The sequence below is a fragment of the Coregonus lavaretus genome (genome assembly GCF_964263955.1).
Source record: "Coregonus lavaretus genome assembly, chromosome: 3".
In the NCBI taxonomy this organism is placed as follows: Eukaryota; Metazoa; Chordata; class Actinopteri; order Salmoniformes; family Salmonidae; genus Coregonus; species Coregonus lavaretus.
The window spans coordinates 1,483,344-1,555,432 of record NC_139990.1 but is presented as its reverse complement, the minus strand read 5'-3'; the positions used below and the strand labels follow the sequence as shown (position 1 = coordinate 1,555,432).

At 46.8% G+C, this 72,089-nt stretch overlaps 1 protein-coding gene and 1 pseudogene across 2 annotated transcripts; one reads left to right on the top strand and one right to left on the bottom strand.

Annotated features, from left to right (window-relative positions):
* Positions 1-35,859: 35,859 nt before the first annotated feature.
* On the top strand, positions 35,860-54,354 carry LOC311119265 (Na(+)/H(+) exchanger beta-like; the record flags this gene model as incomplete). The annotated part of the gene is made up of 13 exons (XM_084157722.1): positions 35,860-36,115; positions 44,446-44,679; positions 45,318-45,544; positions 48,392-48,642; positions 48,844-49,061; positions 49,786-49,985; positions 50,680-50,766; positions 51,203-51,273; positions 51,482-51,649; positions 52,035-52,131; positions 52,305-52,439; positions 53,852-53,927; positions 54,107-54,354. 13 exons carry the CDS (start codon positions 35,860-35,862, stop codon positions 54,352-54,354), a joined length of 2,268 nt encoding a protein of 755 aa, XP_084013848.1.
* Positions 54,355-67,253: 12,899 nt separating this feature from the next.
* Positions 67,254-70,918, bottom strand: LOC311119254 (ras-related GTP-binding protein C-like; annotated as a pseudogene). Its single transcript has 6 exons — positions 70,768-70,918; positions 70,627-70,715; positions 68,548-68,722; positions 67,918-68,032; positions 67,721-67,835; positions 67,254-67,398 (listed from the first exon to the last, which is right to left on the bottom strand). The product of its transcript is annotated as a ras-related GTP-binding protein C-like (transcript).
* Positions 70,919-72,089: the final 1,171 nt, after the last annotated feature.

Sequence of the window (72,089 nt, the reverse complement as noted above, 5' to 3'; positions counted from 1 at the left end):
CAGGAGCTGCGCTCCCACGGAGCCATGTGTATCCTCTGTCTCAAGAGGAGAAAAAAGCTATGGAGACCTACATAGACGAATCTCTGAGACAAGGATACATACGGCCTTCCACTTCCCCTGCGTCCTCGAGTTTCTTTTTTGTGAAGAAGAAGGATGGTGGTTTGCGCCCGTGCATCGATTACCGTGGTCTCAATCATATTACGGTGAAGTACAGTTATCCACTCCCGCTGATTGCGACCATGACTGAGTCATTGCATGGGGCGCGCTTCTTCACTAAATTAGATCTCAGGAGCGCGTACAACTTGGTGCGCATCAGGGAGGGCGATGAATGGAAGACAGCCTTTAGTACCACCTCGGGCCATTACGAGTATCTGGTCATGCCATACGGGTTGATGAACGCTCCGTCAGTTTTCCAATCATTCGTGGATGAGATCTTCAGGGACATGCAGGGGCAGGGGGTGGTTGTGTACATAGATGACATTCTCGTGTACTCGCCTACCCGTGTCGAGCATGTGGCCCTGGTGCGCCGAGTGTTGCGGAGGCTGGTGGAACACGACCTGTATGTTAAGGCAGAGAAGTGTCTGTTTTTCCAGGAGTCGGTCTCCTTTTTGGGGTATCAGTTGTCTGCGTCAGGGGTGAAGATGGAGGTAGACCGGGTGTCGGCCGTGCGTAATTGGCAAACACCAACCACTGTGAAGGAGGTGCAGCAGTTTTTGGGGTTTGCAAATTACTACAGGAGGTTTATCCGGGGTTTTGGACAGGTGGCAGCTCCCATCACGTCTCTTTTGAAGGGGGGTCCGGTGTGTCTGCAGTGGTCGGCCGAGGCGGACAGGGCGTTTGGGAGGCTGAAGGACCTGTTTGCCTCGGCCCCGGTGCTGGCGCATCCGGATCCCTCTTTGCCGTTCCAGGTAGAGGTGGACGCGTCAGAGGCCGGTCTAGGAGCCGTGCTTTCACAACGGTCTGGCGCGCCACCTAAACTCCGCCCCTGTGCTTTTTATTCTAAGAAGCTCAGTCCGGCGGAGCGGAACTATGACGTAGGGGACAGGGAGCTGTTAGCCGTGGTACAGGCCCTAAAGGTGTGGAGGCACTGGCTTGAGGGGGCTCAACACCCTTTCCTCATTTTGACGGACCACCGTAACCTGGAGTACATCCGGGCAGCGAGGAGGCTGAACCCTCGCCAGGCAAGATGGAATATGTTCTTGACCAGGTTTACATTTAAGATCACGTACATCCCTGGGTCACAGAACGGTAAGGCAGATGCGCTGTCTCGGCGGTATGACACGGAGGAGAGGTCCGTGGAGCCCACTCCCATACTGCCGGAGTCGTGTCTGGTGGCACCGGTAGTGTGGGAGGTCGATGCTGAACTCGAGCGGGCGTTACGCACCGACCCTAGTCCACCGCAATGCCCTGAGGGTCGGAAGTACGTTCCGCTCGAGGTTCGGGATCGATTGATCTATTGGGCTCACACGTCACCCTCCTCTGGACATCCTGGTATCGGCCGGACAGTGCACTGTCTTAGTGCCAAGTACTGGTGGCCCACGTTGGCGAAGGATGTGAGGGTTTATGTTTCCTCCTGCTCGGTGTGCGCCCAGTGTAAGGCGCCTAGACATCTGCCTAGGGGTAAGTTACTACCCCTGCCCGTTCCACAACGACCATGGTCTCACCTCTCGGTGGATTTCATTACTGACCTTCCTCCTTCACAGGGGAACACCACTATACTGGTCGTTGTGGACCGGTTTTCTAAGGCCTGTCGTTTGCTCCCCATGCCGGGCCTTCCTACTGCCCTGCAAACCGCCGAAGCACTATTCACCCATGTGTTCCGGCACTACGGGGTACCCGAGGATATTGTGTCTGATCGGGGTCCCCAATTTACCTCCAGGGTCTGGAGAGCCTTTATGGAGCGGTTGGGGGTCTCGGTGAGCCTCACCTCGGGTTACCACCCGGAGAGTAATGGGCAGGTGGAACGCGTGAACCAGGATGTGGGTAGGTTTCTTAGAACATACTGCCAGGACCGGCCGGAGGAGTGGGCAAGGTACGTTCCCTGGGCCGAGATGGCCCAGAATTCCCTACGCCATTCCTCCACTAACCTAACCCCTTTTCAATGTGTGCTGGGTTACCAGCCGGTTCTGGCACCTTGGCAGCAGAGCCAGATCGAGGCTCCTGCGGTGGATGAGTGGGCGCGGCGCTCGGAGGAGACATGGAACGCTGCACACGTCCACCTGCAGCGGGCCCTCCGACGTCATAAGGCGAGCGCCGATCTCCACCGGAGTGAGGGACCGGTGTACGCACCTGGTGATCGAGTCTGGCTCTCTACCAGAAACCTGCCCCTCCGCCTGCCCTGTCGGAAACTGGGTCGGCGGTTTGTAGGGCCATTTAAAGTCCTGGGAAGGTTGAACGAGGTGTGTTACAAATTACAACTGCCTGTTGAATATAAAAGTATTAACCCCTCGTTCCATGTGTCCCTTCTCAGGCCGGTGGTAGCTGGCCCACTCCAAGAAAGTGAGATCAGGGAGACTCCTCCGCCCCCATTGGACATCGAGGGGGCACCGGCGTACACTGTGAGGTCCATCTTGGATTCGAGACGTCGGATGGGGGGTCTCCAGTATCTAGTGGAGTGGGAGGGGTACGGTCCGGAGGAGCGGTGCTGGGTGCCGAGGAGAGACATCTTGGACCCGTCTCTCCTGACGGAATTCCATCGTGGGCACCCGACGCACCCTGCTCCGCGTCCTCCGGGTCGTCCCCGAGGCCGGAGTCGGCGCACGTCTGGAGCCGCGCGTCAAGGGGGGGGTACTGTCACGGTTTCGGCCGAGGCTGCCTCTCTCCCTTGTTCGGGCAGGCTTCGGCGTTCGTTGTCTCCGGAATACTAGCTGCCACCGTTGTATGTTTCATGTTCGTTTGCTTTTGTCTGTTTGTTGTCACACCTGTTCTTGTTTAGCCTAATTAGTGTTCTATAAGTTTCTCGTTGTGTGTGTCTAGTGTTGTGTGTTATTGATTTTTGTCATTCGTGTATAGGGCGTGATTCCTGTATTTCGCTCGGTTGAGCTTCCCTCCACTGTTGGAGTATTTACGCACCTGTTTGTGCACTTTTGTTTTGTTCGCCTTCGTGCGTATTTCGCCTTCGGGCAAGAGTTGACCTATTGCCGTGTTTGGCGATCACTAAAGTCTGTTGGACTATCCGTCTGTGTCCTGCGTTTGATTCCACCACTGCACCCACCTACAGCACGCGCTGACACAAAGTGTATACGCATTCACACATCAAGTCTTCTCTTGAGTTGGGCTCGGGGATGGAACAACTGTTGAACATTTGAACTTGTGGTTGTGGTTGTGTGTGTGTGTGTGTGTGTGTGTGTGTGTGTGTGTGTGTGTGTGTAGGTCGATCTATGGGTGGAAGGGGAGAGTGGGGCAGAGGTGATTGTTTGGGAGGGGTGAGTGAGTGGGGGCGGCAGGTAGTCTAGCGGTTAAAAGCGTTGGGCCAGTAACCAAAAGGTTGCTGGTTCGAATCCCCAAGCCAACTAGGTAAAAAATCTGTTGATGTGCCCTTGAAGGAAGGCACTTAACCCTAATTTCTCCTGTAAGTTGCTCTGGATAAGAGCATCTGCTAAATGACAAAAATGTAAATGTATTGAGTGTATGCATCCCACATCTGTTGACAAAAATGTATAATTCCTACTGCTAGCCCTTGTTATAGGTAACAATCCTTCGTAGAAGTGCTTGTATTATTAGTCTATTGTGGGAATAAATTAAGATATGCAAGATTGTTTATATATACAGTACCAGTCAAAAGTTTGGACACACCTACTAATTCCAGGGTTTTTCTTTAATTGTAGAATAATAGTGAAGACATCAGAACTATTAAATAACACATATGGAATCATGTAGTTACCAAAAAAGTGTTAAACAAATCAAAATATATTTTATATTTGAGATTCTTCAAATAGCCTTTATGACAGCTTTGCACACTCTTGGCATTCTCTCAAATAGGGCTATCTTCTGTATACCCCCCTACCTTGTCACAACACAACTGATTGGCTCAAACGCATTAAGAAGGAAAGAAATTCCACAAATTAACTTTTAAGAATGCACACCTGTTAATTGAAATGCATTCCAGGTGACTGCCTCATGAAGCTGGTTGAGAGAATGCCAAGAGTGTGCAAAGCTGTCATCAAGGCAAAGGGTGGCTATTTGAAGAATCTAAAATATATTTTAATTTGTTTAACACTTTTTTGTTTACTACATGATTCCATATGTGTTATTTCATAGTTTTGATGTCTTCACTATTATTCTACAATGTAGAAAATAGTACAAATAAAGAAAAGCCCTTGAATGAGTAGGTGTCCAAACTTTTGACTGGTACTGTATATACTGTACATGACTACTTTCTTATGTCATTCTCGCTGGCACCAAAAGTTAAGAGTGTTTACATTTACATTTTAGTCATTTAGCAGACGCTCTTATCCAGAGCGACTTACATTTCATTTTTTTATACTGGCCCCCCGTGGGAATCGAACCCACAACCCTGGCGTTGCAAACGCCATGCTCTCCCAACTGAGCTACATCCCTGCCGGCCATTCCCTCCCCTACCCTGGACAAATTGTGCGCCGCCCCATGAGTCTCCCGGTCGTGGCCGGCTACAACAGAGCCTGGATTCGAACCAGGATCTCTAGTGGCACAGCTAGCACTGCGATGCAGCGCCTTAGACCACTGCGCCACTCGGGAGACTGATGGGGGACAGAATGTGGTCGGACCTATCACGACTCAGGATATGACCCAGAATCAGACACAGGAGGCGGATGGTTCGGTTCTCAGAATATTTATTATAACAAAGGGGCAGGAAAAAGGGCAGGTTGAGGGCAGGCAGAGGATCGTAATCCAAGGCAGAGTCAAAAAGGGACAGAACAGCAGGCAGGGTCAGGGCAGGCAGAAAGGTCGGAACCGGGAAGACTAGAAAACAAGAACTTGAGAAACGGAAACACGCTGGTAAGACCTGACAAAACAAGACGAACTGGCAACAGACAAACAGAAAACGCAGGTATAAATACACAGGGGATCATGGGGAAAAATGGGAGACACCTGGTGGGGGTGGAGACAAGCACAAGACAGGTGAAACAGATCAGGATGTGACAGAACCATCAAATAATTGGTATACACATTACTCTTAAAGAATTTCTGCAAGGAGAAGGATATTGAAAATGTAATCAAAGTGTCACGTTGCTGTGGAATGGTGTGGTGTAGAATCAGGCGCAGGAAGCAGAGGATAAGTCCAACAAGACTTTACTATTCAAAAATAATCCAAACAGCCCGGAGGCAAAAAGACGCACACAGGCGTCAATCAAAGAGAGCGCACACACAGGTGCGAAATACTCTCCTCAACCGAGGAGGAAGCTAAGAAAATAGCGTACCGAACACAGGTAGCGCAACAACACGACACAAACAATTACACACAACACTAAACTAACAACAAGGAAACTAAATAGGGTGCTTAATGAGACATAACACAAAACAGGTGTGACTAACAGACAAAACCAATCAAACAGGAAACATAGAGCGGTGGCAGCTAGTACTCCGAAGACGACGACCGGCGAAACCTGCCCGAACAAGGAGGAGGAGCCGCCTCGGCCGAAACCGTGACAGTACCCCCCCCTTGACGCGCGGGCGCCTCCGGCCTCGGGGACGACCAGGAGGACGCGGAGCAGGGCGCGTAGGATGACCACGATGGAATTCGGTCATCAGGGACGGATCCAGAATGTCCCTCCTCGGCACCCAGCACCGCTCCTCCGGACCGTACCCCTCCCACTCCACGAGATATTGGAGACCCCCCATCCGGCGTCTCGAATCCAGGATGGTCCGAACAGTGTACGCCGGAGCCCCCTCGATGTCCAACGGGGGCGGAGGAGTCTCCTCAATCTCAAAGTCCTGGAGTGGACCAGCTACCACCGGCCTGAGGAGAGACACATGGAACGAGGGGTTAATATTCTTGTAATCAATAGGTAGTTCTAACCTGTAACACACCTCGTTCAATCTCCTCAGGACTTTAAAAGGCCCCACAAACCGCCGACCCAGCTTCCGGCAGGGCAGGCGGAGGGGCAGGTTTCTGGTTGAGAGCCAGACTCGATCTCCAGGTGCGTACACTGGCCCCTCACTGCGGTGTAGGTCGGCGCTCGTCTTCTGTCGACGTATGGCACGCTGCAGATGGACGTGTGCAGCGTTCCACGTCTCCTCCGAGCGCCGCACCCACTCATCCACAGCGGGGGCCTCGATCTGGCTCTCATGCCACGGTGCCAGAACCGGCTGGTACCCTAACACACACTGGAAAGGGGTTAGTCTAGTGGAGGAGTGGCGGAGAGAGTTCTGTGCCATCTCGGCCCAGGGCACATATCTCGCCCACTCCTCCGGCCGGCCCTGACAATATGACCTCAGAAACCTACCCACATCCTGGTTGACTCGTTCGACCTGCCCATTGCTCTCCGGGTGGTAACCCGAGGTAAGGCTCACCGAGACCCCCAAACGTTCCATAAATGCTCTCCAGACTCTGGAGGTAAACTGGGGGCCTCGATCGGACACTATATCCTCGGGCACCCCGTAATGCCGGAAGACGTGAGTAAATAGAGCCTCAGCGGTCTGTAGGGCAGTAGGAAGACCCGGCATGGGAAGGAGACGACAGGCCTTTGAGAACCAATCCACAACGACCAGGATGGTGGTATTCCCCTGTGAGGAGGGAAGATCGGTAACAAAATCCACCGATAGGTGAGACCAGGGTCGTTGTGGAACGGGCAGGGGCTGTAATTTACCCCTGGGCAAGTGTCTGGGCGCCTTACACTGGGCACACACTGAGCAGGAGGAGACATAAACCCTCACATCCCTGGCTAACGTTGGCCACCAGTACTTCGTACTAAGGCAGTGCACCGTCCGACCAATACCTGGATGTCCAGAGGAGGGGGACGTGTGAGCCCAATAAATCAGCCGATCCCGGACCTCGAGCGGGACGTACGTCCGACCCACCGGACACTGTGGAGGACCAGGGTCGGTACGTAACGCCCGCTCGATCTCCGCATCGACCTCCCACACCACCGGTGCCACCAGACAAGACTCCGGTAGTATGGGAATGGACTCCACGCACCTCTCCTCCGCGTCATACCGACGGGACAGAGCATCTGCCTTCCCGTTCTGGGACCCAGGGATGTAAGTGATCTTAAACACAAACCGGGCGAGAAACATAGTCCATCGAGCCTGGCGAGGATTCAGTCTCCTAGCTGCCCGAATGTATTCCAGGTTACGATGATCGGTCAGAATGAGGAAAGGGTGCTGAGCCCCCTCAAGCCAATGCCTCCACACCTTTAGGGCCTGTACTACGGCTAACAGCTCCCTGTCCCCTACGTCATAATTCCGCTCCGCCGGACTGAGCTTCTTCGAATAAAAAGCACAGGGGCGGAGCTTAGGTGGTGTACCGGATCGTTGAGAAAGAACGGCCCCGATACCGGCCTCAGACGCGTCCACCTCAACTTGGAAGGGTAAAGTGGGATCCGGGTGCGCCAACACCGGAGCCGAGGTAAACAGGTCCTTCAGTCTCCCAAAGGCCCTGTCCGCCTCAGCCGACCACTGCAAGCGCCCCGGACCCCCCTTCAGAAGAGACGTTATGGGAGCTGCCACCTGTCCAAAACCCCGGATAAACCTCCGGTAGTAATTCGCAAAACCCAAGAACCGCTGCACCTCTTTAACCGTCGTTGGGGTTTGCCAATTACGCACAGCGGACACTCGGTCCACCTCCATTCTCACCCCTGACGCAGACAACTGGTAACCCAAAAAGGAAACGGACTCCTGAAAGAACAGACATTTCTCAGCCTTGACATACAGGTCATGCTCCAACAGTCTCCTCAATACCCTGCGCACCAGGGCTACATGCTCGGCCCGAGTAGAACTGTACACAAGAATATCATCTATGTACACCACTACTCCCTGCGCCTGCATGTCCCGGAAAATTTCATCTACAAACGATTGGAAGACTGAGGGAGCATTCATTAACCCATATGGCATGACGAGATACTCGTAATGGCCGGAGGTAGTACTAAATGCTGTCTTCCACTCATCGCCCTCCCTAATGCGCACCAAGTTATATGCGCTCCTGAGGTCCAATTTTGTGAAGAACCGTGCCCCGTGTAATGACTCCGTCATGGTCCCAATCAGCGGGAGTGGATAACTATATTTCACAGTCACCTGATTGAGACCGCGGTAATCAATACACGGACGCAGACCTCCATCCTTCTTCTTCACAAAAAAGAAGCTCGAGGACGCGGGAGAAGTAGAGGGCCGTATGTATCCCTGTCTCAGAGACTCGGCAATGTAAGTTTCCATTGCCCTTTTCTCCTCCTGTGACAAAGGATACACATGGCTCCGCGGAAGCGCGGCTCCTGTCTGGAGGTCTATCGCACAATCCCCCTGTCTATGAGGTGGCAACCGTGCCGCTCTGGTCTTACTAAACACGAGTGCCAAATCCTCATACTCAGGAGGAATGTGCAGTGCTGGCATCTGGTTCGGACTCTCCACCGAGGTCGCCCCTACGGAAACACCCAGACATAACCCCTCACACTGAGCAGACCACCCTTTAAGAGCCTTCTCTCGCCACGAAATAGTAGGATCATGGGTAATCAACCAGGGAAGCCCCAGTACCACCGGATACGCAGGAGAGTCAATCAGATAGAGTTGAATCGTCTCCTCATGACCCCCCTGCGTCATCATCCTAAGTGGCGCTGTGACCTCCCCAATCAACCCAGATCCTAACGGACGACTATCTAAGGCATGTACGGGAAAGGGCTTTTCAACTGGAAGGAGGGGAATCCCTAACTTAACACAGAATCTCCGATCTACAAAATTCCCAGCTGCGCCTGAATCGACTAGCGCCTTATGCTGGGAACGAGGTGCAACCTGTGGGAAACACACAGGTAATGTAATGTGTACGACAGAAAGCTCTGGGTAAGTAGGGCGCCTACTCACCTGGGAGGACTCCCCACTGTATGACCTGCCATCTCCCTCATCAGGGGACCCTCCCCAGCACCTAGCCGCGGTGTGCCCTCCGCGGCCACACTTGGTGCAGGAGACTGTCCCCCTCGGGCTCCTACCTCTTCTCCCTCTAGCGCCAGCCCCTCCAAGCTCCATCGGACTCTGCTCGGAGGCGCTGGAGGGTGGAATGGGAGGCCCCCACCTGGAACGTCCGCGGGTCGCAAGCAGGTTGTCCAGTCGAATGGCCATGTCCACAAGCTGGTCAAATGTTAGTGTGGTGTCCCTGCATGCTAACTCCCTGCGGACGTCCTCCCGAAGGCTACACCTAAAGTGGTCTATGAGGGCCCTCTCATTCCACCCCGCATCAGCCGCTAGAGTCCGGAACTCCAGCGCAAACTCTTGAGCGCTCCTCATCCCCTGTCGGAGGTGGAATAGACGTTCCCCCGCCGCCTTTCCCTCTGGTGGATGGTCAAAGACCGCACGGAAGCGGCGGGAGAACTCCGCATAGGTGACTGTGGCGGCGTCTATTCCCCTCCATTCGGCGTTGGCCCACTCCAACGCCTTGCCGGTGAGACAGGAGATGAGGGCGGAAACGCTCTCGTATCCCAAGGGCGCCGGGTGTATGGTGGCAAGGTAGAGCTCCACTTGTAAGAGGAACCCCTGACACCCGGCAGCAGAGCCGTCGTACGCCCTCGGGAGCGAGAGCCGAATCCCACTGGGTTCCGGTAGACTGGCGGGCTGGCTGTCCGGTGGAGATGGTGCGACAGGTGGGGCTGTGGGAACCCCGCTGATCTCCCATCGACGAAGTGTGTCCATGACGCCCTCCAAAGCGTGCCCGATCCGGTTGATACGATGCTCTTGACCAAGGAGACGCTCCTCCATGCTGTCGACGTGTGCTCCTGCTGATTCCATAGTGGTGTGTAATTCTGTCACGTTGCTGTGGAATGGTGTGGTGTAGAATCAGGCGCAGGAAGCAGAGGATAAGTCCAACAAGACTTTACTATTCAAAAATAATCCAAACAGCCCGGAGGCAAAAAGACGCACACAGGCGTCAATCAAAGAGAGCGCACACACAGGTGCGAAATACTCTCCTCAACCGAGGAGGAAGCTAAGAAAATAGCGTACCGAACACAGGTAGCGCAACAACACGACACAAACAATTACACACAACACTAAACTAACAACAAGGAAACTAAATAGGGTGCTTAATGAGACATAACACAAAACAGGTGTGACTAACAGACAAAACCAATCAAACAGGAAACATAGAGCGGTGGCAGCTAGTACTCCGAAGACGACGACCGGCGAAACCTGCCCGAACAAGGAGGAGGAGCCGCCTCGGCCGAAACCGTGACACAAAGCCTACTGGATGACAACTTGTTTTTAACCAAAATGTATAACTGACATTTTCCTACAAAACATAGGTACAGCAGATGCCCTTATTGTATGGGACACTTTTAAATGTGCCTTTAGAGGCCATGCAATTCAATACTCATTAAAACAAAAACGATTTAGGTCAAAAGAGTTCATCTTAACAAAGGAAATAGAGGAAAAAACAGTACAGATACACCTGCTCAACGAACATCTCATTCCAAAATCATGGGCATTAATATGGAGTTGTTCCCCCCTTTGCTGCTATAACAGCCTCCACTATTCTGGGAAGGATTCCCAATAGATGTTGGAACATTGCTGCGGGGACTTGCTTCCATTCAGCCACAAAAGCATTAGTGAGATCGGGCGGCTGATGTTGGGCGATTAGGCCTGCCTCGCAGTCAGCGTTCCAATTCATCCAGGCCAGTCAAGTTCTTCCACCGATCTCGACAAACCATTTCTGTATGGACCTCGCTTTGTGCACGGGGGCATTGTCATGCGGAAACAGGAAAGGGCCTTCCCCAAACTGTTGCCACAAAGTGGGAAGCACAGAATCGTCTAGAATGTCATTGTATGCTGTAGCGTTAAGATTTCCCTTCACTGGAACTAAGGGGCCTAGCCCGAACCATGAAAACAGTGTTTTCCTGGCATCCGCCAAACCCAGATTAGTCCGTTGGACTGCCAGATGGTGAAGCGTGATTCATCACTCCAGAGAACGTGTTTCCACTGCTCCAGAGTCCAATGACGGCGAGCTTTACACTACTCCAGCCGACACTTGGCATTGCGCATGGTGATCTTAGGCTTGTGTGCGGCTGCTTGGCCATGGAAACCCATTTCATGAAGCTCCAGACAAACAGTTATTGTGCTGACGTTGCTTCCAGGGGCAGTTTGGAACTCGGTAGTGAGTGTTGCAACCGAGGACAGACGATTTTTACGCGCTTCAGCACTTGGCGGTCCCATTCTGTGAGCTTGTGTGGACTACCACTTCGCGGCTGAGCCATTGTTGCTCCTAAACTTTCCACTTCACAATAACAGCACTTACAGTTGACAGAGGCAGCTTTAGCAGGGCAGAAATTTGACAAACTGACTTCTTGGAAAGGTGGCATTCTATGACGGTGCCACGTTGAAAGTCACTGAGCTCTTCAGTAAGGCCATTCTACTGCCAATGTTTGTCTATGGAGATTGCATGACTGTGTGCTCAATTTTTATACACCTGTCAGCAACGGGTGTGGCTGAAATAGCCGAATCCATTCATTTGAAGTGGTGTCCACATACTATTGTATATATAGTGTACCTTGTTGATAACAAGACCATGGAAAATGAATTATAATTCTATGTTGCCATTCTTGTTCTGTTGCACTGCCTTAAAACAATTACTGAAAATCGGTCTGTGTGTGTGTGTGTGTGTGTGTGTGTTATTTCAGAAATTATGTGGGCGGGTGATGACTGTAGAGAGTACTTCAGCTCACCTGACGGGGGGGGGGCCCCTGACCAACACAGAGCTGGCCCTGGAGAGGGTGCCCATCCAGGCGGGAGCACTGAGGAAACTCCCCCCTGCCACTCAGGATGACCCAGAGTATTTCAACACACTCAGTCAAATAAATACCCCCATGTCGTCTAGTTATGTTATTTACTACATGTCTCTGTATACAATTTGGTTTGTTAGCTTGAGAGTGAACATAAAGACAAGAATTCATCAATCCAAATTAGACTGATGCTACTAGATTAAGAAACACATTTCTGTGCTAAATGCACATTTGAAATGTATGCTTCTGTCAAATAAAACTGCGGTGTAACTTAATCTTGTCATTGGAATTTTTCAATATTGATGTAACAATGGACTGGATTCACAATCATTTGTGAGGACATCAACTCATTGTGACCCCAGTGCACAAGGTGTTTCATTTACAACGTCACAGATTACATTAAACAGATGACATTACATTAGACATGAAATTATAAAGATTCTACTTCAGTGTCTTCGTTCATAACCTGCTCATTTACTGTGGTTGTGTGCTTAAATTCCTGTGTGAATATTTAAGTAATTTCTTATTCAATAGTTTGAAGAATACAAGTCAAACATTTGAGTATAAATTACAGGCTGGCATCGTGTTATTATTTAACATTATTGGTGGTAATGTTCATAATTTTAGTTTTGTTTTTCAGTTACAAACATGACAGACACATCAGATAGTCTTTATTGTCTGTCAGTTTCTTTTAATTGACTTGAATTCTTGTATTCTGCAGTCATCATCACTCGGAAGTCCAACAGGAAAGAAAACGGATTCTGTAAATAGCCTGAAGTAAACGGTTTACTAAAGGTTTGTGTCTCTCTTTTACTATAAACGCCCTAAATTACTCTCACTTTGTATTTTTTATGGTTCTGTGGCCTTGTGTGTGTGTGTCAGTTGGTGTTTACATGTTTCGTGATGGCATAAATGATTTTGTGATGTGATTAATGGTTACATGGAGATCTGCTGTTGGCAATAATGTTTCAGTTTACCGAGTGCGCTGACTGAGAGATGAAGTCATTTCGGAGGCCACAGTCAGCATCTTGTATTCTACCCTCCCCTCCCCCAACAGATTGACTGGCCTTTGTGGCCAAACTGAACGTGCCAAACACATGTTTGTTTCCTGCAGACTATTGACAAATAATATATTAAGACCAACACTAAACAAGACAAACAGTGGGTATATTTGGGAAATATTATGATTTCCATTTAAAGGACATTTCTATGGTTTATGGTTGTCAGTGGTCACTCCTTTCATGCTGGATGTGTTTGATGAAGTTTACATTTTTCCACATATATTTTCAAGATACTTTTTAAATGTAAAGGAGTATTACTTTTGTGGTCCTCTGTAGCTCAGCTGGTAGAGCACGGCGCTTGTAACGCCAAGGTAGTGGGTTCGATCCCCGGGACCACCCATACACAAAAAATTTATGCACGCATGACTGTAAGTCGCTTTGGATAAAAGCGTCTGCTAAATGGCATATTATTTTTATATTATTATTACAATGGTCATGCCATGAAAGAGGGGGCCTAATTAAAAATTGTAGTTGGGCCAGATGGATGTTATTCTTATACAGAAATGTCCCACGGAGAAATCTATGTGACATCATAGAAATGGAAAAGCCTTATGTAACATCCAAACAAAGCCTGCAGAGAATGACATTTAAAATGCACAACTCTTCCAGAATTGGCCAATATGTTGTAATGATCAGTCATTAGAATGACTTCCTGCTGGCATCATTGAATGCTTATTGCAATGGATCCTGTTGGAAAGGGTCCTGTTTTGGGGAGGAATCCGAAGTGCCCTTTCCCATGTTCCATAACACACTGCAGCGCGTTAAAACACATGTTCCATAACACACTGCAGCGCATTAAAACACATGTTCCATAACACACTGCAGCGCATTAAAACACATGTTTCATAACACACTGCAGCGCATTAAAACACATGTTCCATAACACACTGCAGCGCATTAAAACACATGTTCCATAACACACTGCAGCACATTAAAACACATGTTCCATAACACACTGCAGCACATTAAAACACATGTTCCATAACACACTGCAGCGCATTAAAACACATGTTCCATAACACACTGCAGCGCATTAAAACACATGTTTCATAACACACTGCAGCGCATTAAAACACATGTTCCATAACACACTGCAGCGCATTAAAACACATGTTCCATAACACACTGCAGCACATTAAAACACATGTTCCATAACACACTGCAGCACATTAAAACACATGTTCCATAACACACTGCAGCGCATTAAAACACATGTTCCATAACACACTGCAGCGCATTAAAACACATGTTTCATAACACACTGCAGCGTATTAAAACACATGTTCCATAACACACTGCAGCGCATTAAAACACATGTTTCATAACACACTGCAGCACATTAAAACACATGTTCCATATCCCACTGCAGCACATTAAAACACAGGTTCCATAACACACTGCAGCGCGTTAAAACACATGTTCCATATCCCACTGCAGCGCGTTAAAACACATGTTCCATAACACACTGCAGCGCGTTAAAACACATGTTCCATATCCCACTGCAGCGCGTTAAAACACGTTCCTTCAAGCGTGGACACACAGAAGCTCTCTCCTCTCCCTCCCATTTTTAGACATTTTTGGATGACAAAAATCATATCTGACAGACGGAGGCATTTATGCAGTAGTGCGAGTGTGTGTGTCTGTGTGTTAGACCAGAGTGTGTGTGTCTGTGTGTTAGACCAGAGTGTGTGTGTCTGTGTGTTAGACAGAGTGTGTGTGTCTGTGTGTTAGACCAGAGTGTGTGTGTCTGTGTGTTAGACCAGAGTGTGTGTGTCTGTGTGTTAGACCAGAGTGTGTGTGTCTGTGTGTTAGACAGAGTGTGTGTGTCTGTGTGTTAGACCAGAGTGTGTGTGTCTGTGTGTTAGACCAGAGTGTGTGTGTCTGTGTGTTAGACCAGAGTGTGTGTGTCTGTGTGTTAGACCAGAGTGAGTCCATTTATTGTTTATTGGATGGGATGTGACTGGGGTGTACAAAAGACCAGGGACAAACAGGAGCTTCCTCAGTAGCCTATCACACGTTTCCACTGTGTGTTCAGGCTCAGTACCATATGTTTCCACTGTGTGTTCAGGCTCAGTACCATATGTTTCCACTGTGTGTTCAGGCTCAGTACCATATGTTTCCACTGTGTGTTCTGGCTCAGTACCATATGTTTCCACTGTGTGTTCAGGCTCAGTACCATATGTTTCCACTGTGTGTTCAGGCTCAGTGCCATATGTTTCCACTGTGTGTTCAGGCTCAGTACCATATGTTTCCACTGTGTGTTCAGGCTCAGTACCATATGTTTCCACTGTGTGTTCAGGCTCAGTACCATATGTTTCCACTGTGTGTTCAGGCTCAGTGCCATATGTTTCCACTGTGTGTTCAGGCTCAGTACCATAGGTTTCCACTGTGTGTTCAGGCTCAGTACCATAGGTTTCCACTGTGTGTTCAGGCTCAGTACCATATGTTTCCACTGTGTTTCAGGCTCAGTACCATATGTTTCCACTGTGTGTTCAGGCTCAGTACCATATGTTTCCACTGTGTGTTCAGGCTCAGTACCATATGTTTCCACTGTGTGTTCAGGCTCAGTACCATAGGTTTCCACTGTGTGTTCAGGCTCAGTACCATAGGTTTCCACTGTGTGTTCAGGCTCAGTACCATATGTTTCCACTGTGTGTTCAGGCTCAGTACCATATGTGTCCACTGTGTGTTCAGGCTCAGTACCATATGTTTCCACTGTGTGTTCAGGCTCAGTACCATATGTTTCCACTGTGTGTTCAGGCTCAGTACCATATGTTTCCACTGTGTGTTCTGGCTCAGTACCATATGTTTCCACTGTGTGTTCAGGCTCAGTACCATATGTTTCCACTGTGTGTTCAGGCTCAGTACCATATGTTTCCACTGTGTGTTCAGGCTCAGTACCATATGTTTCCACTGTGTGTTCAGGCTCAGTGCCATATGTTTCCACTGTGTGTTCAGGCTCAGTACCATAGGTTTCCACTGTGTGTTCAGGCTCAGTACCATAGGTTTCCACTGTGTGTTCAGGCTCAGTACCATATGTTTCCACTGTGTGTTCAGGCTCAGTACCATAGGTTTCCACTGTGTGTTCAGGCTCAGTACCATAGGTTTCCACTGTGTGTTCAGGCTCAGTACCAAATGTTTCCACTGTATTTGACCCCTCTGCAAAACATGGCTTAGTACTTGGTGGCAAAACCCTTGTTGGCAATCACAGAGGTCAGACGTTTCTTGTAGTTGGCCACCAGGTTTGCACACATCTCAGGAGGGATTTTGTTCCACTCCTCTTTGCAGATCTTCTCCCCAAGTCATTAAGGTTTCGAGCCTGACGTTTGGCAACTCGAACCTTCAGCTCCCTCCACAGATTTTCTATGGGATTAAGGTCTGGAGACTGGCTAGGCCACTCCAGGACCTTAATGTGCTTCTTCTTGAGCCACTCCTTTGTTGCCTTGGCCGTGTGTTTTGGGTCATTGTCATGCTGGAATACCCATCCACAACCCATTTTCAATGCCCTGGCTGAGGGAAGGAGGTTCTCACCCAAGATTTGACGGTACATGGCCCCGTCCATCGTCCCTTTGATGCGGTGAAGTTGTCCTGTCCCCTTAGCAGAAAAACACCCCCAAAGCATAATGTTTCCACCTCCATGTTTGACGGTGGGGGTGGTGTTCTTGGGGTCATAGGCAGCATTCCTCCTCCTCCAAACACGACGAGTTGAGTTGATGCCAAAGAGCTCGATTTTGGTCTCATCTGACCACAACACTTTCACCCAGTTCTCCTCTGAATCATTCAGATGTTCATTGGAAAACTTCAGACGGGCCTGTATATGTGCTTTCTTGAGCAGGGGGACCTTGCGGGCGCTGCAGGATTTCAGTCCTTCACGGCGTAGTATGTTACCAATTGTTTTCTTGGTGACTATGGTCCCAGCTGCCTTGAGATCACGACGCCAGGACAGCGGAGTCACTCACCACCTTCCGGAGACATTTGAAACCCCACCTCTTTAAGGAATACCTGGGATAGGCTAAAGTATTCCTTCTACCCCCCCCCCCCCCCCCCCCCCCCCCCCCAAATTGTAAAGTGGTTATCCCACTGGCTATAGGGTGAACGCACCAATTTGTGAGTCGCTCTGGCTAAGAGCGTCTGCTAAATGACGTTAATGTGCCCTTGAGCAAGGCACTTAACCCTAATTGCTCCTGTAAGTCGCTCTGGTTAAGAGCGTCTGCTAAATGACTAAAATGTAAATGTAAGATCCTCCCATGTACTTCTGGGCTGATTCCTCACCGTTCTCATGATCATTGCAACTCCACGAGGTGAGATCTTGCATGGAGCCCCAGGCCGAGGGAAACTGACAGTCTTTTGTGTTTCTTCTATTTGCGAATAATCGCACCAACTGTTGTCACCTTCTCACCAAGCTGCTTGGCGATGGTCTTGTAGCCCATTCCAGCCTTGTGTAGGTTTACAATCTTGTCCCTGAGATCCTTGGAGAGCTCTTTGGTCTTGGCCATGGTGGAGAGTTTGGAATCTGATTGATTGATTGCTTCTGTGGACAGGTGTCTTTTATACAGGTAACAAGCTGAGATTAGGAGCACTCCCTTTAAGAGTGTGCTCCTAATCTCAGCTCGTTACCTGTATAAAAGACACCTGGGAGCCAGAAATCTTTCTGATTGAGAGGGGGTCAAATACTTATTTCCCTCATTAAAATGCAAATCAATTTATAACATTTTTGACATGCGTTTTTCTGGATTTGTTAGTTGTTATTCTGTCTCTCACTGTTCAAATAAACCTACCATTAAAATTATAGACTGACCATTTCTTTGTCAGTGGGCAAACGTACAAAATCAGCAGGGGATCAAATACTTTTTTCCCTCACTGTATATTGATTGATTGACTAATCTTATGCTACACAAAAATAAATTACCTACATTTTTCTAAACTAATCCAATTGGTTATTTAGATTTATTGCACCCGTTACTGAAATGGGTGTTCCAGACTAAATGGTTTAGGTCGGGTAGTCTTCTTAATCAATGTTCCTACCCTGACATTTGTCTGAATGCACGTTGAGGGTGAATAAAAATTCAAACTGTTGGATATCCTGACTCTGGCTGGATTCCAATAGGAATTACACTTCACTTTGCAAGCCAGCATAAAGTGACTTGCAGGCCTGATGTGGCCAGTAAACCAGGAGTTTCAGGCCACTGTGTTAAGGTAAAACTAGGCCCTCAAAGAAAGGCCTTATTATATATGTAATGGATTGTCATAAAGAGTTTGATTTTAATAATAATATTCGCCTAGGAACTCACATGGTAAAGGCCACAGGACTGAAAATGAACAAATGTAACAAGCATGTCTCTGTCACTAACAAATACAGTCACGGGTGGTAACTCTACAATTCACTCAAAAAAGCAAGGCACACTGGGAAATATGCAAATTAGGCTTTACACCATACAGTGTTAAAACAACACCCAAAAATGAGTTGCTGTAACACTACAGGTGTTAATTTTCTGCTGGGTATTGTTGCTAAGGAGTTTAGTTCCCTCTTAGCAATATGTAGTGGTAGGATCCCATTTCTATCCATAGGCAAAGAAATGTATTGCGTTAGGCCTACATCACTTTCCAGTACTACCTCTCATAATGCCTAACATTGTATGGTAGCCATTCACCCTACAGTACCCCCCACAAATACATTTACATTTACATTTTAGTCATTTAGCAGACGCTCTTATCCAGAGCGACTTACAGGAGCAAATAGGGTTAATTACCTTCTTTGTTTTTCCTGTCCTACAAGTAGTTACAGTATGAATGTACGGTATGTCCTTTAAGAAGTGTCTTGGAATATCATTCGGGGACTTATTTTGTCTGTATATTAACAGTGGAACATCTTTTTGATTCGCTTGTTAAGCCCGGAGGTTGAGTCAGGGGACTTTGTGTTTGTGCTTTGGGGTAAATATGGGAAGGCGGATTGCTTATTGAGTCTTGTATTTAATAAGTGCATTTTTCATTGTGTTGCCTATGTTTTTTGCCTCAAGTATCTACTTAGAACTGAGGAATTATGCCCAGAGGATTGTATTTATAATTTATTTCTCTGCAGGCAGACGCTGGACTAGTCTGAAAACTCACAGCCGCAGACATGATCATCAGACTGGGACGCCTGACCCCTGGATACTTCCGTCTCCTCCAGGTTTGTGTTTCTATTGATCATTTTGAATCTTGGTTTGTAGCTTATGCTCTGCACACACTGTTTATTTGTAGAGTTGACTTGGAAATAAATGAGTTGATATATTAGCATAGGATTCCATTGTACTGTAGGCTAGTTATGATGGCTAACGACACAGGATAAAGTAGGGATTAATATTTCAGAGTGAACTACTGATGCAGACATTAAGTGATTATATAATACAACCATCATGACTGCTTTTCTGACTGAATGAACCAGCTCATATCATTTGAAGCCACTGCAGAATTGTACATTTGTAAATAAATTGTAATTTAGTGGTTGTGTATAATCTTGAATGCCCTTCTCATGGGACGTAAATAAATAAAAAACTATGCACCGAAGAGTTATTTCCTATCGGGAAACAGAATTGTGTTACAGTGGTCTGATGAGAGCTGTAAACATGAGCTGCCCGTCTGTGACACTGTTTCCTGTCTACTGACTTTGTTCTCAGGGCTCATGCCACTGTGTGTGGAAAGAACACTGTGTTTCCTAAACTCAAATTCCCCGTTTCCCTCTTAAAATGTTTCTAGTGTGGCAGTGCAGGCCAGGGTACATTCCTAGTGTGGCAGTGCAGGCCAGGGTACATTCCTAGTGTGGCAGTGCAGGCCAGGGTACATTCCTAGTGTGGCAGTGCAGGCCAGGGTACATTCCTAGTGTGGCAGTGCAGGCCAGGGTACATTCCTAGTGTGGCAGTACAGGCCAGGGTACATTCCTAGTGTGGCAGTGCAGGCCAGGGTACATTCCTAGTGTGGCAGTGCAGGCCAGGGTACATTCCTAGTGTGGCAGTACAGGCCAGGGTACAGTCCTAGTGTGGCAGTGCAGGCCAGGGTACATTCCTAGTGTGGCAGTGCAGGCCAGGGTACATTCCTAGTGTGGCAGTGCAGGCCAGGGTACATTCCTAGTGTGGCAGTGCAGGCCAGGGTACATTCCTAGTGTGGCAGTGCAGGCCAGGGTACATTCCTAGTGTGGCAGTGCAGGCCAGGGTACATTCCTAGTGTGGCAGTGCAGGCCAGGGTACATTCCTAGTGTGGCAGTGCAGGCCAGGGTACAGTCCTAGTGTGGCAGTGCAGGCCAGGGTACATTCCTAGTGTGGCAGTGCAGGCCAGGGTACATTCCTAGTGTGGCAGTGCAGGCCAGGGTACAGTCCTAGTGTGGCAGTGCAGGCCAGGGTACATTCCTAGTGTGGCAGTGCAGGCCAGCCCATATTGGGTTGTGTACAGTTGATGCCCATATTTATTGGCAGATGACACACACTGACCTAACCGTATCTGTCTATCTGACTGGGTATCTGACTGTGTGTTTGTGTGTGCGTGTGCGTGTGTCTGTGTGTGCGTGCGTGTGTGCGTTAACGTCTTTTTTCCCCTCACAGAGACAGGTGTCAGGTGAAGTCCAGATGAAGCCACAGAACGGGTTAATCAACCAGATCTCCATGATGATGGCCACGGTGGGCATCAGTGTGTCCTTCTATAGCGCCCGGCAGATGGCGGAGAGGGTCCTCCCTGAACAGTCTGACACCTAACCAGGGTTGGGGAGTAACTGATTACATGTAATTACATTTTAATCAGTTACATGCAATCTGATTATAAATAAACTGTAACGGTAATCAGTTACGTTACCAGCTAACATATTGTAATCGGATTACAGATACTTTTGAAAAACGATATAGGTCATTACTTCTAGGATTACTTTTAATATGTTATGACACCTTTCTGTTTTCTCAATTACATTTAATTCAGCATTGAAAAAAGGCGCAAGTTTTAAGTTTGTTCTACCTGAGCGAGTCTAACCACAATTCAGAGACCACTATGATGACACACCTAATGATGACCACCAATCAGAGACCACTATGATGACACACCAAATGCGTTTGATGGATCCTTTTAGTCTTCTTCTAACGCTTCTTAAGGGGAAAGTCATTCAAAAGTAACTGAAAGTAATCCGATTATGTTATTGAGTTTGGGTAATCCAAAAGTTACGTTACGGATGACAATTTTGGACAGGGAACTAGTAACTGTTATGGATCACATTTAGAAAGTAACCTACCCAACCCTGCTCCTAACTGGACCAGAGAGAGGAGGGAGGAAGAGTAGACCAGAGAGGAGGGGGAAGAGTAGACCAGAGAGAGGAGGGAGGAAGAGTAGACCAGAGAGAGGAGGGAGGAAGAGTAGACCAGAGAGGAGGGAGGAAGAGTAGACCAGAGAGAGGAGGGGGGAAGAGTAGACCAGAGAGGAGGGAGGAAGAGTAGACCAGAGAGAGGAGGGAGGAAGAGTAGACCAGAGAGGAGGGAGGAAGAGTAGACCAGAGAGAGGAGGGAGGAAGAGTAGACCAGAGAGAGGAGGGAGGAAGAGTAGACCAGAGAGAGGAGGGAGGAAGAGTAGACCAGAGAGGAGGGAGGAAGAGTAGACCAGAGAGAGGAGGGGGGAAGAGTAGACCAGAGAGGAGGGAGGAAGAGTAGACCAGAGAGGAGGGAGGAAGAGTAGACCAGAGAGAGGAGGGAGGAAGAGTAGACCAGAGAGGAGGGAGGAAGAGTAGACCAGAGAGAGGAGGGAGGAAGAGTAGACCAGAGAGGAGGGAGGAAGAGTAGACCAGAGAGGAGGGAGGAAGAGTAGACCAGAGAGAGGAGGGAGGAAGAGTAGACCAGAGAGAGGAGGGAGGAAGAGTAGACCAGAGAGAGGAGGGAGGAAGAGTAGACCAGAGAGAGGAGGGAGGAAGAGTAGACCAGAGAGAGGAGGGAGGAAGAGTAGACCAGAGAGAGGAGGGAGGAAGAGTAGACCAGAGAGGAGGGAGGAAGAGTAGACCAGAGAGGAGGGAGGAAGAGTAGACCAGAGAGGAGGGAGGAAGAGTAGACCAGAGAGAGGAGGGAGGAAGAGTAGACCAGAGAGGAGGGAGGAAGAGTAGACCAGAGAGAGGAGGGAGGAAGAGTAGACCAGAGAGGAGGGAGGAAGAGTAGACCAGAGAGAGGAGGGAGGAAGAGTAGACCAGAGAGGAGGGAGGAAGAGTAGACCAGAGAGGAGGGAGGAAGAGTAGACCAGAGAGAGGAGGGAGGAAGAGTAGACCAGAGAGAGGAGGGAGGAAGAGTAGACCAGAGAGAGGAGGGAGGAAGAGTAGACCAGAGAGGAGGGAGGAAGAGTAGACCAGAGAGGAGGGAGGAAGAGTAGACCAGAGAGGAGGGAGGAAGAGTAGACCAGAGAGGAGGGAGGAAGAGTAGACCAGAGAGAGGAGGGAGGAAGAGTAGACCAGAGAGGAGGGAGGAAGAGTAGACCAGAGAGGAGGGAGGAAGAGTAGACCAGAGAGAGGAGGGAGGAAGAGTAGACCAGAGAGGAGGGAGGAAGAGTAGACCAGAGAGGAGGGAGGCAGAGTAGACCAGAGAGGAGGGAGGAAGAGTAGACCAGAGAGAGGAGGGAGGAAGAGTAGACCAGAGAGAGGAGGGAGGAAGAGTAGACCAGAGAGAGGAGGGAGGAAGAGTAGACCAGAGAGAGGAGGGAGGAAGAGTAGACCAGAGAGAGGAGGGAGGAAGAGTAGACCAGAGAGGAGGGAGGAAGAGTAGACCAGAGAGGAGGGAGGAAGAGTAGACCAGAGAGAGGAGGGGGGAAGAGTAGACCAGAGAGAGGAGGGGGGAGTAGACCAGAGAGAGGAGGGAGGAAGAGTAGACCAGAGAGAGGAGGGAGGAAGAGTAGACCAGAAAGAGGAGGGAGGAAGAGTAGACCAGAGAGAGGAGGGGGGAAGAGTAGACCAGAGAGAGGAGGGGGGAGTAGACCAGAGAGAGGAGGGAGGAAGAGTAGACCAGAGAGGAGGGAGGAAGAGTAGACCAGAGAGAGGAGGGAGGAAGAGTAGACCAGAGAGAGGAGGGAGGAAGAGTAGACCAGAGAGGAGGGAGGAAGAGTAGACCAGAGAGGAGGGAGGAGTAGACCAGAGAGAGGTGGGAGGAAGAGTAGACCAGAGAGAGGAGGGGGGAGTAGACCAGAGAGAGGAGGGAGGAAGAGTAGACCAGAGAGGAGGGAGGAAGAGTAGACCAGAGAGGGGAGGGAGGAAGAGTAGACCAGAGAGGAGGGAGGAAGAGTAGACCAGAGAGAGGAGGGAGGAAGAGTAGACCAGAGAGGAGGGGGGAAGAGTAGACCAGAGAGGAGGGAGGAAGAGTAGACCAGAGAGAGGAGGAAGGAAGAGTAGACCAGAGAGGAGGGAGGAAGAGTAGACCAGAGAGGAGGGAGGAGTAGACCAGAGAGAGGTGGGAGGAAGAGTAGACCAGAGAGGAGGGAGGAAGAGTAGACCAGAGAGGAGGGAGGAAGAGTAGACCAGAGAGAGGAGGGAGGAAGAGTAGACCAGAGAGGGGAGGGAGGAAGAGTAGACCAGAGAGGAGGGAGGAAGAGTAGACCAGAGAGAGGAGGGAGGAAGAGTAGACCAGAGAGGAGGGGGGAAGAGTAGACCAGAGAGAGGAGGGAGGAAGAGTAGACCAGAGAGAGGAGGGAGGAAGAGTAGACCAGAGAGGAGGGAGGAAGAGTAGACCAGAGAGGAGGGAGGAGTAGACCAGAGAGAGGAGGGAGGAAGAGTAGACCAGAGAGAGGAGGGGGGAGTAGACCAGAGAGAGGAGGGAGGAAGAGTAGACCAGAGAGGAGGGAGGAAGAGTAGACCAGAGAGGGGAGGGAGGAAGAGTAGACCAGAGAGGAGGGAGGAAGAGTAGACCAGAGAGAGGAGGGAGGAAGAGTAGACCAGAGAGGAGGGGGGAAGAGTAGACCAGAGAGGAGGGAGGAAGAGTAGACCAGAGAGAGGAGGGAGGAAGAGTAGACCAGAGAGGAGGGAGGAAGAGTAGACCAGAGAGGAGGGAGGAAGAGTAGACCAGAGAGGAGGGAGGAAGAGTAGACCAGAGAGAGGAGGGAGGAAGAGTAGACCAGAGAGAGGAGGGAGGAAGAGTAGACCAGAGAGGAGGGAGGAAGAGTAGACCAGAGAGGAGGGAGGAAGAGTAGACCAGAGAGGAGGGAGGAAGAGTAGACCAGAGAGGAGGGAGGAAGAGTAGACCAGAGAGGAGGGAGGAAGAGTAGACCAGAGAGAGGAGGGGGGAAGAGTAGACCAGAGAGAGGAGGGAGGAAGAGTAGACCAGAGAGGAGGGAGGAAGAGTAGACCAGAGAGAGGAGGGAGGAAGAGTAGACCAGAGAGGGGAGGGAGGAAGAGTAGACCAGAGAGGAGGGAGGAAGAGTAGACCAGAGAGAGGAGGGAGGAAGAGTAGACCAGAGAGGAGGGGGGAAGAGTAGACCAGAGAGAGGAGGGAGGAAGAGTAGACCAGAGAGAGGAGGGAGGAAGAGTAGACCAGAGAGAGGAGGGAGGAAGAGTAGACCAGAGAGAGGAGGGAGGAAGAGTAGACCAGAGAGGAGGGAGGAAGAGTAGACCAGAGAGGAGGGAGGAGTAGACCAGAGAGGAGGGAGGAAGAGTAGACCAGAGAGGGGAGGGAGGAAGAGTAGACCAGAGAGGAGGGAGGAAGAGTAGACCAGAGAGAGGAGGGAGGAAGAGTAGACCAGAGAGGAGGGGGGAAGAGTAGACCAGAGAGGAGGGAGGAAGAGTAGACCAGAGAGGAGGGAGGAAGAGTAGACCAGAGAGAGGAGGGAGGAAGAGTAGACCAGAGAGAGGAGGGAGGAAGAGTAGACCAGAGAGAGGAGGGAGGAAGAGTAGACCAGAGAGGAGGGGGGAAGAGTAGACCAGAGAGAGGAGGGAGGAAGAGTAGACCAGAGAGAGGAGGGAGGAAGAGTAGACCAGAGAGGAGGGAGGAAGAGTAGACCAGAGAGGAGGGAGGAGTAGACCAGAGAGAGGTGGGAGGAAGAGTAGACCAGAGAGAGGAGGGGGGAGTAGACCAGAGAGAGGAGGGAGGAAGAGTAGACCAGAGAGGAGGGAGGAAGAGTAGACCAGAGAGGGGAGGGAGGAAGAGTAGACCAGAGAGGAGGGAGGAAGAGTAGACCAGAGAGAGGAGGGAGGAAGAGTAGACCAGAGAGGAGGGGGGAAGAGTAGACCAGAGAGGAGGGAGGAAGAGTAGACCAGAGAGAGGAGGGAGGAAGAGTAGACCAGAGAGGAGGGAGGAAGAGTAGACCAGAGAGAGGAGGGAGGAAGAGTAGACCAGAGAGGAGGGAGGAAGAGTAGACCAGAGAGAGGAGGGGGGAAGAGTAGACCAGAGAGAGGAGGGAGGAAGAGTAGACCAGAGAGGAGGGAGGAAGAGTAGACCAGAGAGAGGAGGGAGGAAGAGTAGACCAGAGAGGGGAGGGAGGAAGAGTAGACCAGAGAGGAGGGAGGAAGAGTAGACCAGAGAGAGGAGGGAGGAAGAGTAGACCAGAGAGGAGGGGGGAAGAGTAGACCAGAGAGAGGAGGGAGGAAGAGTAGACCAGAGAGAGGAGGGAGGAAGAGTAGACCAGAGAGAGGAGGGAGGAAGAGTAGACCAGAGAGAGGAGGGAGGAAGAGTAGACCAGAGAGGAGGGGGAAGAGTAGACCAGAGAGAGGAGGGAGGAAGAGTAGACCAGAGAGGAGGGAGGAAGTGTAGACCAGAGAGAGGAGGGAGGAAGAGTAGACCAGAGAGAGGAGGGAGGAAGAGTAGACCAGAGAGGAGGGAGGAAGAGTAGACCAGAGAGAGGCGGGAGGAAGAGTAGACCATAGAGGAGGGAGGAAGAGTAGACCAGAGAGGAGGGAGGAGTAGACCAGAGAGAGGTGGGAGGAAGAGTAGACCAGAGAGAGGAGGGAGGAAGAGTAGACCAGAGAGGGGAGGGAGGAAGAGTAGACCAGAGAGGAGGGAGGAAGAGTAGACCAGAGAGAGGAGGGAGGAAGAGTAGACCAGAGAGGAGGGGGGAAGAGTAGACCAGAGAGAGGAGGGAGGAAGAGTAGACCAGAGAGAGGAGGGAGGAAGAGTAGACCAGAGAGGAGGGAGGAAGAGTAGACCAGAGAGGAGGGAGGAAGAGTAGACCAGAGAGAGGAGGGAGGAGTAGACCAGAGAGAGGAGGGAGGAAGAGTAGACCAGAGAGGAGGGAGGAAGAGTAGACCAGAGAGAGGAGGGAGGAAGAGTAGACCAGAGAGGAGGGAGGAAGAGTAGACCAGAGAGAGGAGGGAGGAAGAGTAGACCAGAGAGGAGGGAGGAAGAGTAGACCAGAGAGAGGAGGGAGGAAGAGTAGACCAGAGAGGAGGGAGGAAGAGTAGACCAGAGAGAGGAGGGAGGAAGAGTAGACCAGAGAGAGGAGGGAGGAAGAGTAGACCAGAGAGGAGGGAGGAAGAGTAGACCAGAGAGAGGAGGGAGGAAGAGTAGACCAGAGAGGAGGGAGGAAGAGTAGACCAGAGAGGAGGGAGGAAGAGTAGACCAGAGAGGAGGGAGGAAGAGTAGACCAGAGAGGAGGGAGGAAGAGTAGACCAGAGAGGAGGGAGGAAGAGTAGACCAGAGAGAGGAGGGAGGAAGAGTAGACCAGAGAGGAGGGAGGAAGAGTAGACCAGAGAGGAGGGAGGAAGAGTAGACCAGAGAGGAGGGAGGAAGAGTAGACCAGAGAGAGGAGGGAGGAAGAGTAGACCAGAGAGAGGAGGGAGGAAGAGTAGACCAGAGAGAGGAGGGAGGAAGAGTAGACCAGAGAGAGGAGGGAGGAAGAGTAGACCAGAGAGGAGGGAGGAAGAGTAGACCAGAGAGGAGGGAGGAAGAGTAGACCAGAGAGAGGAGGGGGGAAGAGTAGACCAGAGAGAGGAGGGGGGAGTAGACCAGAGAGAGGAGGGAGGAAGAGTAGACCAGAGAGAGGAGGGAGGAAGAGTAGACCAGAGAGAGGAGGGAGGAAGAGTAGACCAGAGAGAGGAGGGGGGAAGAGTAGACCAGAGAGAGGAGGGGGGAGTAGACCAGAGAGAGGAGGGAGGAAGAGTAGACCAGAGAGGAGGGAGGAAGAGTAGACCAGAGAGGAGGGAGGAGTAGACCAGAGAGAGGTGGGAGGAAGAGTAGACCAGAGAGGAGGGAGGAAGAGTAGACCAGAGAGGAGGGAGGAAGAGTAGACCAGAGAGAGGAGGGAGGAAGAGTAGACCAGAGAGAGGAGGGAGGAAGAGTAGACCAGAGAGGAGGGAGGAAGAGTAGACCAGAGAGGAGGGAGGAGTAGACCAGAGAGAGGTGGGAGGAAGAGTAGACCAGAGAGAGGAGGGGGGAGTAGACCAGAGAGAGGAGGGAGGAAGAGTAGACCAGAGAGGAGGGAGGAAGAGTAGACCAGAGAGGGGAGGGAGGAAGAGTAGACCAGAGAGGAGGGAGGAAGAGTAGACCAGAGAGAGGAGGGAGGAAGAGTAGACCAGAGAGAGGAGGGAGGAAGAGTAGACCAGAGAGGAGGGAGGAAGAGTAGACCAGAGAGGAGGGAGGAGTAGACCAGAGAGAGGTGGGAGGAAGAGTAGACCAGAGAGAGGAGGGAGGAAGAGTAGACCAGAGAGGGGAGGGAGGAAGAGTAGACCAGAGAGGAGGGAGGAAGAGTAGACCAGAGAGAGGAGGGAGGAAGAGTAGACCAGAGAGGAGGGGGGAAGAGTAGACCAGAGAGAGGAGGGAGGAAGAGTAGACCAGAGAGAGGAGGGAGGAAGAGTAGACCAGAGAGAGGAGGGAGGAAGAGTAGACCAGAGAGAGGAGGGAGGAAGAGTAGACCAGAGAGGAGGGAGGAAGAGTAGACCAGAGAGAGGAGGGAGGAAGAGTAGACCAGAGAGAGGAGGGAGGAAGAGTAGACCAGAGAGGAGGGAGGAAGAGTAGACCAGAGAGAGGAGGGAGGAAGAGTAGACCAGAGAGAGGAGGGAGGAAGAGTAGACCAGAGAGAGGAGGGAGGAAGAGTAGACCAGAGAGAGGAGGGGGGAGTAGACCAGAGAGAGGAGGGAGGAAGAGTAGACCAGAGAGGAGGGAGGAAGAGTTGACCAGAGAGGAGGGAGGAAGAGTTGACCAGAGAGGAGGGAGGAAGAGTTGACCAGAGAGGAGGGAGGAAGAGTTGACCAGAGAGGAGGGAGGAAGAGTAGACCAGAGAGAGGAGAGAGGAAGAGTAGACCAGAGAGAGGAGGGAGGAAGAGTAGACCAGAGAGAGGAGGGAGGAAGAGTAGACCAGAGAGAGGAGGGAGGAAGAGTAGACCAGAGAGGAGGGAGGAAGAGTAGACCAGAGAGAGGAGGGAGGAAGAGTAGACCAGAGAGAGGAGGGAGGAAGAGTAGACCAGAGAGGAGGGAGGAAGAGTAGACCAGAGAGAGGAGGGAGGAAGAGTAGACCAGAGAGAGGAGGGAGGAAGAGTAGACCAGAGAGAGGAGGGGGGAGTAGACCAGAGAGAGGAGGGAGGAAGAGTAGACCAGAGAGGAGGGAGGAAGAGTTGACCAGAGAGGAGGGAGGAAGAGTTGACCAGAGAGGAGGGAGGAAGAGTTGACCAGAGAGGAGGGAGGAAGAGTTGACCAGAGCAAGCTGCTGTGCTTTACTCCATCACCGTGCATTGCAGCGGTTGGCACCTTCACTAAACACTAACCCCACACAGCTATGCGACATGGTTCTGTGGGCTGTGTGTTTGTTGTTGTTCGAGAGATTGTCTGTGTTTGTTGGAAGAGGATGGGTATCAGAAGCGGTATTGTCTTGAGAGTGAGACCGCGCAGTCTTTAAAGAACTGCTGGGTTTGAAAGATGTTTGTCTTTGTATTGTGATGGAGGGAAAATTGAAATGTGAATTACCGGTTGTAATGCCAAATAGATTAATGTTACCTAAATAAATGTTGACTGTATTTATTAACTCACCTGTTTGAAGATATGAGGCGATCTGCACATAGCTGCTGATCTGAAAAATGTTTTTCCCAAAACTAGAATCTGTTATGAACATGGTGCACTAAGTTAAATAGACTTGATGCTTTGCCAAAGTTTCAAAAAATGTATTTCAAAATTCTTGCAAATGTATTGAAAATGAAATACAGAAATATCTAATTTATATAAGTATTCACACCCCTGAGTCAATGCATGTTAGAATCACCTTTGGCAGTGATTACAGCTGTGAGTCTTTCTGGATAAGTCTCGGAGCTTCCCACATTTGGATTGTACAATATTTTCCCATTGATTCTTTAAAAAACGATTCAAGCTCTGTCAAGTTGGTTGTTGATCATTGCTAGACAGCCATTTTCAAGTCTTCCTATAGATTTTCAAGCCGATTTTTAAGACAAAACTCAGTTGGGAACATTCAATGTAGTCTTGGTAAGCATCTCGTGTATATTTGGCTTTGTGTTTTAGGTTATTGTCCTGCTGAAAGGTGAATTTGTCTCCAAGTGTCTGTTGGAAAGCAGACAACCAGGTTTTCCTCTAAGATTTTGCCTGTGCTTAGCTCTATTCCATTACTTTTTATCATAAACTCCCTAGTCCTTGCCAATGACAAGCAGTGTAGTGGCTTCCTTTCCTCTTTACCATAGCCACTGCCCTAGCCTGAAGCGGGGTTGTTTCGGACGCATACAGTCCACACTCAACGTTTCCAAACGGCCAAACATTCAATGAGATCCAGGGATATAGTGCAACAAAAAAAATTTATTCTTCTTATCTAACAAAAAGGTATTCTCCAATCAACTTAAAGCAGAGATTACTTGAAATGCAAATACATAATATAATATGACCTGTCTGTCTGTATTTCTGTATGTCTATATGGTCAAAAAACTATACCGCTCCCGCATCTAGCAAGGACTCCTCCCCCCGAAGGCCCAACTTCCTGCCTTTATACTAACACAATTAACACAGTACAATGAATGGGCAAGAGGGGGGGCCAAAAACTGAGTTACACTAATAACAAATGAATATATCTCAATCCGGAAAATAAATCATAAAGGTACGTACCTAATATTTCATCATATACATTAATATTTAATATATTTACACAAATGTACATGGAGCTCAGTATGTTCAGTCTTTTATACAAAATATGCCCAAATCGGCTCTAACAAGCAGTATGAAAAATGTATGCACTCACTTAACTGTAAGTCGCTCTGGATAAGAGCGTCTGCTAAATGACTAAAATGTAAATGTAATGTAAATGTTGTAAAGTATTCACCATGTAGGCCAAGCGTGATTAGGCTCCATACTAGAATGTCTTTTGAACGTAGCATGAAGTGACATCACAAATGCGGGACCCCAGTGAGCATTTTTCATTTAATTTAGCGCTTTATCAGTTGAACATGGATGTCATGATGATTCTGTATCTCTGTGGTTCTGACAGAATCTGTGGTCTCCTCAACGTATGCCACTACCAAACTAACTCTTAATGACATTTATATGTACCTTTTATTGACTAGTTAAAATTTTTGAAAGACCAAATAAAACTCACTATTAACTCAAAGAAGGTTCAATTATTTATTTTTATTGGCAGTGTGAAGTACAGAGTAAAATAATTGTATGTATTGTAATCATCATAGTCACTGATGTATTCCTGTTTAATAACTCTGTATACTGTATGTTAGTGATATGTGACCTATCAAGACTTGAGTATTGACAGTTATGTAATGCCAAAGTACCTTTCTAATTCTATGGTTAACCATGTAGAAGGTATGTTAGGTTAGGGAGTGATATTGTCACACTGTTGGACGGCTGCGCTGACTGTATGGGCGGCAGGTAGCTTAGTGGTTAAGAGCGTTGTGCCAGTAACCGAAAGGTCGCTGGTTCTAATCCCCGAGCCGACTAGGTGAAAAATCTGTCGATGTGCCCTTGAGCAAGGCACTTAACCCTAATTGCTCATGTAAGTCGCTCTGGATAAGAGTGTCTGCTAAATTACTAAAATGTAAAATGTAAATGTAATGATTGATGAGAAAATAAACGAAAGGAGAAAGAATGGTTTAACTCTAAAGCTATGACACTACATGAATGAGAGATTGCGTCACAGTGACGGGGCTTGCTGCATGTCCTACAGTGTGCCCCAATACAAGGTTACAGGTTTCTCCAGTGCACACTTTCTGACTGCTAGTGTTTACTCATGATCTGTGGAAATCTGTGTCAATTGGCCCGTTATTCCCTGGAATCTGCCAGAAGCTCAGTCAGTCAGTCAGTGACTGTTAGATTACATCGTGGGGGCAGCAGTGGGATGCTGTGGGAACCAACCATGTTTGAGGAAGAATACTGTGCCTAGATAAACAGTCTAATCCTCATGGATTGTCGTCTTTTCTGTCGTTGGGTCGGGGCGGGGCAGAAAGACAGACAGGGAGGAAGTGAGGTGATAGCAGAGAGTCTGTGCTCAGACTGGGACAGAGATATTAAGGGGTTTTCCCACGCGGCTCACATTGGGCGCCCCACAGATGATGGGATCTCACACACAAAGCCTCTGCTTCCTGGTGCTTCCTCCTTGCCTTTCATTGGGTTCATCCAGAGTTTAATGTGGTTGGTATAGTACAGTAGTCTGATTGGTATGGCCACCCAGTTACTATGGCAATCACACAGAGGTGTTTTCGTACAATTGGTATCTGACTGCCAAATAGAACTGAGAATATCAAATAAGTAGACTCTTGGATTAGTTCTGAATTCTTTGAGGCAGGTCATACCACAGACCATCTGTTCATCATACTGCACAAAAATGTCCTTTCCTTAATGCACCATGAGAAAAGTGTATTCAAATTCAGCCATGTCCCCATCCCATTCCCAACAGCTCTCCTCTTTAAATAGGCTTCACTACTTTGGTTTTAATCTGTTCAGTAGCGGTAGACGTCAGTTCTCCCCCTGTCGAATAGATGTCAGCGTATACCACTAATCCGCACAACACGCATTGGAGACATCAGAAGAGAAAGAAGCTCACGTCAATCACTGGAACAAAGATTGTCTATTATATTGACAAGATAGTCGAATGACCGCTCTAACAATGGAAGTACATGTCCTCAAAGATGGAAGGCAGATTGAAGGAGGCGAGAGCAGGTTGGACCATTCTAGCCAATGAGAGGGCAGATATACGTGTGAACAACGGGCCATAGAGATGGATAGAGCACTTTCCTTTGTATCTGTGCCATTATAGCGTCTGTGACACCATTGAGGCTATCTTCATTTTAAAGTAGTACATTTTCTTCTTCTTCATTGGTTGATTGCTCCCAACTCATAGGAATCCCCACCCAGTTGACTACTTTAAAAATGGTGGAAGCCCTCAATGACAATATCCATGCTAAAATGGGTTATATCCATGATGAGTCCTCTATCTCTATAACAACAGGCACAAAGTTGCCGAAATGCCAGATGCGTCCACTTATATCGGTGCATTCATAACAACTTAACCATTACTTAACTTCTATTCTATCTATTTTGTGGACAGATTTTGGGCGGAGAAAAACCTCTCGCTTCGCCTCTTCCTCTCTGACTGGAATCAAAAGAATGGACTTGTTCGACATTGTGGCCGACAGTGCAGGCGACTTCCGACTGACTGATCTACAAATCACCTTGCATCATAAATAACTACTCATTATCATTTGTAGATCAGTCAGTCAGTACCCATTTACCCACAATGCATCATGGATTTGATGCTCGCGAACATGGCCAATGATTTTGGCACCACTCAACACCACAGGAGGTTGGTGGCACCTTAATTGGGGAGGACGGGCTCGTGGTAATGGCAGGAGCGGAATTAGTGGAATGGTATCAAATACATCAAACACATGGTTTGATCCCATTCCATTCGTGCCATTCCAGACATTATTATGAGCCGTCCTCTCCTCAGCAGCTTCAACACTGCTAGCTGGAAAGTTCAAGGCATGTACATCAGTCAGTCAGTACCCATTTACCCACAATGCATCATGGATTGGATGCTCTCGAACATGGCCAATGATTTTGGCTGGAAAGTTCAAGACATCCAGCCAGAGATCTGTACATAATGACAAGATGTCACCACCCGAACAATGGGAGTCATTGTCCCAAAGGCAGGAAGGCAGGCGACAAGCAATGATGCGACAAGCTTAGTTACAAAATTAGCCCATAGAAACGCATTGGGCTTATGTTCAACAGATTTTGGCGAGAGTGAAACCTCTCGCTTCGCTTCTACCTCTTTGAGGTGACGTACAGTGCCTTTGGAAAGTATTCAGACCCCTTGACTTTTTCCACATTTTGTTACGTTACAGCCTTATTCTAAAATTGATTAAATAAATAGAAATCCTCAGCAATCTACACACAATACCCCATAATGACAAAGTGAAAACAGTTTTTTAGAAATTTTAGCAAATGTATTAAAGATAATAAACAGAAATACCTTCTTTACATAAGTATTCAGACCCGTTGCTATGAGACTCGAAATTGAGCTCAGGTGCAATCCTGTTTCCATTGATCATCCTTGAGATGTTTCTACAACTTGATTGGAGTCCACCTGTGGTAAATTCAAATGATTGGACATGATTTGGAAAGGCATACACCTGTCTATATAAGGTCCCACAGTTGACAGTGCATGTCAGAACAAAAACCAAGCCATGAGGTCGAAGGAATTGTCCTTAGAGCTCCCAGACAGGATTGTGTCGAGGCACAGATCTGGGGAAGGGTACCAAAAAATGTCTGCAGCATTGAAGGTCCCCAAAAACACAGTGGCCTCCATCATTCTTAAATGGAAGAAGTTTGCAACCACCAAGGCTCTTCCTAAAGCTGTCCGCCCGGCCAAACTGAGCAATCGGGGGAGTAGGGCCTTGGTCAGAGAGGTGACCAAGAACCCGATGGTCACTCTGACAGAGCTCTAGAGTTCCTCTGTGGAGATGGGAGAAACTTCCAGAAGGACAACCATCTCTGCAGCACCCCACCAATCAGGCCTTTATGGTAGAGTGGCCAGACGGAAGCCACTCCTCAGTAAAAGGCGCATGACAGCCCGCTTGGAGTTTGCCAAAAGGCACCTAAAGACTCTTAGACCATGAGAAACAAGATTCTCTGGTCTGATGTTTTTCAGCGGCAGGGACTGGGAGACTAGTCAGGATCGAGGCAAAGATGAACGGAGCAAAGTACAGAAAGATCCTTAATGAAAACCTGCTCCAGAGCGTTCAGGACCTCAGACTGGCGCAAAGGTTCACCTTCCAACAGGACAAAGACCCTAAGCACACAGCCAAGACAACTCAGGAGTGGCTTCGGGACAAGTCTCTGAATGTCCTTGAGTGGCCCAGCCAGAGCCCGGACTTGAACCCGATCGAACGTCTCTGGAGAGACCTGAAAATAGCTGTGGAGCGACGCTCCCCATCCAACCTGACAGAGCTTGAGGGGATCTGCAGAGAAGAATGGGAGAAACTCCCCAAATACAGGTGTGCCAAGCTTGTAGCGTCATACCCAAGAAGACTCTATGCTGTAATCGCTGCCAAAGGTGCTTCAACAAAGTACTGAGCAAAGGGTCTGAATACTTATGTAAATGTGATATTTCCGTTTTTTATTTGTAATAACAATTATCTGATTGGCTGGGCCTGGCTCCCCAGTGGGTGGGTCTATGCCCTCCCAGGCCCACCCATGGCTGCGCCCTGCCCAGTCATGTGAAAATAGATTAGGGCCTAATGAATTTATTTCAATTGACTGATTTCCTTATATGAACTGTGACTCAGTAAAATCGTTGAAATTGTTTAATGTTGTGTTTATATTTTTGTTCAGTATAGTTGCTGCATAATTTGGGTGATGTTGCATCCACAGAGTTGGTCGCTTCAGACAAAGTAGCCTAACCAATATTGTTCCAGGGCTGAGTTTCCCAAAAGCATCATAGCACTAAAAGAATATTTCCTCCATTTAGTTTAAATTAAAGATGATCAGTGCTACGATGCTTTTGGGAAACCCAGCCCAGGTGATGAGGCACAAATGGGAGATGATTTTTTCCCCTAGAAACTTAACAGCTGTGCTCATCCAAACATTTAAAGAGGAATATAATCATCATCAACGGGGTTAACGAGTCATGGTTAACTAAAGGCACACATTGGCGTTGTTCGGGATTATCAAAACCGCAATGTATCATTGGTAAATTGTGACTGACTGGCAGATCTATTTATGATGCAAGGTGATTTGTAGATCAGTCAGTCGGCAGTCGCCTGCAGTAATGGCAATGTCAACAGAAGTGGGCGGATCAACAGAAGTGGGTGTATGGAAAGCAAATCAACTAATTTGGCAGACTCCAGACCGTTTTGCGTGGCTGATTGGGCTGCACAAAGAGTTGATTGTTGACAACTGTAGCATTTTAGCTAAACCTAACCCTTTTCCTAACCTTAACCTCATTCTCCTAACCTGACACTTTAATTATCCTAACCTGCTACACATTTTAGCTAAGCCTAACCCTTTTCCTAACCTTAACCTCATTCTCCTAACCTGACATGTTAATTCTCCTAACCTGCTACGTTAGTTATCTTAACCTGCTATGTAAACATTCAGCTGAACCGCGGTGCACCTGGCTATGGCCAGTTTAACAAATAATGGAGTGCTGATGTTACTCCCATCGCTGTTGATCCACCCACTAATGTTACACCCATCGCTGCTGATCCACCCACTTATTTTGCAAAGAACACTTTCAGACACACTCCATGTATGCAGTTACCCATACTTGGGGTTGGTTAACTCTCATTCATCAGGGAGCTTTTTAACGGCGTTTACTTTCCAGTTACGCATGATATTCTATTCAAGATGTCCGTAGGCTACGCTCACTGCATAAACGTGTGCGCTCCATCCTCCGCAGCATGGCAACAGGATTTTCCGTTACAGCTTAATTTATGCCTACATCTCCGATACGTTGATGAAGAGGATGACGATTTGGATTAGTTAGCGGGATCAATAATCAACATGCCGGTATTTTCGTGGGCCTCTCCTGGCTATCCCCGGGGTCTCCTGGTAGTTGTTTTGGTTGTGTTCGTGGGCATTGCATTGCCAGGTGAAGCCTCTGTCCCTGCAAATCTATCACACGGAACTGAAGGCTCACATTTAACTAATATCACTAATACTAAAAAGGCATTTCCTGTGCTCGCCGTAAATTACGAACACGTACGAAAGCCTTTTGAGGTCGCGCTATGGATCGTCCTTGCCTTATTGATAAAACTCGGTGAGTGCCTTTGCTTTTGTCACGATGTTACAATGATCCACTTGGGGATGCCCCTTACTAAATGAATTGATATGGATCGATATGACGCTATCAAACGTCACATTTCTCTGGGGTCATGATGATGATGATGATGATGATAAGGTTCGACAGGGACATTATTGCAATACACTACAACACATCAATTCAGACAGGAATGTAAGTCTAATGTTGTGGTATATTATAAATATACTACAGTTCCTGGCAGGAAGTTTGGACACAGGAGGTGCCCACTCTATTACTAATCGCTACACTGATGGCAGAGGTGGGATGATTCCATATAGGTAATATGGTTCTTTATGGCACAGGATCGGGTATACCCATTGTTTCAGTCCTACTTTGGATCATGAGATGCTGCATCTAATTACCATGGACTTTATAAGCAATTGTCCCTCTCACCAGTCACCACTAGAAACAGAAGCACAAGTTCCATAAGATTAGTGTAATAGGAGACTTGGCAAACATTTGGGATGGACATTCTCAGAGTGAAGAGAGCAGTTGTTGTCATGACCTGCCAGAGTTAGAGGGATGTAGGGGTAACTAGGGGTAACTAGGGGTAACTAGGGGTAACTAGGGGTCAGTAGGGGTCAGTAGGGGTAACTAGGGGTCAGTAGGGGTCACTAGGGGTCAGTAGGGGTCAGTAGGGGTCACTAGGGGTAACTAGGGGTAACTAGGGGTCAGTAGGGGTCAGTAGGGGTAACTAGGGGTCAGTAGGGGTCAGTATGGGTGTAGATAGTTCTGCATGTCTTTCCTGTCACTGTACTTTCTCTCTTGTATGTCCCAGAAAAAGTCATACACACTACACAAATATCACATATTATATTTAATATGCACATAACACACCCCAGACGGTTTGTGTCCCAAATGACACAATATTCCCTATATAGTGCATTACTTTTGACCAGAGCCCTATGGGTCCTGGTCAAAGGTAGTGCACTATAAAGGGAATACGGTGCCATTTGGGACACAGCCTATTAAAGTAACTGTCCAGTGAAAATCTCACTTAAAAGTTAATATTCTGGGGCCTCCCGAGTGGTGCAGCGCTCTAAGGCACTGCATCGCAGTGCTTGAGGCGTCACTACAGACCCGGGTTCGATCCCAGGCTGTGTCACAGCCTGCCGTGACCCGGGAGACCCATGAGGCGGCGCACAATTGGCCCAGCGTCGTCCTGGTCAGGGGAGGGTTTGGCCGGCTGGGATTTCCTTGTCCCATCGCGCTCTAGCGACTCCTTGTGGCGGGCCGGGCACCTGCAAGCTGACTTCGGTTGCCAGCTGGACGGTGTTTCCTCTGACACATTGGTGCGGCTTGCTTCCAGGTTAAGCGAGCAGTGTATCAAGAAGCAGTGCGGCTTGGCAGGGTCGTGTTTGGCTCTCGACCTTCGCCTCTCCTGAGTCCGTAGGGGAGTTGCAGCGATGGGACAAGACTGTAACTACCAACTGGGGAGAAAAAAGGGTAAAAGTACAACAACAACAAAGGTTAATATTCTGTTAAGTCACATGGTTAGCAGATGTTACCCAAATAATGTCGTTGACTCATTCTATACTCCTATTTGTGGCTAGAGCATAAATGGGAGAAAAAAAACACTTCAAAAACCCCTCCTCAAACTGCTATTTCCTCATAAAACATGACATCGTGTTGGCTCATTGGCTGAGCTGGCCAATCAGCGGTCTACTCGCGTTCATATTTTTTATGACCGGTATACGCCCACACCATTATGTTCTTGGGGTACGCCCACATCATTCAAACACAGAAAATATGCTTTTCACTATTTTACTTAGTTATAGGTCGTATTTAATAAAAATCTGGAAACACTGGACAGTTCCTTTTAAGGAATCTTCCAAGTAAGTGTTGTGTGAGTTAGAAGTCAGCTTGCAGTGATGGTAATTAGCCGCATACTACATATGTATACAGTAGTCTTTGAGACTGCCTGTCTCGCATCACTTTCCTCCTTCACAGTTAGCATTGCTAACTTCAAATCTAATCAAATGTATTGGTCACATACACGTGGTTAGCAGATTGTTATTGTGAGTGTAGTGAAATGCTTGTGCTTCTAGTTCCGACAGAGCAGTAATATCTAGCAAGTAATATCTAACAGTTCCACAACAAATATCTAATACACACAAATCTAAGTAAAGGAATGGAATAAGAATATATACATATATGGATGGCCAATGTCATTGTCAGAGCGGCATAGGTTAAGATGCAATAGATAGTATAGAATACAGTATATACATATGAGATGGGTAATGCAAGATATGTAAACATTATTAAAGTGGCATTATTAAAGTGACTAGTGTTCCATTTATTAAAGTGGCCAGTGATTTTCAAGTCTGTATGTAGGCAGCAGCGCCTCTGTGCTAGTGATGGCTGTTTAACAGTCTGATGGCCTTGAGATACAGTGCCTTGCAGAAGTATTCATCCCCCTTGGCGTTTTTCCTATTTTGTTGCATTGCAACCTGTAATTTAAAATAATTTTTATATGGATTTCATGTAATGGACATACACAAAATAGTCAAAATTGGTGAAGTGGAATGAAAAAACAAACTTGTTAAAAAAAATTTGAACAAATAAATAACGGAAAAGTGGTACGTGCAAATGTATTCACCCCCTTTGCTATTAAGCCCCTAAATAAGATCTGGTGCAACCAATTACCTTCAGAAGTCACATAATTAGTTAAATAAAGTCCACCTGTGTGCAATCTGTGTCACATGATCTGTCACATGATCTCGGTATATATACACCTGTTCTGAAAGGCCCCAGAGTCTGCAACACCACTAAGCAAGGGGCACCACCAAGCAAGCGGCACCATGGAGACCAAGGAGCTCTCCAAACAGGCCAGGGACAAAGTTGTGGAGAAGTACAGATCAGGGTTGGGTTATAAAAAAAGATCAGAAACTTTGAACGTCACACGGAGCACCATTTAAATCCATTATTAAAAAATTGAAAGAATATGGCACCACAACAAACCTGCCAAGAGAGGGCCGCCCACCAAAACTCACGAACCAGGCAAGGAGGGCATTAATCAGAGGCAACAAAGAGACCAAAGATAACCCTGAAGGAGCTGCAAAGCTCCACAGCAGAGATTGGAGTATCTGTTCATAGGACCACTTTAAGCCTTACACTCCACAGAGCTGGGCTTTACGGAAGAGTGGCCAGAAAAAAGCCATTGCTTAAAGAAAAAAATAAGCAAACACGTTTGGTGTTCACCAAAAGGCATGTGGGAGACTCCCCAAACATATGGAAGAAGGTACTCTGGTCAGATGAGACTAAAATTGAGCTTTTTGGCGCAAACCCAACACCTCTCATCACCGCGAGAACACCATCCCTACAGTGAAGCATGGTGGTGGCAGCATCATGCTGTTGGGATGTTTTTCATCGGCAGGGACTGGGAAACTGGTCAGAATTGAAGGAATGATGGATGGCGCTAAATACAGGGAAATTCTTGAGGGAAACCTATTTCAGTCTTCCAGAGATTTGAGACTGGGACGGAGGTTCACCTTCCAGCAGGACAATGACCCTAAGCATACTGCTAAAGCAACACTGAAGTGGTTTAAGGGGAAACATTTAAATGTCTTGGAATGGCCTAGTCAAAGCCCAGACCTCAATCCAATTGAGAATCTGTGGTATGACTTAAAGATTGCTGTACACCAGCGGAACCCATCCAATTTGAAGGAGCTGGAACAGTTTTGCCTTGAAGAATGGGCAAAAATCCCAGTGGCTAGATGTGCCAAGCTTATAGAGACATACCCCAAGAGACCTTTTGCAGCTGTAATTGCTGCAAAAGGTGGCTCTACAAAGTATTGAATTTGTGGGGGTGAATAGTTATGCACGCTCAAGCTTTCTGTTTTTTTTGTCTTATTTCTTGTTTCTTTCACAACCAAAAATATTTTGCATCTTCAAAGTGGTAGGCATGTTGTGTAAATCAAATGATACAACCCCCCAAAAATCCATTTAAATTACAGGTTGTAAGGCAACAAAATAGGACAAATGCCAAGGGGGGTGAATACTTTCGCAAGCCACTGTAGAAGCAGTTTTTCAGTCTCTCAGTCCCACCTTTGATGCACCTGTACTGACCTCGCTTTCTGGATGATAGCGGGGTGAACAGGCAGTGGCTCAGGTGGTAATTGTCCTTGATTATCTTTTTGGCCTTCCTGTGACATCGGGTGCTGTAGGTGTCCTGGAGGGCAGGTATTTTGCCCCCGGTGATGCGTTGTGCAGACCGCACCACCCTCTGGAGAGCCCTGCGGTTGTGGGCGGTGCAGTTGCCGTACCAGGCGGTGATACAGCCCGACAGGATGCTCTCAATTGTGCATCTGTAAAGGTTTGTGAGGGTTTTAGGTGACAGGCCAAATTTCTTCAGCCTGAGGTTAAAGAGACGCTGTTGCGCTTTCTACACCACACTGTCTGTGTGGGTGGACCATTTCAGTTTGTCAGTGATACAGTGAGGGAAAAAAGTGTTTGATCCCCTGCTGATTTTGTACGTTTGCCCACTGACAAAGACATGATCAGTCTATAATTTTAATGGTAGGTTTATTTGAACAGTGAGAGACAGAATAACAACAAAAAAATCCAGAAAAACGCATGTCAAAAATGTTATAAATTGATTTGCATTTTAATGAGGGAAATAAGTATTTGACCCCTCTGCAAAACATGACTTAGTACTTGGTGGCAAAATCCTTGTTGGCAATCACAGAGGTCAGACGTTTCTTGTAGTTGGCCACCAGGTTTGCACACATCTCAGGAGGGATTTTGTCCCACTCCTCTTTGCAGATCTTCTCCAAGTCATTAAGGTTTCGAGCCTGACGTTTGGCAACTCGAAACTTCAGCTCCCTCCACAGATTTTCTATGGGATTAAGGTCTGGAGACTGGCTAGGCCACTCCAGGACCTTAATGTGCTTCTTCTTGAGCCACTCCTTTGTTGCCTTGGCCGTGTGTTTTGGGTCATTGTCATACTGGAATACCCATCCACGACCCATTTTCAATGCCCTGGCTGAGGGAAGGAGGTTCTCACCCAAGATTTGACGGTACATGGCCCCGTCCATCGTCCCTTTGATGCGGTGAAGTTGTCCTGTCCCCTTAGCAGAAAAACACCCCCAAACATAATGTTTCCACCTCCATGTTTGACGGTGGGGATGGTGTTCTTGGGGTCATAGGCAGCATTCCTCCTCCTCCAAACACGGCGAGTTGAGTTGATGCCAAAGAGCTTGATTTTGGTCTCATCTGACCACAACACTTTCACCCAGTTCTCCTCTGAATCATTCAGATGTTCATTGGCAAACTTCAGACGGGCCTGTATATGTGCTTTCTTGAGCAGGGGGACCTTGCGGGCGCTGCAGGATTTCAGTGCTTCACGGCGTAGTGTGTTACTAGTTGGTTTCTTGGTGACTATGGTCCCAGCTGCCTTGAGATCATTGACAAGATCCTCCCGTGTAGTTCTGGGCTGATTCCTCACCGTTCTCATGATCATTGCAACTCCACGAGGTGAGATCTTGCATGGAGCCCCAGGCCGAGGGAGATTGACAGTTCTTTTGTGTTTCTTCAATTTGCGAATAATCGCACCACCCAACAGTTGGTTGTCACCTTCTCACCAAGCTGCTTGGCGATGGTCTTGTAGCCCATTCCAGCCATGTGTAAGTCTACAATCGAGGGTTACTCACGTCGGCCATGGAGAAGGAGAGCCCACAGTTCTTGGTAGCTGGCCACGTCGCTGGCACTGTGTTATCCTCAAAGCGGGCAAAGAACTTGTTTAGCTTGTCTGGCAGCAAGCCGTCGGTGTCCGCGACGTGGCTGGTTTTCCTGTTGTAGTCTGTGACTGAGCACCTACCCTTGTGGGGCCCCAGTGTTGAGGATCAGTGAAGTGGAGATGTTGTTTCCTACCTTCACCACCTGGGGTGGCCCCACAAGGGCCCCCAGGTGTATGGTGTGTGACTGTGGGGGGATATGTGCTGTTGCTGAGTTATGTATGGTTTTTTTTGTGGTTCCCGCCCCATTCCCAGATACGGTAAATGACAATGTTCCATTACTCATAGACATACAGTGGGGGGAAAAAGTATTTAGTCAGCCACCAATTGTGCAAGTTCTCCCACTTAAAAAGATGAGAGAGGCCTGTAATTTTCATCATAGGTACACGTCAACTATGACAGACAAATTGAGGGGAAAAAATCCAGAAAATCACATTGTAGGATTTTTAATGAATTTATTTGCAAATTATGGTGGAAAATAAGTATTTGGTCACCTACAAACAAGCAAGATTTCTGGCTCTCACAGACCTGTAACTTATTCTTTAAGAGGCTCCTCTGTCCTCCACTCGTTACCTGTATTAATGGCACCTGTTTGAACTTGTTATCAGTATAAAAGACACCTCTCCACAACCTCAAACAGTCACACTCCAAACTCCACTATGGCCAAGACCAAAGAACTGTCAAAGGACACCAGAAACAAAATTGTAGACCTGCACCAGGCTGGGAAGACTGAATCTGCAATAGGTAAGCAGCTTGGTTTGAAGAAATCAACTGTGGGAGCAATTACTAGGAAATGGAAGACATACAAGACCACTGATAATCTCCCTCGATCTGGGGCTCCACGCAAGATCTCACCCCGTGGGGTCAAAATGATGACAAGAACGGTGAGCAAAAATCCCAGAACCACACGGGGTACCTAGTGAATGACCTGCAGAGAGCTGGGACCAAAGTAACAAAGCCTACCATCAGTAACACACTACGCCGCCAGGGACTCAAATCCTGCAGTGCCAGACGTGTCCCCCTGCTTAAGCCAGTACATGTCCAGGCCCGTCTGAAGTTTGCTAGAGTGCATTTGGATGATCCAGAAGAGGATTGGGAGAATGTCATATGGTCAGATGAAACCAAAATAGATATTTTTGGTAAAAACTCAACTTGTCGTGTTTGGAGGACAAAGAATGCTGAGTTGCATCCAAAGAACACCATACCTACTGTGAAGCATGGGGGTGGAAACATCATTCTTTGGGGCTGTTTTTCTGCAAAGGGACCAGGACGACTGATCCGTGTAAAGGAGAGAATGAATGGGGCCATGTATCGTGAGATTTTGAGTGAAAACCTCCTTCCATCAGCAAGGGCATTGAAGATGAAACGTGGCTGGGTCTTTCAGCATGACAATGATCCCAAACACACCGCCCGGGCAACGAAGGAGTGACTTCGTAAGAAGCATTTCAAGGTCCTGGAGTGGCCTAGCCAGTCTCCAGATCTCAACCCCATAGAAAATCTTTGGAGGGAGTTGAAAGTCTGTGTTGCCCAGCGACAGCCCCAAAACATCACTGCTCTAGAGGAGATCTGCATGGAGGAATGGGCCAAAATACCAGCAACAGTGTGTGAAAACCTTGTGAAGACTTACAGAAAACGTTTGACCTGTGTCATTGCCAACAAAGGGTATATAACAAAGTATTGAGAAACTTTTGTTATTGACCAAATACTTATTTTCTACCATAATTTGCAAATAAATTAATTATAAATCCTACAATGTGATTTTCTGGATTTTTTTTCCTCATTTTGTCTGTCATAGTTGACGTGTACCTATGATGAAAATGACAGGCCTCTCTCATCTTTTTAAGTGGGAGAACTTGCACAATTGGTGGCTGACTAAATACTTTTTTCCCCACTGTATGTTAGTCAGAGACTCCTGAGGTAGAAGACTGCTAGGGTTTGTATCCTCAGACATTTCTTACTAAGGGCTTCAGTTATCTGCAGTTGCAGCACCGGCATGGTTGATCTATGACTAACTACTGCAGTAGCATGTGTGTTGCCTAAAATAGCGGTCTAAAAAAGGCCTTTTTTTTTTTTTTTTTCACGAGAGCTCAGACTTACAGCGATGCAAAAGTAACTGATTTTTAGCATTTTAATTGATCTAAGAATGAAGTGGTTATGTGTGTATGCTGTGAACTTAAAGTACCTTTAACCACTTCGACAGGCACTGTCTTTTCATATCATTCAGTACACATCTCAAGACAATTGCAACAGAGGCTGAATCAACATAGGGAGAAAATTGCCACACATTCTTGCCTCGATACGGCAATGTCATAGTAACAAACCCACTGTCCTACTACTGACCCAGCCCCGGATTCATAAAGCAAAAAAAGTTTAAGATCTAGGATCAGTTTTGCCTTTTAGATCATAATGAATAAGATTACATGGGCGGGGGGACCTAATCGTAGATCAGCACTCCTGCTCTGAGACACTTCATGAATACAGTCCCCTGTCGTACAGCAGACATATGTCTTAACATGAACATAAATAACATTACCTATCCCATCTTCCCCCCAGGTTTCGATCTGATCCCCCGTCTGTCCGGCGTGGTCCCAGAGAGCTGCCTGCTGATCATGGTGGGGCTGCTGGTGGGGGGACTCATCAAGGTGATCGGAGAGGAGCCCCCTGTACTGGACTCCCAGCTCTTCTTCCTGTGCCTCCTTCCGCCCATCATCCTCGACGCAGGCTACTTCCTCCCCATCCGGCCCTTCACAGAGAACGTGGGCACCATCTTGGTGTTTGCGGTTATAGGTAAGCTAAGTACGGACTGCTCAATCAATCACATTTATTTTATTCAGCCCTTTTTACATCATCAGTTTTCACATAGTGCTTATACAGAAACCCAGCCAAAAACCCCAAACAGCAAGCAATGCAGATGTAGAAGCACCGTGGCTAGGAAAGACTCTAGAAAGGCAGGAACCTAGGAAGAAACCTAGAGAGGAACCAGGCTCTGAGGAGTGGCCAGTCCTCTTCTGGCTGTGTCAGCCAGAGATTATAAGAGTACATGGCCATTTAGGCCAGATCGTTCTTCAAGACGTTCAAACGTTCATAGATGACCAGCAGGGTCAACAAGGGTCTGCTAAGAACGTTATCCTGTCCCTCCAGTGTAATTTGTATAGGGATGTATTTGCTGCTATGTATTTGTTGCTGTTATGATTCATGTTGTCATGTTATCATGACATAAAATTATGTATTTTTAAACTGCCGCAAACCAATTTCCTAGCCTGGTCAAGGAGTGGCATGATGGGACAAACAGACTGGTACCCAGGCTACCATTTTCCCATTGTGGGATGATAAAGTGAACTTCTACTACTACTATTATTTACCCTGTGAAAATGTTATCAAATAATTCAGCCTTATTGAAATAAGCCATTCTCTCATTCTTTTAGGTACCCTGTGGAATGCCTTCTTCGTGGGAGGATTGCTGTATGCCTTGTGCCAGATCGAGAGCGTGGGTCTGACCGGCGTGGACCTGTTGGCCTGCCTGCTCTTCGGCTCCATCGTCTCGGCCGTGGACCCGGTGGCCGTGCTGGCTGTGTTCGAGAAGATCCACATCAATGAGCTGATCCACATCCTGGTATTTGGGGAGTCCCTTCTCAATGATGCTGTCACTGTGGTGAGTGTTCAAAATAGGAAAAGCACTCGAACATCTGAGTAGCCTTGTTGCAGGTGCGTGGGAATAATTCAATGATGTCTATATAAAGAAAGACCCGCACACTGCTCTTGTCACTATCACTTCAGTTTATTAAACTGTGGTGGGTGTTGGCAGTGAAGATTAGGACAAATTGAACCAGACCTATAAATATGGAGAGGCTGTCTTTAACTCCGGGTGAGGTTAAAGGTTGCTGCCTCTCTGTTTCTGTGTACAAAGTTGGATCGTTTCAATCAAACCCATTCAACTCAAGTTAACATGACGGGATCTGTTTTGTTCCCTTATTGCCAGCTGTGTAAATTCAGTGTTCATTTCCAGACGTGTGGCTGACGCCACAAGCCACCCCCTTTAACAGGCAGCCAGTGTTCTCACAGCTGAGGAGGATGAGTATAATCAATTTTGCATTAACCATGACGGTGCACTTTCCTCTCAGCTAGCTCTAACGGCAGGGAGATAGCCGTAGCTTCAACGGCTCACTGTATACACTACCAGTCAAAAGTTTGGACACACCTACTCATTCAAAGGTTTTTCTTTATTTGTACTATTTTTTACATTGTAGAATAATTGTGAAGACATCAAAACTATGAAATAACGCATATGGAATCAACCAAAAAAGTGTTAAACAAATCAAAATAGATTTTATATTTGAGATTCTTCAAAAAGCCACCCTTTGCCTTTATGAGCTTTGCACACTCTTGGCATTATCTCAACCAGCTTCATGAGGTAGTCACCTGGAATGCATTTCAATTAACAGGTATGCCTTGTTAAAAGTTAATTTGTGGAATGTCTTTCCTTCTTAATGCATTTGTGTTGTGACAAGGTAGGGTTGGTATACAGAAGATAGCCCTATTTGGTAAAAGACCAAGTCCATATTATGTCAAGAACAGCTCAAATAAGCAAAGAGAAACGACAGTCTATCATTACTTTAAGAAATGAAGGTCAGTCAATACGGAACATTTCAAGAACTTTGAAAGTTTCTTCAAGTGCTGTTGCAAAAACCATCAAGCGCTATGATGAGGACCACCACAGGAATGGAAGACCCAGAGTTACCTCTGCTGCAGAGGATAAGTTCATTAGAGTTACCAGCCTCAGAAATTGCTGTGTGAATCAGGCCTTCATGGTCGAATTACTGCAAAGAAACCACTACTAAAGAACACCAATAAGAAGAGACCTGCTTGGGCCAAGAAACACAAGCAATGGACATTAGACCGGTGGAAATTTGTCCTATGGTCTGGAGTCCAAATTTGAGATTTTTGATTTGACTGGTACTGTACATAAAACGGACATTAATGTACTGAACAAAAATATAAACGCAACATGTAAAAGTGTTAGTCCTATGAGCTGAAATAAAAAATCCCAGAAATGTTCCATACGCACAAAAAGCTTATTTCTCTCAAATGTTTGGTGTAACAAATTTAGTTTACATCCCGGTTAGTGAGCATTTCTCAGTTGCCAAGGTAATCCATCCACCTGACAGGTGTGACATATCAAGAAGCTGATTAAACAACATGATCATTACACAGGTGCACCTTGTGCCGGGAACAATAAAAGTCCACTCTAAAATGTGCAGTTTTGTCACACAACACAATGCCACAGGTGTCTCAAGTTTTGAGGGAGCGTGCAATTGGCGTGCTGACTGCAGGAATGTCCACCAGAGCTGTAGCTAGAGAATTGAATGTTCATTTCTCTACGATAAGCCGCCTCCAACGTCGTTCTAGAGAATTTGGCAGTACATCCAACCGGCCTCACAACCGCAGACCATGTGTAACCACGCCAGCCCAGGACTTCCACATCCAGTTCTTCACCTGCGGGATCGTCTGAGACTAGCCACCCGGACAGCTGATGAAACTGAGGATTATTTCTGTCTGTAATAAAGCCCTTTTGTGGGGAAAAACGCATTCTGATTGGCTGGGCCTGGCTCCCAAGTGGGTGGGCCTATGCCCTCCCAGGCCCACCCATGGCTGCGCCCCTGCCCAGTCATGTGAAATCCATAGATTAGGGCCTAATGAATTTATTTCAATTGACTGATTTCCTTATATGAACTGTAACTCAGTAAAATCATTGAAATTGTTGCATGTTGCCTTTATATTTATGTTCAGTATAGATGCCGAATGGTAGTTTGGGTGCTTTTGGCAGGTGTAGATATTACTCAGCAAAATGGCTCTGACTCTATGCCAACCCGGCCACTGATTCAGCGTACAACCTTATCACCCAAACCGAGGCAGATGTTATTTAATGGAGCAGTGAAGCAATAGGAGGGTATTTACTGCCTGGCAGTGAGAATGGTCACAGTGTTCCAAAGACTGAGGGGCTGATCCAACTAGGGTGCTTCCCAAATGTCACCCTGTTCCCTACATAGTGCAAAAGTACATACTGGTCAAAAGTAGTGCACTATATAGAAAATAGGGTTCCATTTGGGACTCAACCCTAGTACCTGGAGTTTGGTAGAAGGATACTATTTACATACTGTAGTGATTGGGCTGTATACATTCCATGTATAATGATGTTAAGTAATTTATCATTCAACCAATAGGCACCCCCACCCCCACCCCCAAACATCTTCCCGAAGATATGAACGTGAAGCAGAACCAAATCAACAACTATTGCTAAATCTAGTTGATAGAAAATCTCAATTTGTGCATCCCAAATGGCACCCTATCCCCATCTCCTATGTAGTGCACTACTTTTGATAAGGGCCCAAAGGGCTCTGGTCAAAAGAAGTGCACTATATAGCGAATAGGGTGCCATTTGGGACCCTCGCATAGATCTGTGCGCGCTTCCACTGACCCCTTCTTTCGTCCCTCCACGCAGGTTCTGTACAACCTGTTTGAGGAGTTCTCCAAAGTGGGGACGGTCACTGTATTAGATGTGCTCCTAGGCGTGGTGTGTTTCTTCGTGGTGTCCTTGGGAGGGGTCCTGGTGGGGGCCATCTACGGCGTCCTGGCAGCCTTCACCTCTCGCTTCACCTCACACAGCCGCGTCATCGAACCCCTCTTCGTCTTCCTCTACAGCTACATGGCCTACCTCTCCGCCGAGATGTTCCATCTCTCTGGTATCATGGCGTAAGTAGCTATTTGACAGATAACAGATGTGTATTGATAAGGAGATGGGACACCATTATGTTGGCTTCAGTGTGTTCCATAGAGCATTATGGGTACTGTAGTACATCATTCTACAAGATGAACTGACATTGACTTATTATCAATTTGATAAATGAACATGAAGTTACAATGAAAATCAACTTGTCGTTTTTTTCACCATAGTTTGATAGCATGTGGGGTCGTGATGCGGCCCTATGTGGAGGCCAACATATCCCACAAGTCCTACACCACCACCAAGTACTTCCTGAAGATGTGGAGCAGTGTGAGCGAGACACTTATCTTCATCTTCCTGGGCGTGTCCACGGTGGCCGGGCCGCACGCCTGGAACTGGACCTTCGTCATCGTCACCGTCATTCTCTGTCTGGTGTCACGAGTACTGGGTCAGTACCATCCTCTGTCTGGTGTCACAAGTACTGGGTCAGTACCATCCTCTGTCTGGTGTCACCAGTACTGGGTCAGTACCATCCTCTGTCTGGTGTCACGAGTACTGGGTCAGTACCATCCTCTGTCTGGTGTCACGAATACTGGGTCAGTACCATCCTCTGTCTGGTGTCACGAGTACTGGGTCAGTACCATCCTCTGTCTGGTGTCACGAATACTGGGTCAGTACCATCCTCTGTCTGGTGTCACGAGTACTGGGTCAGTACCATCCTCTGTCTGGTGTCACGAATACTGGGTCAGTACCATCCTCTGTCTGGTGTCACGAGTACTGGGTCAGTACCATCCTCTGTCTGGTGTCACGAATACTGGGTCAGTACCATCCTCTGTCTGGTGTCACGAGTACTGGGTCAGTACCATCCTCTGTCTGGTGTCACGAATACTGGGTCAGTACCATCCTCTGTCTGGTGTCACGAGTACTGGGTCAGTACCATCCTCTGTCTGGTGTCACGAGTACTGGGTCAGTATAAAGCAAAATGTTTAAATCAATTTAACCTTTATTTTATGTGCATTTAAACATCTCAATATACTTTTCAGTAAAATAGACATAATCAAATTAAATAAAACACATTAAAAGCAGTAGTTGAAATAAAGTAACATTATAATGTAACCGTTATAGTTTAAACAAAAATGTATTATCGTTCCATCTGTGTGTGTGTGTTTCAGGAGTGATTGGCCTTACGTTCATCATCAACAAATTCCGGATTGTCAGGTTGACCAAAAAGGACCAGTTCATCGTGGCCTACGGTGGCCTGCGAGGGGCCATAGCCTTTTCCCTGGGTTATCTGCTGTCAAGTAATCACCGGATGAGGAACTTGTTCCTGACAGCCATCATCACTGTGATCTTCTTCACTGTGTTTGTGCAGGTGAGGCGGACAAGGGGCGCGTTCCTCTGCCCAGGCGTTGCTGACGCATGCCAGATCTTACAGCTTTTACCACATCAAATGTTGTATAGCAATTTGGTGCCTGACGGCACAGTCGATGACGTGGCACGCAACCATTGGTTGATGCAATGCAACGTCTCAGCAGGGGAAAGCCACCAATCTGAGTGATGCTGTAAAGCACAGGTGTCAAACTCATTCCACAGAGGGCCGAGTGTCTGCAGGTTTTCACTCCTCCCTTGTACTTGATTGATGAATTAAGGTCACTAATTAGTTAAGAACTCCCCTCACCTGGTTGTCTGGGTCTTAACTGGACACAAATTGAAATTAAATTGAAATGACAAAAACCAGCAGACGCTCGGATTGGAATGAGTTTGACAGCCCTGCTCTGAGTTTCAACAGCCCTAGACTCTACTGTGTATCTGTGAGAGAGTGAAACAGCACACTTTGACCTGCTTATGTAGACTGGGATCCCTTTACAACAGCCGCTGAGGGGAGGACAGCTCATAATAATGGCTGGAACGGAGCAAATGGAATGGCATCAGTCACATAGAAACCATGCGTTTGATACCATTCCACTCCAGCCATTACCACGAGCCCGTCCTCCCAAATTAAGGTGCCACCAAACTCCTGTGCTTTACAACTACTGTAACTAGCGCTTTTATGTTTTTGTTTTCAGGGCATGACAATCAGGCCTTTGGTTGAGCTACTGGCTGTGAAGCGGAAGGAGAGAAAGCCTTCCATCAACCAGGAGATTCACACACAGGTGATGAGCAGTATTATATGGAATACTTAAGCATTAAGGCCCGAGGGGGTGTGGTATATGGCCAATATACAACGGCTAAGGGCTGTTCTTAGGCAGTGCCTGGATACAGCCCTTAGCCGTGGTATATTGGCTATATACCACAAAACCCAGAGGTGCCTTATTGCTATTATAAACTGGTTACCAACGTAATTAGAGCAGTAAAAATAAACGTTTTGTCATATCCGTGGTATACCACAGCTGTCAGCCAATCAGAATTCAGATCTCGACCCACTCAGTTTATAATAAATATTATACTGTTGTATTAGCTATATTATCATATTACACTTATAATAATAATAATAATAATAATAATAATATGGGATACTTCTATTTCTAGTACACTCTTAGTGTGTTTTTAATCAGATAGACTTTGTAAACCCTGCATTTTCTCTCTTAGTTCCTGGACCATCTCCTCACAGGCGTTGAGGGTGTCCGTGGTCATTATGGACATTATCACTGGAAGGAGAAGTATGGATCCCATTCCAAACATACTGGGAGATTGATATACTTGTATTGCCATTTAAATGTCCACGTATTATCAACTTTCGCTCTCTCGCTCTCTCGCTTGCTCTCTCTCTCGCTCTCTCCCCCCCCCCCCTCTCTCTTCCCCTCACTTTCACTCTCTCCCCCCTCACTCTCTCTCTCTCTTTCCATTCCTCTCCTCTTATCATATCAGGCTGAACCGCTTCAACAAGACCTATGTGAAGAGGTGGCTGATAGCTGGTGAGAACTTCATGGAACCTGAGTTGATCGCCTTCTACCGAAAGATGGAGCTGAAGCAGGCTATCATGCTGGTGGAGAGTGGGCAGCTGCCCTCGGCCCTCCCCTCCACTGCCTCCATACAGTAAGTATTGGCTCCTGTTTCTTTAACATTGCAATGTTTTTTTTTTTTTACATCATTTAGCAGACGCTCTTATCCAGAGCGACTTACATTATTATTATTATTTATTTTTTTGTTTGTTTGTTTTTTGAGTTTAAGAAGTAGAATGTACTTAATTTTGTTCCTGTGTGCATCCCGTCCTTAGTATTTATCATCCATGCAGTAAGGGCCCATTACTGTCCACATCCTCTCCACCAGAGCCTAGTCATGCTGCTTGACAATGACCAGGAGTTGGCAAGATGGTGCAAAAAGATCTGGAACCAGGCTAGGCTAACAGTGGTCTTTCTGGGTTCCTGACTTGGGTGTGATGGCGTTTTTGTTATTTCCTTTCTGATCTGTGTCTTCCCAGGAACATCCAGCTCAGTGCGACTCCACGGGTCTCTAAGAAACGGGAGGAAGAGATCAGAAGGATCCTGAGGTCCAACCTGCAGAACAACAAGCAAAGAGTGAGTTGGACACTTTTAAAGAAGGAGGCTGAGTTGAAGTTGAATATCTGAAGGAAATACCACCAGCGGTAGAGACGACCAGTAAACTGTTCATGATGCGGACTCAGCACTCTTACAGTTGCTTAGATATGTTTATCTTCTGGCTGCAAACACCCTGTTCCCTGTCTCCTCAGATGTGCTCATTCTCCTATAGCAGACACGCTCTGTTCGACGCCGATGAGGAGGACAACGTGAGTGAGGTGCATCTGAGGAAGATGGAGAGGAGGGTCAGTGTGATGGAGAGGAGGGTCAGTGTGATGGAGAGGAGGGTCAGTGTGATGGAGAGGAGGGTCAGTGTGATGGAGAGGAGGGTCAGTGTGATGGAGAGGAGGGTCAGTGTGATGGAGGAGGGTCAGTGGGATGGAGAGGAGGGTCAGTGGGATGGAGAGGAGGGGATGGAGAGGAGGGTCAGTGGGATGGAGAGGAGGGTCAGTGGGATGGTGAGGAAGGTCAGTGTGATGGAGGAGGGTCAGTGTGATGGAGGAGGGTCAGTGTGATGGAGAGGAGGGTCAGTGTGATGGAGAGGAGGGTCAGTGGGATGGAGAGGAGGGTCAGTGTGATGGAGAGGAGGGTCAGTGGGATGGAGAGGAGGGTCAGTGGGATGGAGAGGAGGGGATGGAGAGGAGGGTCAGTGTGATGGAGAGGAGGGGATGGAGAGGAGGGTCAGTGTGATGGAGAGGAGGGTCAGTGGGATGGAGAGGATGGGATGGAGAGGAGGGTCAGTGGGATGGAGAGGAGGGTCAGTGATGGAGAGGAGGGTCAGTGGGATGGAGAGGAGGTAATGGAGAGGAGGGTCAGTGGGATGGTGAGGAAGGTCAGTGTGATGGAGGAGGGTCAGTGTGATGGAGAGGAGGGTCAGTGGGATGGAGAGGAGGGTCAGTGGGATGGAGAGGAGGGTCAGTGTGATGGAGAGGAAGGGATGGAGAGGAGGGTCAGTGTGATGGAGGAGGGTCAGTGGGATGGAGAGGAGGGTCAGTGGGATGGAGTGGAGGTGATGGAGAGGAGGGTCAGTGTGATGGAGAGGAAGGGATGGAGAGGAGGGTCAGTGGGATGGAGAGGAGGGTCAGTGGGATGGAGAGGAGGGGTTGGAGAGGAGGGTCAGTTTGATGGAGTGGAAGGGATGGAGAGGAGGGTCAGTGGGATGGAGAGGAGGGTCAGTGGGATGGAGAGGAGGGTCAGTGGGATGGAGAGGAGGGTCAGTGGGATGGAGAGGAGGGTCAGTGTGATGGAGAGGAGGGTCAGTGTGATGGAGAGGAGGGTCAGTGGGATGGAGAGGAGGGTCATTGTGATGGAGAGGAGGGTCAGTGTGATGGAGAGGAAGGGATGGAGAGGAGGGTCAGTGTGATGGAGGTGGGTCAGTGGGATGGAGAGGAGGGTCAGTGGGATGGAGTGGAGGTGATGGAGAGGAGGGTCAGTGTGATGGAGTGGAAGGGATGGAGAGGAGGGTCAGTGGGATGGAGAGGAGGGTCAGTGTGATGGAGAGGAGGGTCAGTGGGATGGAGAGGAGGGTCAGTGTGATGGAGAGGAGGGTCAGTGTGATGGAGAGGATGGTCAGTGTATTGAATGGACCCCAGTCTAGTGTTCTTTCTTGGCTATGGCTATGTCTTCGACATTGTAGAGATTTTACCTCATTGCAATAATGAAGCCTATTTGTGACGTTGTAACACTATTGTCTCTGCAGATGAGCCACTACCTCACTGTTCCAGCCAACCGGGCGTCACCTAGGCCTGGGGTCCGGAGAGTCAGGTTTGAATCCGGTCAGTCAGTCTCTAACACAGGGTTTCCCAAACTCAGTCCTGCTTAAAAAATGAGTCACTCTATATCCCCATTTATGTTGTGGTATTGAAAACAAAATGGCAATTTGTAGTAGCGAGACTATGATCAGATAGCCTTGTAGTATCTTATTGATGTATAATACTCTACTCATTTATTTTAGACAACCAGGTTTTCAGTGCCGACAGTGTCCCTACTGTCCATTTTGAGCAGCCTTTGACTCCGGGAACACCTGACGCTGTCAGCCGAGAGGCAGAGGTACCCAAGAGGGGTAACCTGAAAGCGGAGGGCGGAGGACCCAGGGGTACTGTATCAGACAGCAACCAGGGAGAGTTGGACTACCAAAGACTAGCACACTGTCTGTGTGACCCCGGGCCCAATAAGGTTGAGAATGATCCCTTCATGTCCTGATAAAGCACATATTTTAAACTAAAGTGCATGAAGTTCGCCTGGGTACCAGTCTGTTTGTGCTAACGTTCAAATCAAATGTTGTCATGTTTGGTATGATACCGAGTACAAGGAGTGGCATGTTGGCACAAAACAGGTCTGGATTTCAGGCTAACATCCAGTGGGGAGCATAATGGGATTGGAAGCTCCTTCTCTTCTGGCACTCCTTTGTATAAGATGAAGACATCTTCAAGTCAAAGTATTGAAGGACATTAGTTTCTCATTTATCCATGTTCCATTACTGTTGTATTGTTCATATTTTGGGTCATAGTTCTTTGGCGTTTCCTCTTGTTATGTGAGATAATGTGAATGATTTGCCAATGGTTCACGTACCAATTTTTCACAAACAATTTATTTATTTTATATCATGAAAGCATGTGTCAAGATTTGTTTGGTTTTCGAGATTTGTTTTAGTGATGTAAAATCATGCAGCTTCCGACTGACTGCATCACAGGGTAGACGGCCAACTACTGACTGCATCACACGGTAGACGGCCAATTACTTAAAGCACAACCCTTTACAGCAAGAAAACACAACGGTAACTACGGCTGCATTTACACAGGGAGCCCAATTATGGGCAAAAGATCTGATTGGTCAAAATACTAATTAGTGGAAAAATATCAGAATTGGGCTGCCTGTGTAAACGTAGCCTAAATGCTCATGCAGTTTCCAGTATTGAACTGGATAAAAGCCTTTTCAGAGGAGGCAAGTATCAAAATAGAGCCCATATCACACCTATCATGCCTTGTCTCCACTGTATTTGGGGGGGGTACACCTCCTAAACCAAGCTCCTAAAACAGCTATACAGTGAGGGAATAAAGTATTTGATCCCCTGCTGATTTTGTACGTTTGCCCACTGACAAAGAAATGATCAGTCTATAATTTTAATGGTAGGTTTATTTTAACAGTGAGAGACAGAATAACAACAAAAACATCCAGAAAAACGCATGTCAAATATGTTATAAATTGATTTGCATTTTAATGAGGGAAATAAGTATTTGACCCCTCTGCAAAACATGACTTAGTACTTGGTGGCAAAACCCTTGTTGGCAATCACAGAGGTCAGACATTTCTTGTAGTTGGCCACCAGGTTTGCACACATCTCAGGAGGGATTTTGTTCCACTCCTCTTTGCAGATCTTCTCCAAATCATTAAGGATTCGAGGCTGACGTTTGGCAACTCGAACCTTCAGCTCCCTCCACAGATTTTCTATGGGATTAAGGTCTGGAGACTGGCTAGGCCACTCCAGGACCTTAATGTGCCTCTTCTTGAGCCACTCCTTTGTTGCCTTGGCCGTGTGTTTTGGGTAGTTGTCATGCTGGAATACCCATCCACGACCCATTTTCAATGCCCTGGCTGAGGGAGGGAGGTTCTCACCCAAGATTTTACGGTAAATAGCCCCGTCCATCGTCCCTTTGATATGGTGAAGTTGTCCTGTCCCCTTAGCAGAAACATTTCCCAAAGCATAATGTTTCCACCTCCATGTTTGACGGTGGGGATGGTGTTCTTGGGGTCATAGGCAGCATTCCTCCTCCTCCAAACACGGCGAGTTGAGTTGATGCCAAAGAGCTTGATTTTGGTCTCATCTGACCACAACACTTTCACCCAGTTCTCCTCTGAATCATTCAGATGTTCATTGGCAAACTTCAGACGGCCCTGTATATGTGCTTTCTTGAGCAGGGGGACCTTGCTGGTGCTGCAGGATTTCAGTCCTTCACGGCATAGTGTGTTACCAATTGTTTTCTTGGTGACTATGGTCCCAGCTGCCTTGAGATCATTGACAAGATCCTCCCGTATAGTTCTGGGCTGATTCCTCACCGTTCTCATGATCATTGCAACTCCACAAGGTGAGATCTTGCATGGAGCCCCAGGCCAAGGGAGATTGACAGGTCTTTTGTGTTTCTTCCATTTGTGAATAATCGCACCAACTGTTGTCACCTTCTCACCAAGCTGCTTGGCGATGGTCTTGTAGCCCATGACATCCTTGGCGAGCTCTTTGGGCTTGGCCATGGTGGAGAGTTTGGAATCTAATTGATTGATTGCTTCTGTGGACAGGTGTCTTTTATACAGGTAACAAGCTGAGATTAGGAGCACTCCCTTTAAGAGTGTGCTCCTAATCTCAGCTCGTTACCTGTATATAAGACACCTGGGAGCCAGAAATCTTTCTGATTGAGAGGGGGTCAAATACTTATTTCCCTCATTAAAATGCAAATCAATTTATAACATTTTTGACATGCGTTTTTCTGGATTTTTTTGTTGTTATTCTGTTTCTCACTGTTCAAATAAACCTACCATTAAAATGATCATTTCTTTGTCAGTGGGCAAACATACAAAATCAGCAGGGGATCAAATACTTTTTTCCCTCACTGTAGCTGTCAAAGCATATTTTGACTTGTAAGTTATTGTTTTGTATGTTAAAAAATAATAATAAAGTGTGCCAAGTTTTTAATATTTTTTTTTATAAGAAAGACAATGTATTTGAAATGAAACAGGTTGAACTGTTTTCTGTTTGTATTGAGAGGAAAAAAAGCTTTACAAATCACATGCATTACCAATAAAGTGTTTTATAAATGTTTTGTTGGACATTTCAACAGTGGAATTTGCTGTAAAATAATTCAGATATACTACGGTCAGGGGTCAGTGTGTAACAAAGTGTGGAGAAGGGGGATAAAACTTCAGTCGTGGGTTTTCGTTTACCTCAGAAATGTACAGTGGGGGAAAATAAATATTTAGTCAGCCACCAATTGTGCAAGTTCTCCCACTTAAAAAGATGAGAGAGGCCTGTAATTTTCATCACAGGTACATGTCAACTATGACAGACAAATTGAGAAGAAAAAAATCCAGAAAATCACATTGTAGGATTTTTAATGAATTTATTTGCAAATTATGGTGGAAAATAAGTATTTGGTCACCTACAAACAAGCAAGATTTCTGGCTCTCACAGACCTGTAACTTCTTCTTTAAGAGGCTCCTCTGTCCTCCACTCGTAACCTGTATTAATGGCACCTGTTTGAACTTGTTATCAGTATAAAAGACACCTGTCCACAACCTCAAACAGTCACACTCCAAACTCCACTATGGCCAAGACCAAAGAGCTGTCAAAGGACACCAGAAACAAAATTGTAGACCTGCACCAGGCTGGGAAGACTGAATCTGCAATAGGTAAGCAGCTTGGTTTGAAGAAATCAACTGTGGGAGCAATTATTAGGAAATGGAAGACATACAAGACCACTGATAATCTCCCTCGATCTGGGGCTCCACGCAAGATCTCACCCCGTGGGGTCAAAATGATCACAAGAACGGTGAGCAAAATCCCAGAACCACACGGGGGGGGCTAGTGAATGACCTGCAGAGAGCTGGGACCAAAGTAACAAAGCCTACCATCAGTAACACACTACGCCGCCAGCGACTCAAATCCTGCATTGCCAAACGTGTCCCCCTGCTTAAGCCAGTACATGTCCAGGCCCGTCTGATGTTTGCTAGAGTGCATTTGGATGATCCAGAAGAGGATTGGAAGAATGTCATATGGTCAGATGAAACCAAAATAGAACTTTTTGGTAAAAACTCAACTCGTCGTGTTTGGAGGACAAAGAATGCTGAGTTGCATCCAAAGAACACCATACCTATTTGTGAAGCATGGGGGTGGAAACATCATGCTTTGGGGCTGTTTTTCTGCAAAGGGACCAGGACGACTGATCCGTGTAAAGGAAAGAATGAATGGGGCCATGTATCGTGAGATTTTGAGTGAAAACCTCCTTCCATCAGCAAGGGCATTGAAGATGAAACGTGGCTGGGTCTTTCAGCATGACAATGATCCCAAACACACCGCCCGGGCAACGAAGGAGTGGCTTCGTAAGAAGCATTTCAAGGTCCTGGAGTGGCCTAGCCAGTCTCCAGATCTCAACCCCATAGAAAATCTTTGGAGGGAGTTGAAAGTCCGTGTTGCCCAGCGACAGCCCCAAAACATCACTGCTCTAGGGGAGATCTGCATGGAGGAATGGGCCAAAATACCAGCAACAGTGTGTGAAAACCTTGTGAAGACTTACAGAAAACGTTTGACCTGTGTCATTGCCAACAAAGGTTAGATAACAAAGTATTGAGAAACTTTTGCTATTGACCAAATACTTTTTTTCCACCATAATTTGTAAATAAATTCATTAAATCCTACAATGTGATTTTCTGGATTTTCTTTTCTCATTTTGTCTGTCATAGTTGACGTGTACCTATGATGACAATTACAGGCCTCTCTCATCTTTTTAAGTGGGAGAACTTGCACAATTGGTGGCTGACTAAATACTTTTTTTTCCCCACTGTACTACCGTCAGGGGTCAGTGTGTAACAAAGTGTGGAGAAGGGGGGTAAAACTTCAGTCGTGGGTTTTCGTTTACCTCAGAAATGTATATTCTTACTATTCCTCTGAGGTTTGGTTTTGGAGCCTTGTTCTTCCTCCTTCAAACAACTCGTTTGAAACGTTGCTCCAGACATGTTTGTGTGGAGGAGGCAGGAGGGTGAGCCCTTAAAGGCTGTCTGGACCATAATGGTCAGTCTGAGGAATGTCTTTCAGCAAAGAACTGTTAATGACATCAACATGTTTCAAGGCTTGTTATAGGCCTGCTGGAAGATTCAAACGTCTAAATTAATTAGAATTTTAATGGGAATTTGATACCAAATAGGGTACATTCTAACACAGCCCTAGACTAAAAACTATAAGGTGTCTCCTCACTGTTGCCCATGAGGGAATGCAGTTTGCTGCTTTTAAAAGACAGACAAATTCACCAGCAGGCTCCATTAACTCCAGGACAATACTGCTGTATCAGCAGGCTGCATTAACTCCAGGACAATACTGCTGTATCAGCAGGCAGCATTAACTCCAGGACAATACTGCTGTATCAGAAGGCAGCATTAACTCCAGGACAATACTGCTGTATCAGCAGGCTCCATTAACTCCAGGACAATACTGCTGTATCAGCAGGCTCCATTAACTCCAGGACAATACTGCTGTATCAGCAGGCTGCATTAACTCCAGGACAATACTGCTGTATCAGCAGGCAGCATTAACTCCAGGACAATACTGCTGTATCAGCAGGCTGCATTAACTCCAGGACAATACTGCTGTATGGTAAGTGTGTGGGCTGGAGGAGGTGGGGGATAGGGTCCACATTGCCTACTGTACAGTTGACAAGATTCTCCTGCTCTATTGCTAGTTGAGCGGCTGGACTGCTCCATTCATTTTGACACTCCGGGTCTTGAGTCCCTACATAGTGCACTACTTTGAACCAGAGCCCCATGGGCCCAGGTCCAATGTAGGGCACTATATAGGGAATAGGGTGCAATTTGGGACATAGACTGGGCCTCATTGTTTTGGGCCATCATTGTTCTGAATGTCAAAACATGAATCTCCTGACTCAGCCAACAGTCACGTCGCTGTACACCCACTACTTATTACAAACATCAACAAACACACACACACAGCAACTAGGGCGGAATCCTCCCACCCACGACGTACAGTAGCTTATTTTATTCAAATAGAGACATATTTACCCGGCAAGCTATTTGCTAATCCCATAACTGTAGAGCCACTGTAGACTCTGAGTGAGCCCTATTGCTATTCAGCCATGACTCTCCTGAAGGAGTCATAAGCTTTTGTTTTTTTGATCCATTTTCATAAATTGGGCTACTTACAGTCAAACAGGATCTTTGTTTTATAGAAATACAAAACTTCAGAAAGCTATTAGTCTGCTGTCAGTTAAGAATTGTACAGCCAGAGATTGGTCTAACTTGGGTTCTTGTCCATTTCTTGGCAAGGAGAATGTGGCTTATCTGTAGCCTCATTTGGATATTCATTGTGTGAAAGTATAAAATGACATTGACATGACTGCTGCAAAAAACCAAACAAGCTTAAATGTCAATAAAAAATAAATTTAAAAAACGTCAATTTTTTTTATACAAGGTTTTTCTTTCTTCCAACGTTTCCTATCAATGGATGTCCTGTGTCATTTCAAACCCCTGGAGGGGAAATAGAGTCATATGGTTCATCATTCATAGCAGCTCATCACTCTTGGTAGCTTGTTGTGGAGGAGGCCCGGCAGAGCAGTTGTTTAATGGAGTAGGTTGTTAGCTATTTAGATACAAACAGACCCCAGGGGGAGAGAATGCTGAGGAGAGGAATGGATGTTTGTTGTTACTAATGTCAATGGACTGGTGGCTCCAGAGGCCCCTGGGATCACCGAGATTTGATGGTTGAATTACCTTATCCTATTGCAATATAATTTTAATGGCGATTATGAAATGACTGCAATGAAATGTTACATTTTGATATTGAAGCAGGCACGGTGCGTTCACACTATAAGGGGGACATTGGCTGCGTTGATAGACAGACTTGATCCGTGAGACACATTTGACAGAAGTACCGAAAGTAACAAAAAAATTATAGTACCAAACCATTTTTCATGTTCTACTATCGAAAAAGTATAGAAGTTTCGGTATACTGTGCAACACTATGGTCTGCAGTGCAGTCCATAATAAATGTGTGTGTGTGGTTTTGGTGTCACGGGTGGGCTAAGAGGTGCCTCCATCGTCGACTCTCTGGATATCCTCTACATCTGCGCTGGATGAATACCGGGAGGCCAAGGAGTGGGAAGAAGACAAGCTGAACCTCAACCTAAGAAGTGGGTCATTTTACCCTTATTAATGAATGTTGTCAGTAGATTGATATATATATATGCCACTTTAGCTGTGTAAATCTAGTCCAGAACAGCGTGTATTCAGACAGGTTGGAGTTGGATAGGGACGTCACATAGAGAATGCTGGACCTGCATAATCAATCATGTGACAGGCATGGAGATTAAGCCCCGCTGAGAAGAAAATGGAAAAACATCCTTTAATCACCCTGGAGCCAGACGTCAGACAGCTCACAGAATATAAAGTATCCCTTGTTTATAATGAAATGCAATCTCTCTTTCTCTCTCTCTCTCACACTCCCCCCACCCCCCTCTCTCTTTCTCTCTCTCCCACAGGGTTGGAAGTGATTATCCATTATGTGGGTGGCCAGCTCTTTGCCTACTACCTAACAGGAGAGGAGGTGAGCTCTATCCATCCATCATAGTTGGGCACACTTTATTAGGTTAGGGTAAGGTTTAGAGTTAGGGCTAGGGTAAGGGGTTAAGTTTAGAGTTAGGATAAGGGTTAGGGCTAGGGTTGGACTACCTCAGTTTATTCATTTCTTATCAGCTGTATTACCTAGGAAATCAAGTCTCCCATAGCAACAGCGCCTTCAGAAAATATCCACCCCCCTTTACTTTCTCCACATTCTGTTGCGTTACAGCCTGATATTTTGTATCACTGATCTACACACAGTACCCAATAATGTCAAAGTGGAATTTTGATTTGATAATTTTTTACAAATGAATCAACAATGTAAAGCTGAAATGTCTTGAGTCAATAATTATTCAACCCCTTTGTTATGGCAAGCCTAAATAAGTTCAGGAGTAAAAATGTGCTTAACAAATCACATAAGTTGCATGGACTCTTTCAATAATAGTTGTTAACATGATTTTCTTTATGACTAACCCATCTCTGTACCCCACACAAACAATTATCTGTAAGGTCCCTCTATCGAGTAATGAATTTAAAACACAGACTCAACCACAAAGACCCAGGGAGGTTTTACAGTGCTTCGCAAAGAAGGGCACCAATTGGTAGATGGGTAAAATAACATTTAAAAAAGCAGATGCTGAATATCCCTTTGAGCATGGTGAAGTTATTAATTAAGCTTTGGATGGTGTATCAATACACCCAGCCACTACAAATATACAGGCGTCCTTCCTAACTCAGTTGCCGGAGAGGAAGGAAACCGCTTAGGGATTTCACCATGAGGCCAATGGTGACTTTAAAACAGTTTAATGGTTGTGATATGAGAAAACTGAGAATGGATCAACAACACTGTAGTTACTATATAATACTAACCTAAATGACTGAGTGAAAAGAAGGAAGCATGTACAGAATAAAAAATATTCCAAAACATGCATCCTGTTTGCAACAAGGCACTAAAGTAAAACTGCACTGAAATGTGGCAAAGAAATTCACTTTTTGTCCTGAATACAAAGTGTTATGTTTGGGACAAATCCAACACATCACTGAGTACCACTCTTCATATTTTCAAGCATGGTGGTGGATGCATAATGTTATGGGTATGCTTGTCATCGGCAAGAACTAGGGAGTTTTTTAGGATAAAAAGAAATGGAATACCGCTAAGCAAAACCAAAATTCTATAGGAAAACCTGTCTCAGTCTACTTTCCAACAGACACTGGGAGACGAATTCACCTTTCAGCAGGACAATAACCTAAATCACAAGGCCAAATCTACACCGGCGTTGCTAACCAAGACCACATTGAACATTCCTGAGCGGCACGACTTGAAAATGGCTGTCTAGCAATGATCAACAACCAACTTGACAGAGCTTGAAGAATGTTTTTAAGAATAATGGGGAAATATTGTACAATCCAGGTGTGCAAAGCTCTTAGAGACTTACCCCAAGACGCACAGCTGTAATCGCTGCCAAAGGTTTTTTATAACATGTCAATATATGGGGGTTGAGTACTTATCTAATGTAAATATATTAGTGTTTTATTATTCATAAATGTTTTATAAATGTTAAAAATGTCCTTCCACTTTGACATTACTATCTATCCACTTGCCTGCGAATGTGGACGAATCAATAAAAGAGAACCACCATCACATCTTTGATTCTGTTATGATGTAGATATCCTAGAATGCATCGATTGCAGATAGATTACAGAATCACATCAACACTACAAACACCACGGAAATGATATACATTGATTGAGTTCTGGAATTTGTCAGAGATCAATGCATTCTAGGAACAGGAAAATCACAACTCTCCTATGCGATGACAGCCTCTGTCGCAGAATGAATCCATTGTGGTTGCTCCATTGCATAGGAAGAGGATAAAAAAAACAGCCTAGGAAGTCATTAATAAGAAGAACGTTTTAGGGCCCGGTTGTCTGCTTTAATTACACAGTGGCTTAAAACCTAGGGCCGGATGTATACAGTTTCTCAGAGTAGGAGTGCTGATTTAGGATCAGTTTTGCCTTTTTAGATCACAATGAATAAGATAACATGGACAGGAGGGACCTGATCCTAGACCAGCACTCTTACTCTGAGATACTGTACTCATACAGCCCCTGGTTTGAATGTTGGAGGACAATATGTATGTATAGACCAGTCTGCTTCAGGCTCACTGTGTCCCAAGCACCTCTTTGACTCCAGTTTTGAGCTTTGGCAGATTATTTTTTAAATTTAGCTGCATGGCATATTTTGTGAGCTGTGGCTGTGGCTGTATACATGTTGTGCATCATGAGATGCTACGTATCTGGTCCACCTGGATAGAAGGAGAGTAATTAGACAGATAGGTGGCCTATTCAAACTAACTGAAATGTAATAAACAGAAAATGTGGTTTCACCATAGAAGAAGAGTTTGATGCAGTCTGCTTGGATACACTTCTTGAGGAAGACAAAGGGTGAAATACAACGATGACTACAACATCATCCCCCTTGTTCCTTGACAAACCCCACCGCAATCAGACAGACACTGAGAAGAGGGATAGCAGAGAGCTGTCCCATATATATTAAATTTACATTTACGTCATTTAGCAGACGCTCTTATCCAGAGCGACTTACAAATTGGTGCATTCAACTTATGATAGCCATAGGGTGGGGGGGTAGAAGGATTACTTTTATACTATTCCAGGTATTCCTTAAAGAGGTAGGGTTTCAAGTGCCACCATTGGGGTGCCAGAGCAGCGAATAGCTTTGACTGGGCTGAGCGGGAACTGTGCTTCCGTAGAGGTAGGGTGGCTAGCAGGCCAGAGGTGGATGAACGTAGTGCCCTCGTTTGGGTGTAGGGTCTGATCAGAGCCTGAAGGTAAGGAGGTGCCGTTCCCCTCACAGCTCCGTAGGCAAGCACCATGGTCTTGTAGTAGATGCGAGCCTCAACTGGAAGCCAGTGGAGTGTGCGGAGGAGCGGGGTGACATGAGAGAACTTGGGAAGGTTGAACACCAGACGGGCTGCATTCTGGATGAGTTGTAGAGGTTTAATGGCACAGGCAGGGAGCCCAGCCAACAGCGAGTTGCAGTAATCCAGACGGGAGATGACAAGTGCCTGGATTAGGACCTGTGCCACTTTCTGTGTAAGGTAGGGTCGTACTCTGCGAATGTTGTAGAGCATGAACCTGCAGGATCGGGTCACCGTTTTGATGTTAGCGGAGAACGACAGGGTGTTGTCCAGGGTCACGCCAAGGTTCTTTGCACTCTGGGAGGAGGACACAATGGAGTTGTCAACCGTGATGGCGAGATCATGGAGCGGGCAGTCCTTCCCCGAGAGGAAGAGCAGCTCCGTCTTGCCGAGGTTCAGCTTGAGGTGGTGATCCGACATCCACACTGACATGTCTGCCAGACATGCAGAGATGCGATTCGCCACCTGGTTATCAGAAGGGGGAAAGGAGAATATTAATTGTGAGTCGTCTGCGTAGCAATGATAGGAGAGACCATGTGAGGATATGACAGAGCCATGTGACTTGGTGTATAGAGAGAATAGAAGAGGGCCTTGAACTGAGCCCTGGGGGACACCAGTGGTGAGAGCACGTGGTGCGGAGACAGATTCTCGCCACGCCACTTGGTAGGAGCGACCTGTCAGGTAGGACGCAATCCAAGAGTGAGCAGCGCCGGAGATGCCTAACTCTGAGAGGGTGGAGAGGAGGATCTGATGGTTCACAGTATCAAAGGCAGCAGATAGGTCTAGAAGGATAAGAGCAGAGGAGAAAGAGTTAGCTTTAGCAGTGCGGAGAGCCTCCGTGACACAGAGAAGAGCAGTCTCGGTTGAATGACCAGTCTTGAAACCTGACTGGGTTGGATCAAGAAGGTAATTCTGAGAGAGATAGCAGGAACTGAACTGACCTGACTCAACTGAACTGAACAGCTCTCTTGTCTCTCCAGGTGTTTAAGAGGAAAGTGATGAAACTCGGGAGGAAGCTGCTTCCTGCTGCCTTCAACACCCCCATGGGCATCCCACATGGAGTTGTCAACCTGGCCGGGTGGGTAGCATTTCCTATTGGTTAGGTCAGGATCAAACCTGGCCAATCATAGCTATGGTATACAATACCTCTTCTGCTGGAGCTGGGTAGTCTTCGCTGAAGTGCCTTCGGAAAGTATTCAGACCCCTTGACTTTTTCCACATCTTGTTACGTTACAGCCTTATTCTAAAATTGATTAAAACATTGTTTTCCCTCATTACTCAACACAATCACGAAGCCAAAACAGATTTTTTAGAATGTTTTGTAAAATACGGAAATATCACATTAACATAAGTATTCAGACCCTTTACTCAGTACTTTGTTGAAGCACCTTTGGCAGCGATTACAGCATCGAGTCTTCTTGGGTATGACGCTACAAGCTTGGCACACCTGTATTTGGGGAGTTTCTCCCATTCTTCTCTGCAGATACACTCAAGTTCTGTCAGGTTGGATGGGGAGTGTTGCTGCAAAGCTATTTTCAGGTCTCTCCAGAGATGTTAGATCGGGTTCAAGTCAAGGCTCTGCATGGCTACTCAAGGACATTCAGAGACTTGTCCCAAAGCCACTCCTGCGTTGTCTTGGCTGTGTGCTTAGGGTCGTTGTCCTGTTGGAAGGTGAACCTTCACCCCAGTCTGAGGTCCTGAGTGCTCTGGAGCAGGTTTTCATCAAGGATCTCTCTGTACTTTGCTCCGTTCATCTTTGCCTCGATCCTGACTAGTCTCCCAGTCCGTGCCGCTAAAAAACATCCCCTTGGTAGGGAGGTGACCAAGAACCCGATGGTCACTTTGACAGAGCTCTAGAGTTCCTCTGTGGAGATGTGAGAACCTTCCAGAAGAACAACCATCTCTGAAGCACTCCACCAATCAGGCCTTTATGGTAAAGTGGCCAGACGGAAGCCACTCCTCAGTAAAAGCCACATGACAGCCCGCTTGGAGTTTGCCAAAAGGCACCTAAAGGACTCAGACCATGAGAAACAAGATTCTCTGGTCTGATGAAACCAAGATTGAACTCTTTGGCCTGAATACAAAATGTCACGTCTGGAGGATACATGGCACCATCTCTACGGTGAAGCATAGTGGTGGCAGCATTATGCTGTGTGAATGTTTTTCAGCTGCAGGGACTGGGAGACTAGTCAGGTTCGAGTTAAAGATGAATGGAGCAAAGTACAGAGAGATCCTTGATGAAAACCTGCTCCAGAGCACTCAGGACCTCAGACTGGGGCGAAAGTTCACCTTCCAACAGGACAACGACCCTAATCACACAGCCAAGACAACGCAGGAGTGGCTTTGGGACAAGTCTCTGAATGTCCTTGAGTTGCCCAGCCAGAGCTCGGACTTGAACCCAATCGAACATCTCTGGAGAGACCTGAAAATAGCTGTGCAGTGACAGAGCTTGAGATGATCTGCAGAGAAGAATGGGAGAAACTCCCCAAATACAGGTGTGCCAAGCTTGTAGCGTCATACCCAGGAAGAGTCGAGGCTGTAATCGCTGCCAAAGGTGCTTCAACAAAGTACTGAGTAAAGGGTCTGAATACTTATGTAAATGTAATATTTCCGGGTTTTTTTTTAAATACATTTGCAAAAAAATTATTAAAACCTATTTTTGCTTTGTCATTATGGGGTAGTGTGTGTAGATTGATGAGGGGGGGGGAAACAATGTAATCCATTTTAGAATAAGGCTGTAACGTAACAAAATGTGGGAAAAGTCAAGGGGTCTGAATACTTTCCGAATGCACTGCAAATAGTACAATTCTACAAATGGTGCCAGACTTTTCACTCACCTTTCCTTTCAAAGCTCTCCTCATATGAGGATGCAGGCGAGGGCCAGGTGACCACTTTCAGGCAGAATACGGTGGTGTTGTTGACCTTAATGATGGCTAAAGACTACTTATCATAGGCACTGACACCTCCATCTTCCCTCAGGTGCAATGGAAGACCACAAAGGAAAAGCAATTCACTTTTTCCAATCACGAAATAAACTCTAAGCTCTCCATTATAGCTTTTCATAATCACAGGAATCTACGATTCCTCGTCAACCTCTACAATAACAAAAGCATCCTTACCTCATGCTTCAAACGAATACAGCGCCAGGCAGTGATGCGTATTCACTGAGTGGTCGATTTCAATGATTTGCACATACAATCCCAAGCATGAACAATGTAATTTTATGAACAGACCACTAATATATGTCCAATACACACATTTGGAAATATATGGCATATGATTTTCTTCTCTCTCACCCATAGATACAAGAAACGTTGATTACAACATCGATCATGTCACAGTAGAGCTGTCGGTGGTGATGTAGATCTTACTGACCACGTCAAACAGGAAGGCTTTCTCAATCCCCGAGTTCTGTCCAAAAATAAACAAAGTTCTGACAAAATTAGAAGAATCAGTTCAAATTAGCTTATTGAAATGATGAAAAAAGACATAGTGATATTAAAATGTTCAGAAGGTTTTCCAATGTTGGTAGCTGAGGAATGAGCTTCTGGACCACTTTACTGAAAGCCTCAAATATGGAATGGTCATAGATGCTGGTCAAATAAAAGCTGAAACAGAGAAAGAGAGAGAATTGAGAAAACAGTAACATGTCTTGTATCTAACAGTTCCTCTCCCAACTTGTTATGCCAAAAACAAGCTGATCCCTCTGAGTGACATTGGGCCACATACCTAACCCACCACCAGTTAAGGACAAAACAGATCGTTCCGACAAATGGTTAAAAACAGCGGTTGTCCTTCCTATCTCCTCTGACCACAGAACATCAGCTGTAATTTATGGTTAATTTCCCTACGATTCTTCATGTTGAATCACCACAGTTTGTCGACACCCAGCAGGTGATCTACGATTCCACTGCGCACGGCTGACATTCGTTATGTTGTCTTGTCTTGTCGTGTCTGGTCCTCTGTAGCTCAGCTGGTAGAGCACGGCGCTTGTAACGCCAAGGTAGTGGGTTCGAACCCCGGGACCACCCATATACAAAACAATTTATGCACGCATGACTGTAAGTCGCTTTGGATAAAAGCGTCTGCTAAATGGCATATTATTATTGTCCTTTGCACTAACCTGAGGTAAAGCTTCTCCAGGCTGGCATCTGCTAGGTCATCGTTGGCTCTCCGATGGAGGTCTCTTTGGGTTTTATCTTGTGATCGTCTTGACAGGCCATCAACCTTATGGATAAAAACACCTCAAAGTTGATCTCTGGGTTGAACCTGTAGGCTCCGGACACCAGTGGCGGCTCCTGAAAAAATTCTCAGGAGGGGCAATTTTTCTGATGATTTAGGTGACCTACACACATTTTAAAAAAGATATGTCCAGCAACAACATGAAGACAGGGGCAGCATATAAGTCAATACCAGAAGCATTTATTGACTGATCTGGGGAGATGGATTCCAGTTTCTGTGACAGATTATAAATAATCTCTGATGCCTTTGTTATATTAGCTTTTGGTTGAATGTACTGTCGTAGTAAATATATAATGTTATAGCTTGGTCTGACTAAAATCTTGTGCATGACCCATTTTGTGTTGGGCGTTTGTTTTCAATCAATGCTGTTCCTATCCTATAACAATGGACAAAAGAGTCCTATCTTGTCAGCCTTGTCAGCAGGTGGCCAAGGACAACACCCACGCCATAGGTCTCTCAGTTCTTCCAACTCACGAGTTCTTGCTCTGAGGACACACACACACACACACACACACATCATCACTGATAACACACACACACACACACATCATCACTGTTAAACACACACACACACACACATCATCACTGTTAAACACACACACACACACACACAAAAATCCCCTCTCTTTAGGCTGAACATTTGAAGACAGAGAACCCGACTCAGAGCCAATGCAACAGTGGAGGGGACCTCGCCCAACTCATCAGGACCAATCAGAAGATCAGAACTACTAGATTCAACCTACATCATTTATTGTATAAAATGTCAGCACACAATGTTTTCGGGGCTCTCTTCAGATAGCTCCCTAAGAGTTTGACGAACGAGTCCGTGCACGCGATTCCAGATATCTTTACCTCTGAATAAACTGCCTTTATTATACCATATCCACCCTGTCCAAAGTCTCTACTTGGTCTCAGTTCTCCAGTAAACTTGTGATTATCAACAGTACACAACGGTAACAAACAATTGGGGGAACTCACGGGGCAGATAGTAAGGTCACAGTGACACAGAAAGCAGTTCAATGTCGGGGCTCGGGGGTACAGAGTCGCTCTCTTACCAGGATCGATTTTCCCTGTGACTGTCAGATCGAGGTCCGCTCCGACCAGGGTGAAGCCGGCCGGCTCCACTTCTCTGTCCGGGACTCTGTCATCCAGCCAAGTCTCCCAGCTGTATTGGATTCCGCTGCCAGCAACGTTTTCATTATTTAGTCCGTTCGTAGCGGGTATGTACACGATCAACAAGATCAGTCCAAAACCCACCACTCGAAATCCATGGTTGGCAGAATGTTTGTAAACTAAGTGTACAAATTAAAAACATAAAATAACGCCACTAAGTGTACAAATTAAAAACATAAAATAACGCCACACTGCAGGTCGCAAAGAGACGCTGCTAGCCGCTATTTGCTTAGTTACGTTCATGGTTACGTCACGTATGACGAAAGCGCGTAAGTGCAAGCCCACAGACACCCATAGAGAATGTATTGAAAGCTTTGAAATTTGAAAAAAATAGATTTTACATGACAGGCTATGAGAGACTTCTGGGCGATTTTCAACCTGACTGAAATCGCCCAAAAACGGGCGGGGCCATTTGAAGCACGACTTTAGCCTGATTTGACATTTAGTGGCAGTCAGATCAGATTACAACACTGATAACTACTGTTGCCGTGATATAATTGATTAGAAAAAAAATCCCTTCCTTTTCCCGTTTGGCAGTGCGTCGCCCATATCGCCCTATTGAACAGGCCGTCCCTGCCGGACACTGAGATGAAGCCCTTCCAAAGCTTCCACGTAATCATCCTGATGAAACCAAGAGAGAATAAAGACAAAACCCTCTAAGCAGAGGAGAGACATTGCAGCCGCTTATTTTTTGAATACATACAAATCTGTGAAACTGTAGGCTGTGCAGCCTTCTCAATGTTTGCCGTGGGTAGGGCAACATCTAACTGTCCTCTAATCATCTCACCTGAGCATCAGTGACAAGATCAAAGCCCCGCACCCCTGTGACAAGATCAAAGCCCCGCACCCCTGTGACAAGATCAAAGCCCCGCACCCCTGTGACAAGATCAAAGCCCCGCACCCCTGTGACAAGATCAAAGCACCGCACCCCTGAAGATCATCTCATAGTTGAAGGTAGGGTCGAAGTCCACAGTACCAGGCAAGTCCCAGATTTGGAAGTTGACGAAAGAGCTGCTGGAGATGTCATCCTTGTAGATTTTGTTGGCGCTCTCCAAGAACAGTGTCTCATTTGGCGACATCTTGTGGAATTCAACCTGGATAGTGGCGCACAATAAACACTATAAAAGCCAATTTATGCTTGACACAAATGTGGACGGAGGCTTCGTATAGCGGGTGTGACGCAATTGGCATGCAGTGGCCAAATCAAGCTCTGTACAGCATTGCTGTGCCCTCTCAAATGTTGTTACAATGTGTAGGGCTCCGTATAGTTCCGCATTGACATGATTGGTTGACGGTAGGTGGGGGCTGTACGTCCTGTACAAACGCAAACTCACTTCACAATAGTTCTGCTCCGCTAAGCGTAAGAAGTATGACAGCCCTCACGTCTGCATCGCAGTAAATGCTGTACGGCCACTTCAGACATCAGATTAACAATGTAGAGCCTTTTAGTGTGGATGACTTGACTAGTTAGTTTATCCATTTGAGTCGTTTTCCATGCATAAACATTATAGTTAGTATGACCTGGCGGCAATGATGCACAGAAGTGGACAGATGCAGTGGCTTATTGTGCTACCTGAACTAATAGGAACACAACAAACCTTTCGAATGGACGATTTCCCACTTCTCCGCAATCCTTGGTTTACTGTCACCTGACGTGTTCTCGATATCCCAAAATACTATGGGAAAGATTGTACAACACCATAGCTCCCTGCCAGCGCAGGCTCTTCGTACTGAACCGACATTTTGCCTCAAATCTGCCAGCTAATCAACGTTAGCAGCTGTTAAATCCACTGGTCAAATTCAACCCTGTTTAGCTAGCTAGCATGTTAGTGTTAGCGCTAACTAGCCTAGCTACCCAGGTAACTAGCTAGCACTGGTTTAGTTGACAACCAAGTCGTGACTTGAAAATAGACGATAGTGCTGTTGTTATATGGTGTATTCACTACGAAATAAATACCAGCATTTTAGTGCCGAAGTAAAAAAAAAATTATACTGTACTTCTGCTTCCAAACACCCCAAGTGTTAGCTTGTCAATTAGGGTCGACAGTAGTTATCACAGTAATAATGATGGTTAAACCCCGCCTATTTTCAAGTTTTAATGTCACATGTACAGGTACAGTGGAATGCCTTTCTTGTAAACTCAAAACCCAACAATGCAATTATCAATTACAATGTAAAACTAGAAGAAGAACAAAAACACGAGAAATAAGAAATATGAAGAACACAATAAGTAAGTAAGCATACTATATA